The sequence below is a fragment of the Amphiprion ocellaris genome, chromosome 1 (assembly GCF_022539595.1).
Source record: "Amphiprion ocellaris isolate individual 3 ecotype Okinawa chromosome 1, ASM2253959v1, whole genome shotgun sequence".
Taxonomy (NCBI): Eukaryota; Metazoa; Chordata; class Actinopteri; family Pomacentridae; genus Amphiprion; species Amphiprion ocellaris.
The window spans coordinates 42436692-42508780 of record NC_072766.1 but is presented as its reverse complement, the minus strand read 5'-3'; the positions used below and the strand labels follow the sequence as shown (position 1 = coordinate 42508780).

The window sequence follows — 72089 nt, the reverse complement described above, 5'->3', positions numbered from 1 at the left end:
TGTCTGATTTAATGACCAGCAGATTCCATCTGTAGTCTCACTGCAGGTTTTAATACTAATAAACAATGAGAAATATTTAAATTAGTGCCTTCTGAGCAGTTTTTACTACTAATAAATGCTAAATATTAGATGTAAAATAAAGTACTGGTTGTGTTATTATTTCTCTTAAATTTTGGCTGCATCTAAAAACAGAAAACATTTCATTAAACTCATATTTTTACACCAGAAACGACTAAATCTTGTATGAAATTTCTACTAAACAGTTTAAATATATAGCCAGTGAACTCGTACAGAATAAAACTCCAGCAGCTAAATCTCACCTTAAAACTTTATTTATTCAGATGTGTTGTCAGATGGAATTAACCGTCAACAATTAAACTCAGATATTCAGAAAACTGAAGAATCCCAGAGTCCCAGCTGTTCATCTGCTGCACGTTTATTTATCTGTGATTCAGAAAGTAAAAGTCAAGCTAAAATAAGATGTTTTAAAGCAGTGATTTGAGCAGGGATCTCAGCAAAACACATAATAAAGACAAAAAACTGAGTTAGGTTTGGTTTGAGTGAATATATGAAATATTTTCACATTTAAAAATACATATTTGAAAGCTTCAGTGAAAGCTGGTGATATAATAGAAATGATTTAATGCATTTTTTAATGCAGAAGGAGGTTAATAAAATAACATTAAAGTGTTGTGAAGACGAGGACAGGGTCTGTTGTGTTATTATAGAATCCTAAAGGAGTTTATCAAGTGAAGAGCAGAGCTGAGAGGTTTTCTACTGAACATCAGCTGATATTTGTCCACTCCACGTTTTCATGATAATAAATAATAAATGTGCCGCAGTAAAAAGTGCTGCGAAGTGACGTAAAGTTGAAATACGACCGAGAATCTGCTCTTAATGAGACTAAAAGGTGTGAAGAGAATCAGCAGAGGAAGCTCACAGAGAGCTGCTGAAAGCTCTGCAACTACAGACCTTTAGTGTTCCAGTCTCTGGTGATTTATGGGATGTTTTATGGTCATTCTGAGTCTCTTTGTGGTAGTTTTGTGTCTCATTTTGATTATTTTGTCTTTCTGTGTTTTTTATGTGTTTTTTGGTGTGTCTTTCTGTTTTATTTATCTCTTGTTTTATTGTGTTTCTCTGTGGTGAATTTGTGTTTTTTGTGGTGTTTTGTTTTTTTGTGGTCATTTTGTGTCTTTTTGGGATATTTTGTGTATCTTTGTCATCGTTTTGTGTTTGTAGTGGATATTTTGTGTTTCTCTGTGGTTGTTGTGTTTCTTAGTTGTATTTTGTGTATTTTGCAGTCATTGTTTCACATCTTTAACCTGAGCCTGAGTCTGGAGAGGGTTCCTCTGTTATGGAAGACTTCCTGCCTGGTTCCTGTCTCTAAGACCAGGAACCCCAGGGAGCCTAACCACTTCAGACCTGTGGCCCTCACTTCTCACCTGATGAAGACCATGGAGAGGATCGTCCTCAAGAACCTCCGTCCCCAGGTGAGCCAGTATCTGGATCCACTGCAGTTTGCCTACCAACCGAACATTGGAGTGGATGATGCAGTGGTCTACCTGCTGCACAGATCACTGACTCACCTGGAGAAACCCAGCAGCACTGTGAGGGTCATGTTCTTTGACTTCTCCAGTGCTTTCAACACCATCCAGCCTTCTCTGCTTAGGGTGAAGCTTGAAGGAGCAGGAGTAGACTGTCACCTGGCTGCTTGGACCATCGACTACCTCACCAACAGACCACAGTACGTGAGGCTTCAGGACTGTGTGTCTGATGTGGTAGTCAGCAGCATGGGGGCCCCACAGGGGACAGTGCTCTCCCCCTTTCTCTTCACCCTGTACACATCGGACTTCCACTACAACTCTGGGAGCTGTCACCTCCAGAAGTTCTCCGATGATACAGCCATTGTTGGGTGCGTATCTGAAGGGGACGAGCGGGAGTACAGGACGGTCATCTCTGACTTTGTGGACTGGTGTGAGCGAAACCATCTGCAGCTCAACGCCAGTAAGACGAAGGAGATGATCGTGGACTTCCGCAGGAGGAGGACACCCCGGACTGCACCGGTGAACATCCAGGGTTTGGACATTGACATGGTGGACACATACAAATACCTGGGTGTTCACCTCAACAACAAACTGGACTGGACACACAATACAGAGGTTCTGTACAAGAAGGGCCAAAGTCGTCTCCACCTGCTGAGGAGACTGAGGTCCTTTGGAGTGTGCAGGACTCTGCTCAGGACATTCTACGACTCTGTGGTAGCGTCTGCTATTTTCTATGCAGTGGTCTGCTGGGGAGCAGGGAGCACTGAAAGGGACAGAAAGAGACTAAACAGAAGGTCCGGAGGAGGTTCTGTCCTGGACTGTTCCCTGGACTCCATAGAGGAGGTGGGTGAGAGGAGGATGTTGTCAAAGCTCACATCCATCATGGACAATCCCTCTCACCCACTGCATGACACTGTGGGGTCTTTAAGCAGCTCCTTCAGCAGCAGACTGAGACATCCACCCTGCAAGAAAGAGCGCTATCGCAGGTCCTTCATCCCATCTGCTATAAGACTTTACATCAGCATCACTGGCTGATGTTAACATAAACTGGACTATATCATTACCACCCCAAACCATAAAATTTGCACAGACATTCTTGCACTGCACATCTCTGCACTTTTAAACTTTATTTTTATTTTTATTTTTTCTGTTAAAAAATTTTGCCACCCTTGTATATATTGTAAATAAAGCTGCTGTAACAATGTAAATTTCCCCTGGAGTGGGGAGAAATAAAGAACTTTATCTTTATCTTATCTTATCTTTATCTTGTTTCTTTATGGTGGTTTTGTGTATCTTTGTGGTCATTCTGTCTTTTTGGATGGACATTTTGTTTTGTTTTTTGTGGTCATTTTATGTTTTTATGGACACTTTGTGTGTCTGTGGTGATTTTGTGTTTTTGGTATACATTTTGTGTTTTATTCTGGTCATTTTGTGTTTTCTTTGATTGTTGTGTCTGTTCGTGGTATTTTGTGTTTTTGTGTCATTTTGTGTTTTTTGATGGTCATTGTCTCTTTATGGGGTTTTGTGTCTCTTTGTGATCATTTTGTGTCTTAATGTTGTTGTTTTGTGTCTTAATGTTGTTGTTTTGTGTCTTAATGTTGTGGTTTTGTGTCTTAATGTTGTGGTTTTGTGTCTTAATGTTGTGGTTTTGTGTCTTAATGTTGTGGTTTTGTGTCTCTCTGTGGTTATTCATGTTTGAACTTGTTTTTGCGTCTCTTTGTGCTGCTGTTGTTGTATCCTGTAAAGTCAGAGGAGTTTGTGTTGTTTGCTGCTCTGTGACTGTTCAGATGACGGGTTCACACTCACACTTGTGTAACGTTGACATTTTTCCTGCCGGTCCTCATGTTTTTCTCGGTCCTGTTTTCACAGTGAGGACGTTCCACCTCCACGTTCTGCTGTTCAGTCCTCAGTTTACTCTCCAGACTCTGACTGCGGGTTTGTAGCATCAAACTCAACTGGGAGGCGTTTAAAGAGCAGAAACTATTTCTGCAGGTTCAGCAGCACAACATGAATTTATCTCGGATTTAAAGCAGCTGAAGGATTGAATCTGCACTGAGTGAACTTGTTTTAATGCAACAGACATTTATTTAAATTTAAAATGTCCTCCAGCTTTAACTGAAAAAAAAAAAAAAACAGGCCATAATCGCAGGGAACAGAAAACCGACTGAAATCTTCTGCCAGAATAAATGGTCAAACTGAAAAAAACACAGTTCAGCAGAAAATATTGCACATTGTCTCGTTGCCACAGTAACAGGAATGAATTTGGGTTTTCTAGGAAAGTTGTGGTGATGAGCTTTGCAACACGCTGCCAGTCAAACTGTCCAAGTCAGACCTGAACAGTCGTACTTCTTTCTGAGGTGAAGGTATAATTACTTCAGTGTACCTGGTGACACATGACTGTTTTTGGTTTTTACAGATTCAACAAATTTAAAAGTAGTTTCTGTGAGACCAGAGACTGATAACATGCAGCTGTGGTTGATTTTGAAATTAAAACCACAGAAGCAACCACTGCTTTGCTGATCTGTCAATGTTGCATAGCAGGAAACAGGAAGTTGGCTGGCAGCTGCTTTATTGAAATGTTTTGTACAAAGTTTTTCTGTCTCTAAACAGCAAGTTATGCGCTGAGCTGATGGACTTTTAAAATCTTTCTTTCTTCGTGTACAAACTGTAGCTTCATATAAGTTCTGCTGCTGCCTTCAGACAGAGATTGGACAACTCTGGTTGGATTTTCTTATCTTTCTGCCTCATCAGCTTCACAGAACGTCCAGCAGCTCAGGTAAGATCACTTCACATCAGGAGATACAGATTAACACAACGGAAAGGAGATTTTTCTGACAGATGGAAATTAAACTTTCTGGTAATGTTAAAAACTAAAGACGTCAGAGCTTCTCTGTTTGTTTTAAATTCTGTTGTAAATTGGTTTTATTGCTTGTAAACATCTGTTATGTTGATCAAAAATGCATTTGTGAGACATGATGAACAAATATTTCCCTCAAACAGAATTGAGAAGCAGTTATAGTTAAACACAGTGAAACTTAAACTAAAACACATCGTAACTGTGACTCACTGTGAGATTATTTACTGTCAATGATGTGAGTTTGACATGTTAATATTAAGATAAGTCTGTTGTAGTTGCTTGTTTTAGATAGATAGATAGATAGATAGATAGATAGATAGATAGATAGATAGATGGATAGATGGATAGATAGATGACTATGAATATATATTAATAAAACTGACCTGAGGTTCCCACGGTTGAGACTTTGTAAATGTAAAATACTCACCACAGATGAGTTGCACTTTGACATTCATTATTTGGATTTTATATTAGATTCATATCCATAGAATCCATCCTGTGCAACACTTCTTTGCCTTAGATCCATGGAGTTGTGTTTAGAGTTTTAAAAATTCTGTTTTAATGTCATCCAGAGACTGAAGAGCAGCTCCCTCCTCTTCATCTTCTTCACAGTGTGGATCTCTTTGCACCAAGTCTCAACATGGCAAAGTGAGTAACACACCTCTCCTGCTCTCTGTGCTCATTAAACTGCCTTTTAATAGAGGAATTCCAAATATAGCTGCTCTTGTCATTTACAGATGTTTCTGTTGTCAGACTACAGAATAAGGATAAAACAGTGACTGAAACTCATTCAGACGACATGTTAACCAGCTGTCGCTACATTTCAAGCTGCTACCAATACTAATACACCGTGTCCCAAAAGTACATTCTGCCTAGAAAAACAAAGCTCAAAGACTGAATATGCAATATAGTCAATTTATTCAATAGACAGTATTTCCCATCACTTTGACCACAGCTTTCAGTCTTTCAGGAATTAAATGTATGAGGTTCTAGAGTGTGGATGGTTCTATCTTCTAGAGTTGAGCTGTTTCATGGTGGTTGGTGGTGGAATGGTAAAGATGCGACTGTTCTGGGTTCCCCAACAGTTCTCAACTGGGTTGAGGTCAGAGGATTTTGGGTTCCATTCCTCCTTAAAGCCAGGTAGATTCTCAGAACACCATTGCTGAGTCATACAGGCTCCATCTACATAAACACCAATTCAAAATGTCTTTTGAACATTTTCCGTTCAGTCTCATGCCCTGATTTTTTCCTCATAGCCTAAACAGGAAGTAGAGCCTTTTCTAGTGTGTTGTTGGTCTAATATTGCTCATTAACAGTGGAACCTTCAGGCACCTGAAGCAGACATAGCCCCCCCGAACCATACTATGGACACTGAATTTCACTATCAGAAGATGTTACTTTTTCACCATCATCTGTATAGATATGGTGGTTTTGGCTGTTGGAAATATATTCTCTTCTATTCTATTCTATATTGTCAAGACATCCGCAATTATGGTGCTCAGTACTGTTTGTTTAATTATTTATTTATTGAATCTCTTTTTCTTTTGTGTTTTTTTTTTTGTTTTGTTTTGTTTTCTGTTTTATTGATGGGCAGTTAGTAGTTGGGAATAACACACCACCTCACACTCTTTAATTGTAATAGCACCGCCTGTTAGTTTCTATCCCTGTTCGTCCTGTTCATCCTGTCCAGTCTTTGTCATATCAGTGCATTTGTGAGGTCACACACTGATGTTGGACCAGAAGGTCTGGCTCTCAGTCTCCACTCTAATTCATCCCAAAGGTGTTCTATGGGGTTGAGGTCAGGACTCTTTGCAGGCCAGTCAAGTTCATCCACACCAGACTCTGTCATCCATGTCTTTATGGACCTTGCTTTGTGCACTGGTGCACAGTCATGTTGATAAAAGACACATCTAAATGCGTTCAGTCACCAGGCATAGACAAACTCCCAGAGACTAATATTAACAACTTATTCAGCAGTTTGGTAAATGTTTGACATTTAAGCCTTTACTGGTCCTACGAGTGCAGTCCTGACAAAACCTGTGTTCTCTACATCAATGGTCCCCAACCACTGGTCGGTGGACCGGTACCAGGCTGTGGGTCATTTGATACCGGGACACATAGAAAGAATGAAAACGTTGGAGTCTGCACAGTGTTTTATTTTGAAAAATGACTAGATCGTCTTCCCATCACTTCCATCTGTGCTTGTTTCCCTTGACTCTGTCAATTTTCAAGCCATCAATCTAACTTTTGCTTTTCTTTGAAAAGAGGGAAAGGATGAAACAGAAAGAAAAGTAAATGCGTATTTAGCAATAAAAAGTAATGTTATTCATTTAGGACTTTTTTTGGTAATAATAATTAAAAAAAAGATTATTAGTTGTTATATGCGCGATGACCGATCTGTAGAAAATTATCTTGCTTGAAGCTGGTATGTGGTGCAAGAAAAGGGTTGTAGACTGCTGCTCTACATGTCAATAAATGTTGATCAGCCGTAGTACCTGGTTGTTCCACCAGGTGGAGCCTCTTCCTGTTTAATACTGTAGAGGCCAGAGGAGGCGTCACTCAGACTACAGTTCATGTTAAAGCAGAGAGCATTGTGGGAGTTTAGCAGCAACGGGCACCATGACAAAGACTAATGTGGATGTTAATGACCTCCGAACACAACTCGTGTTTCAATATTCGGATCTCAAAATTAATATCCGGATACCACCATGGGGACCGAATATTCGGATAGTCGGATCCAGCCCTAATGGCAACGCACCAAATCTGAAAATTGCACGGATGGTGGGCGGTCACTAGCGGACCACAACATGGTCACATGACAGCGCTGAGCAACAGCAGGCCGCTACGTGGTCACGTGACCGAGCTTTCAGCTTGACGGTCCGGCAGACGAGTCGGATAAACACAGCGGCTCGGCCGCAAATTTTCCCTTTAATTTCAAAAACACTTCAGTGGAAAGTATTTCTGAAAGCATTTGAGGCGAGAAATAATCTGTGCAGCAGCTGAATCTGTCCTGGTTTTAGTTCATCGACGGCTAGTTTAGAAGTTTGAGGACAGTTTCACGATGCGTGGAATCTCCGCACGCCGGAGTCCAGTCTACTAAATGCAAATGAGCTGCAGTCCGCTCCAGGTAAACACACTGGATCACAGCTGGAAATGCGCCGCATGTGGCATGCTGGTCCGGTTGTGGTGCATTTCCCGCTGTGATCCGGTGTGTTTACCTGGAGAGGGCTGCAGCTCATTTGCATAAAGTAGACTGACTTCTACTTTATGTAAATTGGATGCGGCGTGTGGAGATTCCACACATCGTGAAGCTGTCCTCAAACTTCTAAACTAGCCATCGATGAAATAAAACCAGGACAGATTCAGCAGCTTCTCTAGTTGTGAGAAAATGAATTTGCTCTAGATTATGGCTAAGAAGGTCAAACTAACTGTAAACTCACACATTATTCTTTGTTTTACTGACAAAATGAACGTCCTGCAGAGACTTTCCTGCCTCCTACTGGTGGTTTTATTTGGTTGTTTGTGATTCTAAAAGCTAAATTCTGGTATAATTACGGTGCAGCTGTCAGCAGCCGTCCATCTGTCCGTCCTCGGTAGGAAACGTCTAAATAAGGTGAGTTGAGCTCATCGGTTCTTTCAACGCCGACATGTGACAAACAGCAGCTGACAGGAAGCAGGTCAGTCCAGAGCGGTGAGGTCATCTGCTGCCATGTTAATGTGATTTCACCTCGATGAGGAAGTCATTATTTCTGAGGCGGGGGGCTGTGAGGAGTCTGATGAATCCAGAGTCATCATGTCTGTTTGAGACCATGTGAAGTTTCAGATCTGCTGCTGGTTTCACCCACAGTGTCAGAATAAAACTGGAAAAACTGGCTTTTGATCTGTAGTGTGTGCATATATATGTATGCATATTTTATTTTTATCTATTTATTTTTATATATATATATATATATATATATATATATATATATATATATATATATATATATATATATATATTCATGGCTCAGAAAGTCCTTGTGTTTTGGCGAATTTTGGGGTCTAAAATCTGTCATAGTATCAATTTTTCATGACTTTTGCTAAAACAAAACCTCCCTTTAGACAGATTTGTTTCTCCAGAGATCGACTGCCTTCACTGACTGCTGTTTTTGACCCTCTTCTGGGCATTTTATTTTTTCAACTCCCATCTCGTTTTTCTTCACTGTTGACTCATTTTTCTTCACTGTGTACTAATGCTTCCTAATTGTGGTTCATTTTTCGCTACAATCTAAAGTCCTGTAGCTCTATGGAAACAGAACAACATGAAGAAGGAACTCAGAAAGGTCTTCTCATGCTAGAAATCAAGACAAAATAAACACTTCTTTCTTTATTTATTTTATAAAAGGGTAAAACCTGTAACCAGTATGTTTCCACAGATTTTAAAACATTGGAAAAAAGGAGGCTCCACAAGTAGATATTTAACTATTTACAATTTTAATATACTTTTGTTTATTTGTTTATTTTTGGTGAATTTTAAATGCGACATGGAGAATGAAGTGATTTAAGATTTGATCATTTTCCTAATTGAACAGCACATATCAGATGTTTAGTTCAAAGATTCTCAAAAAGTGGAAAATTTGATGCTTCTTTCTGTTTTTACATTTACAGGCTATTAAATTGAGTCCCTTTTGGGATTTTGTGAAGACTAGCATGTCTTGTCATGTTTAGAAGGCTTAATGGGAAGAAGTGAAACGATCCTTTAAAGGAAAGTTCCTTCCTGCAGACTGTAAACCCTCTTTTCATATCAGATCAGATGTGATGTTTGCTGCCTTCAATCATGGCCCTCAGAGACGTAAATCTACCTCCTGCCTGAGCTCGGCGACCTTTTCGTCTCCCGGAGTCCTTCACGCCGGCGGAGGCCTGTCAGAGTTTATCCATCAGGAGGCTGAGGCGAGGTAGCAGACGGGGACCAACACCCTCCACCTCCAGACACCAACCACTGAGGAGGCTTATTTGTTTTCGTGTCTCCAGAACGTCTTGTTTCTGCAGAGGATGAGACTCTACGAGAATCTCAATTTCAGTGCAGCAGATTGGAGACAGACGAGCTGTCAGGATGATGGCAGGTGATGTTTGGAGAAAGTCATCTGTATTCAGGAGACTTCTGGGCAAAGGCTCGATGTTTTCTCTCATCTGTTGGGCTGACGTGGCTGTTTGTGCCTCCCTGTGTGAACCACACAGCTTTATAACCTCAGTTTGTTTATATAGATAAAACCAGTCCCATATGGTGCACTAAAGTTATACTAAAGGCACACATTTCTGCATAAACACTATTTCTGTAGAGCAGAAACCTGATAATAAACGAATACATGAGAGTCTACTGAAGAAGAATTCGTAATTACAGGAAAAGTACTAATTATCATCACTTCATATCTAAACTTACAGTAACGGAAATGTGCAAAATCACTTAAATGTCAAATAATTCTAAACTGCAATATCTCTCAATAACTGCATCACTATTAAACAGTTGAACATTTTCCTCTGATGAACATTGAAAAAACAAATACTTTTTCTTTTCTTTTAAATTCAGGTCCCAAAGTAAAAACCCAAAGCAACCAGAACTAATCCAGCTGTAATCAGTGAAACCAAAATGAGTCCAGCTGATTTGTCCAGATGTGTCCAAAATAGCTTAAAATTTATCAAAGCTGACTCAAAACCCATCCAACACAAGGTAAAAATATCGAGAATGACTCAAAGTTGATCCAAAACATCCCAAAATCTGTCAGAAGGGACTAAAAATGTGTTTCAATTTAGTAAAATTTCTCCAAAGTTACTAACAATGGTCCAAAAAAAGACCAAAATTAGCCTAACTGATGAACATGGTTCTAAATGAGCAGAACGTTCTCAGTCCTGGACCTATGGACTGGGTCTATCTGTGTCTGCATCATGGCTCCACATGGAGAAGAACTGAACAGAGGAAGAGAAACATCTGACTGAGAGACTCAACAAAGATGGAAAAAGATCCAGGAAGATCAGTGAGCAACTAAAAACCAGTGAAGCACAGAGTCAGCAGGAATCAGGAGGTCTAGAAGGAGTCATAGTACCACTAATCAGGAGGTCTAGAAGGAGTCATAGTTCCACTAATCAGGAGGTCTAGAAGGAGTCATAGTTCCACTAATCAGGAGGTCTAGAAGGAGTCATAGTTCCACTAATCAGGAGGTCTAGAAGGAGTCATAGTTCCACTAATCAGGAGGTCTAGAAGGAGTCATAGTACCACTAATCAGGAGGTCTAGAAGGAGTCATAGTACCACTAATCGGGAGGTCTAGAAGGAGTCATAGTACCACTAATCAGGAGGTCTAGAAGGAGTCATAGTTCCACTAATCAGAGCTCCTAAAATGACTCCACAGACAGTGAACTACTTTCTCCATCCAGCTGTAAAAACAGACAGCAGCTGCTTCAGACTTGGCTCAGGGGTTCTCCATGGAAACCAGAGTTAGTGTGAAGCTCAGACAGTGTGAAGGACCCTTCAGAACATCAACCTCTATGGATGGAGGACCAGAACTAAACCTGGTTGCTGCTCAGAACTAAACTTCCAGATGAAAGTTTGCTGAAGAACATGAGAAGAAGCCTGATGGATGTTGGAGAACATTCTTTGGTCAGATGAAGATCAATGAGTTGGACTCAGATGGAGTCCAGATGTTTGGTGAGAACCTGTCCAGGACTACCACAATGGATGCATAGTCCTGACAGTGAAGCACGGAGGTACAAAAGCAACCCGAAAAGTTAGCAAAAAACAACACAAAGGAAAGAAATCGAATGTAGCACAATCCAATGTGGCGTACAACGGGGAATGTAAACAATGGGTAGCGACACATGATGATGTATTCGTCCGCTCTGCTCGCCCACTAGTTCATGTGTGAAATTTGTTTTAACGTCTCAAATGCCGTACATCGGAATGATGGAACAAGATTTTATCACTAAATTTATGGGAGATGGCAACGTGACCACAAAAAGGCCGTAGGTCGAGGATGTCGTAAACCGAGGATATGCTGCATGTGAAAGTTAAAGGTGTCTAATTGTCCACATACATGACATTCTGTCAGTAAGAAAAGACTGAGTAATCTCAAATATAAAATAAATGCAATAAAAAGTTCCTTTAAAACTCCAGTTTCTGCTTCTGAAGTTTGCTGGCATAAAGAGATTTCAGTAACTGTGATGTTACACCGCTTTGTGAAGCATATTTAACAAGGATCCTAGATTTTATTTTTTTTGGAGAGTCGAGTGTTTTCATATAAATGTGAAGTTTGGGTGAAGAAGCTGCAGCCTTTATTCTGCAGAAAGCACAATCGCTCTAAGCTGAGATAAATCTACTGTTGTGTGATTTCCTGCTGTGACCGGCTTTCTCTCCCACAGTGAGCGCTGGAAACCTGCTGCATTATTTAGAAATCAGCCTCCTGCTTACCGCTGCTGCTAATGTGTGCAGAGGGAAGGCTGCAGAAAACCCAGAACGTGACTCGGACCACCCACGGAGAGGGCGGCAGGCGGAGGCTTCACGTCTTCATCAGCGCTCCCCGGTGTCCTGACAGATGGAGGGAACAGAGCGGCAGCGTTCGGCAGCCGGAGGACGACAACCTACTCTGAAACCACACAAACTGGAGGCCCAAACCTCCAACACAAACACAGTGTGGAGGAGGCAAATCTGGTGAAGTCGCAAAGCATGAGCACATACAGAAGTTTTAACGCTGCTTCTTAACATAAGAATCTGATTTAATTAGATTATTAAGGGACAAAAGATTTCCTCATTCATAGTGTTTCTGTTTATAACTCAGATGTTGGATCGACCCTGTTAGATTACGGTTAATTATCATGTTTTTCTTCTGTTCTTAAGTTTCCTATTCTAGAAAGCACAAACACATCTGTGCAGCTTTCTATAAAAGCACAATAAAGCTCTGAGTTGTGTATTAGATATTAATGAGCAGTAGACACGACAATCACCTGATTTGAAATGTGAGCTACCTTCATTGTAATCTCATTTTTTAGATAAAAGCTAAACTGAGGCAACTTTAAATGCAAATGTTTAAGTTCAAGCATCATCATCCTGAATTTAATAGTTGCTAATGTTGCTTTTTTTGATTAAAGAAGTAACCAAAGTGGTTTGTTTAGGCCAAAATATCGGCTAACATTACCTGTTCAAGCTAATGTAGTGGCTAGCACCTTGTTTAGGGCTAACATGGCAGCTAATGTTACTTGTCTGGGCAAATGTTTAGGCTAACATAATGGCTAACCTCATTTTAATATAGTGGCATAAGTTATTGTGTTTAGACTAATGTAGTAGCTAACCTTACTTGTTCAGGCTAACGTAGCATCTAAAGTTTTGTGCTTAGGCTAACAGTAATTAAAATTACATGTTTAGGCTAATATAATCTCTAGCTTTATCTGAACACAGCAGCTAATGTTACTTTTTGCGGCTAGCATAGCAGCTACAGTTTCTTATTTAGGCTAACACAGGGAAAATCATTACATGTTTAGGCTAATATAATGGCTAACTTTATCTTGATGTAGTGGCAACTTCAAGATAACATAGCTGGCCTATGTTATCTTGTTTAGGCTAATATAGCAGCTAATGTTACTTGTTAAGGCTAACATAGCAGCTAAAGCTTTCTTATTTGGGCTAATATAGCAGCAGATGTTACTTGTTTAGGTTAACATAGTAGCTAGTGTTACTTATTTAAAATAATGTAACAGCTAACATCTTGTTTTGGCTAATGTAGACACCAACATTACTTGTTAAGGCTGAATGTAGCAGCTAACTCTACTTGTTTAGGCTAATATAATGGCTAATTTTTATCTTGATGTAGTAGCAACAACAAGATAACATAGCTGGCCTATGTTGTCTTGTTTAGGCTAATATAGCAGCTAACGTTACTTGTTAAGGCTAATATAACAGCTACAATTTTCTTATTTGGGCCAATGTAGCAGCAAATGTTACTTGTTTAGGCTAATATAATGGCTAACCAGCAAACATAACTGGCCTATGCTATCTTGTTTAGACTAATGTAGCAGCTAACGTTACTTGTTAAGGCTAATATAGCAGCTAAAAAATCTTATTTAGGCTAACATGGCAGTACCACTTAGCAGCTTACGTTGTCTTGTTTAGGCTAACACTGTGAATAACATTACATGTTTAGGCTAATGTTGTAGCTAACTTTATCTTAACATAGCAGCTAATGTTGTCTTGTTTAGACTAATGTAGTGACTCACATGTTGTTTGAGCAAACCAGTAGCTAATGTTACTTGTTTGAGTATAATGAACATCTTATTTAGGCTAATACAGCAGCCAGCATTATTTTTTTAAGCTAACACAGCAGCAAATGTTACTTCTTGAGAATAATGTAGCAGCTAGCATCTTGTTTAGGCTAATGTAGCAGTCAACATTAATTGTTTAGGCTAAATGAAGCAGCTACCGTTACTTGCTTAAGATAATGTAATGGCTAGCATCTTGTTGTGGCTAATGTAGATACAAACATTACATTTTAAGGCTAAATATAGCAGCTAACTCTACTTGTTTAGGCTAACATAGTGGCTAGTGTTGCTTGTTTAGGCTAATGTAATGGTGACTGTCTCGTTTAAGCTAACAGCTAAAGTTTTCTTGTTTGAGCTAATACAGCAGCACATGTTACCTGTTTAGGCTAACATAGCAGTTAATGTTACTTATTTAAAGTAATTTAATGGCTAACATTGTGTATATGCTAAAATCTAGTTATTGTTGTTACCATTCAGTCTTGTCAGATGATAATTTCGTATGTGCAGCAGTTTTTTTTCTAAAATATAAGTTTATGTTGAAATACATTCTTCAGATTTATGGTATTTTTTTAAATGGTATCGTTAACCATAAATCTCAGACACCACCATCGTCTAATTTGAGATGTGAGTCTTTTTAGTCTTTTTTAAAGACACATATTTGAGTTTAAAGTGTCTCCAGTTTAAATTGCTGACAGTGAAAACTTAAAATGTAGTTTATGACACATTTTTATGCTTGAAATAAGAATGTTTTGTTGTCTTTCTCTCCCTTCAACGAAGGATAAATCTAAAAATCTGTGTTTCAGTGTTTTGTTTAGCTATGCTAACCTAACTGCAACTGAATTCCAGCTTCATCCTGAATGGCCAAGAAATCAGTGCTGATTTTTCCATCCTGCTCTGCAAAAAAATTACCAGGTATACACTTCTAGTGATGGCTAATTGTGATTAATACTGGTAATTTTTGCTTGTTTTTAGGTTTATACCATTGATTGCTGTTGTCCTATAAAATGATGGTGCATTTAGTCTGTTTGTTGATAGAATTATTGAGTCATATTAAATTGGACCAGTACAGCGGGTTCAGTGATGTTTACAGCTGAACTTTATGAAGGAGTTAAAGGGCTCCAGATATTTAACCGAACTGTGGCGCCGCTACATTAAAGCTTCTGATGATAAAGTGCTAGCAGGTCACCTTGCCCAGAGGCATCACAGCAGCAGCATCAGTGGAGAGTCACTCGGCAAGTCGTCCTTTTATCTCTGGCATCTCTGGCTCATTTCAGATTCTGCTGCTGTTTCCTGCAGACTGTGAGTGAAGGCTTTAGACGATTAGCATAGTTATCTGAGCAGAGTACTAATTCAAGACCAGGAGGTGAGAGGAGCAAACTGTGCACAAACGTTTCAGACTTAATTTGTAGTTGAACTGTTTCTGATATGATGATGTCTTTATAGATTTGCACTAGCAGCTTTCTTAAAGGTCTCACATGGTGAAAATCTATTTTTATTATGTTGTAGTTGTGCATAAAAGCTGTTACGATATGAAGACCTTTTGCCATTTCTGAAAAACATTGTGTGTATGCTAACATAGCAGCTAAAGTTAGTTATTTAGAACAATGTAAAGTCTAACACCTTGTTTAAGCTAATGTCACCAACAACATTACTTGTTTTTACGCTAATATAGCAGCTAATTGTATATAGCTGTTAATTGTTTAGGTTAATGTCACAGCTAACACCTTGTTTAGGCTAATGTAGCTGCCAGCATTGTTTTGTTTTTAGGCTAACATAGCAGCTGAAGTTATTTATTTAGAATAATGTAAAGACTAATATCTCATTGAGGCTAATATTGCTGCCAACATTACTTGTTTTTTACGCTAACATAGCAGCTAATGTCAGTTGTTTAGGCTCATGTCGCTACCAACATTACTTGTTTTTACGCTAATATGGGAGCGATTATAATGTGACTATATTAGAAAATAGTTTTGACACAGAAGGAATCATGGGTTGAAGCTGTTTTCTCCTGTAGTTATCAAGCTAGGCAAGCTAACAGATGGCTATGCTAGCTCACCTTAGCTTAGTTACAGGAAGAACTAAGAGTGTATTTTATAAACATTATAGAATTCCATCCAACTATAAAATAAAGTAGAATTAACAGTGAATAATTGATCTTATATTTTAATAACAGGTTTAATGTCAGTTTCGTGAGGCCACGCCCCCAGAGTGACGTCACATCAAGGTGAACTTTTATTTTTCTTCATTAAACAGGTTCAGCTGTTGGTTTGAGGTGATTGTAGGCGTTTTCTGGTTAGAAACCCGTGATTTTTAGGCCAGTTTCCCATCATCTCTGTGTGTTTAATGTATTTATAGACTGAACAGATCCTCCTATCAGCAGCTCAGACTCTGGTTCAGTCCGACCCGACAGCAGCAGCGTTTATCTCCGCTGTTTCACTCTTTTTACTGTTCTTTCAGTTCTTCCTCCGCCGTTTCGCTGACAGCGGGTCTTCGGCTACAGCTCACACCGAGCAGGGAGCTCCGTCCGCCGCAGACTGAGCTGCCGGAGGCGGTGCCGCAGCTTCCCCGGTCGGATGTTTCAGTCTGTCGGTGAGCAGCGGAGCGAGGAGCCGTTCGGACCGCGGAGCTCGGTGAGTTACCGGATCGACCTCCAGCAGCCTGATTAACTGATTTAAAACTATCTGTTCTGATTATCGGTGATTATTGATTACTGCTGCGTTTCTCTGTTGATCTGTGGTCGTTAGAACTTTAAATATAGTAAAAATAAATCAGTAAATGAAACTAAAACTGTGTAAATGAGGCTAATATGTTGAAAGAGGTTTAATTTTAATAACTGCACTTTCTTGTATTTTATCATTTATCAGTTTTAGTGTTTAAAATCTGATGAATGTGTGAATATTTAGCGTTTAAACCGAATATAATCGCGTTAAATGTGTTTAAGCACAAACAGAATGAATTAGTTTTATGTTAAACAGTTTAAATCTGATTAGATGATTAAATAAATGATTGAAGTGATTTTATTTTCTATAACATGTCGCCTGTTAAGTGACATTAAACTGCAGTAGAGGATCAAACATGTACTGTTTATAATGATGATTTATTATCTACACGTGTTTTGCAACATCATGTAATTTACTGGAACTGCAACAATTAATTGATTAATTATCAACTATTAAATTGATCACCAGCTACTATGATAACTGATTATTTGTTGCTGTTTTTTGAATAAAAAAGTGTAAATTCAGTGATTTTGATAATCCAATCATCAGTTTATAATATTTTTGGAGGAAAACAATCTAAATTCTGTGATTGCAGTGTCTTAAATGTGAATATTTTCTGTTTTCTTTCCTCCTCTGTGACAGAAAGCAGAATATATTTGGACAAAATAAGACATTTTTTACATTTTTTTTCCATTTTCTGACATTTTAGAGACCAAACAGTGAAAATAATCCTTCAGTTTACCGTCTGTTATTCACAGTCATTTATCTGTCATGGCTTTTCAACACTAAATTATCCGTCCGACATGTTGTGTTTGGCTGCAGCTAATGATTATCATCAATCAATACGCTGATTACTCACATTCAGATTTACTGTATTGGTCGTCCTCATGTGTTTCTTGCACTTTGCAGGAAAAAAATGTTTTTTTTTTTCTGTGAATCTCTGCAGCCAAACACTCAAAGAACAAAGGAAGGACTGAAACATTTGCACTTTATTAATTTTTGCACATTTTAATCCTGTAATATGTCAGACAGAAACATTTATTCAGTCTGAACTCCAGTTTTTATTCCGTGTGACTGAATCCTGCTGCTTTACTGTAACTGTCTGATTCACCAGAGAAGACAAACAAAGAGAGTTTTTAGAGAATCTGTGTCAAGACGACTAATATTTATAGATCTAAAGCCACTTCAGATTAAAAAGACAACATTCACTTAGAATAAAAGTGATTTAAATCATGATAGGATGCTGGTTGATTGAAATATATAGAAGCTGCTGCAGTTTTTCATGCATTGGTTTATTTGAGGTGCCACATTATTGACACTGATATGGAATATTTTCACCATTTGAAATCCCCTCTTATTGCAGCGCTGCATCTTCAGTCTGAATCTGAATCTGTTGTTAGTTTTTCCCTGCTGAGTAGAATCAATACAGAGTTAATCAGTGTTTAGTATCAGGAACATCTCTGCATAAATCCATCCACAGCTGAAGACATCTGGTTAACTCTGATAAATTAGTCCACAGTTTGTTCTCAGAGATGCAGTGTGGAGGAAATCCAGTGTTTTACCTTCTTAACGTGTCGGTTTTTCTATCTGCTGGACGACACATCAGGAGTGAAAGTTTCCACCTTAAAGCTGCAGCGTACCGATGACAGATTCAGACTTCCAGAGCTTCATACATCACAAACCTAAAGAACCAATCATGTCAGCTGGTAGGAGGGAGATTTATTTATCTTTATTCTAGAACATACAAGTTGTTGGTATTTCGTGTAGATGAATGGATGGATGGATGGATGAATGAATGAATGAATGGATGGATGGATGGATGGATGGTAGGTAGGTGGATGAATAGCTAGACTATAGTCTATCTACACACATGGACAAAATTGTTGGTGCCCCTCGGTTAGTGAAAGAAAAACCCACAATGGTCACAGAAATAATTTTATTTTATTTTTTTTTTTTTTTTTAATTTGAATCTGACAAAAGTAATAATAAATAAAAATTCTATGAAAATTAACCAATGAAAATCAGACATTGCTTTTGAACTGTGGTTTAACAGAATTATTTTAAAAAATAAACTCATGAAACAGGCCTGGACAAAAATGATGCTGCCCTTAATATTTTCTTGCACAACCTTTTGAGGCAATCACTGCAATCAAACCATTTGTGTAACTGTCAGTGAGACTTCTGCACCTCTCAGCAGGTATTCTGGTCCACTCCTCATCAGCAGACTGCTCCAGTTGTCTCAGGTTTGAAGGTTTCTTCTCCAGACGCCATGTTTCAGCTCCTTCCACAGATGTTCAATAGGATTTAGATCAGGGCTCATAGAGGCCACTTCAGAATAGTCCAATGTTTTCCTCTTAGCCATTCCTGGCTGTTTTTAGCTGTGTGTTTTGGATCATTATCCTGTTGCAAGACCCATGACCTGCGACTGAGACCAAGCTTTCTGACACTGGGCAGCACATTTCTCTCTAGAATACCTTGATAGTCATGAGATTTCATTGTACCTGCACAGATTCCAGACACCCTGTACCAGATGCAGCAAAGCAGCCCCAGAACATAACAGAACCTCCTCCATGTTCCACAGTAGGACAGTGTTCTTTTCTTCATATGCTTCATTTTTGCATCTGTGAACATAGAGCTGATGTGCCAAAAAGTTCCAGTTTTGTCTCGTCTGTCCATAGGACATTCTCCCAGAAGCTTTGTGGCTTGTCAACATGCAGTTTGGTAAATTCCAGTCTGGCTTTTTATGATTTGTTTTCAACAATGGTGTCCTCCTTGGTCGTCTCCCATGAAGTCCACTTTGGCTCAAACAATGACGGATGGTGTGATCTGACACTGATGTAGTTTGACCTTGGAGTTCACCTTTAATGTCTTTACAGGTTGTTCTGGGCTCTTTTGTTACCATTCCTATTATCCGTCTCTTCCATTTGTCATCAGTTTTCCTCCTGAGGCCACATCCAGGGAGGTTGTCTACAGTCCCATGGATCTTATATTTCTGAATAATATGTGCAACTGTAGTCACAGGAACATCAAGCTGCTTGGAGATGGTCTTCTAGCCTTTACCTTTAACATGCTTGTCTATAATTTTCTTTCTAATCTCCTGAGACAACTCTCTCCTTGGCTTCCTCTGGTCCATGTTTAGTGTGTTACACACCATGTCACCAAACAGCACAGTGACTACTGTAACCCTATAAATAGGCCGACTGACTGATTACAAGTTTGTAGACACCTGTGATGCTAATTAGAGGACACACCTTGATTGAACATGTCCCTATGGTCACATTATTCTCAGTCTTTTCTAGGGGGACCATCATTTTTGTCTGATTTTCATTGGTTAATTTTCATAGAATTTTTATTATTACTTTTGTCAGATTCAAATTATTTCTTTGACCATTGTGGGTTTTTCTTTCATTAACAGAGATAGATAGATAGATAGATACTGTATTTATCCAGTAGCTCACACATTACATTTATAAAAAATAAAGAAACTAATGTGCAAAAGAACATCCAAAATCGTGCTGGTAGACCAGATGAGGTGCATGTTGTTAGACTAAAAAAAGAGTATTAAAAAGTCTGGAAACGCACTGAATCTAAGTATCGCCCGCTTGATGGGCGTGTCACTAGTGGGCCACTAGGTGGTCACATGACTGCCGCTTTAGCTTTAGTCCAATAGAAGCATCGGACCAACATGGCCGATCAGTCACAAACTTCCTCTTTTATTACGAAAACAGTTCCGCGATAGTATTTCTGAAAGCATTTGAGGTGAGAAATAATCAGCTGACTCTGTCCTCGTTTTAGTTCAACAACAGCTGGTTTAGAAGTTTGGCAAAAGTTCTGCGAGGCGTTGGACTGCCGCTTCCTGCACCTCATTTGCACAAAGTTGAAGCCACGCCTACTTTTTGCAAACGAGCTGCAGGCAACTTGAGTGCGACGTGCTGCAACATAGCTGGAAATGCACCGCAGTGCAACCACAATGCGACGCAGGGCGTTTCACATAGACAACGAATGGAAAGCTGGAGAGTTTAGCCTATAAACTGATGGATCCTGTGGATGCATACCCTAAAGGTACGTGTCTGCAGGGTCCATCAGTTTAACACTTTCCATTAATTGTTGCATTCTGGTAGCATTGCATTGTGTTTTGAGCAGCAGAGCATCTTGTTTCCCTCCAGCTGCCCTCACCTCATTTGCATGAAGTCGTCTGGACCTCAGCTTTAAGTAAATGAGGCGCTTCGAGTGGAGGTCCAACGCAAAACTTTCTTAAAGCCTCTAAACTCGCTGTTGTTGAACTAAAACGAGGACAGATTCTTAATTCTCGCCTCAAATGTTTTCAGAAATACTTTACACTGAGCTGTTTGTGTAATTCACTAGCTGGGATCACACCATCGATTGGAAGCTGTCTATTGGATGCAACGGATCGTTATGTTGGTGAAGACTGAGTTGAGTTGATGCGGTTTGAGGGCACAACTTAGTCGGAGATCAGCAGCTGCTCCTGGGTCGGCAGAAAAGGAGGAAAAGGAGAAGACAGGAAGAGGATGCATAAGTAAAGGGAAGGTTGGTTAGAGAAGGATAACGAGTGTGAAAGACAGAGTAGTACGTATCGACGTAGGACAGGAAGGAGAGTGATGGAGGTCTGGTCCTGAACCCGAAGGTTTTATCTTCATGTAAAGAGAAAGTTCGTGACCGATCCACTATTTTGGTCCAAGGCCTCTGAGGTAAAGTGCCACCATGTAACCACCTATTGACACGCTAGTGACACGCTAGTGACATGCTAGTGACACGCTAGTGACACGCCTATCAAGGGTGTGATGTTGAGAAGTCGTTGTCTCGCATGTGGACATGAACCATGAGAGTGTTCGTAGTTTTGCAGTGTTTTAGTGGAAGGTGAGCTGGTGTGCTGAGCTGCAGCGACAGGTGGATGTGTGGGTTTCCGAAGCAGGAAGTGATTATTTCATGGAAAAACTTCTGAATATGTATCTTAGATCCACGGAGAGCAGTTTTTAGGGGTTTAATCTACAGCAACTTTGAAGCATCTAAGGATCTATGTTGACCTGTTCAGATTCTAACTAGGGTTTGTTTTAAGCATTACATGACGATCTTTTATCGTAGAATCGCAAACTGACTTTTTGATTGCATATTTTGATTCTTTACTGTCATTTTGATCTGCTGCTGCCCTTATGGAGGATGTATGGATTCAAACAGTATCATTGAACTGTAACTGACTAATTTGTCGTAGTATTGAGCTTAAACTTTGACTGTCTCAGCAGCTCAGTCTGATTTTTACTCCTGGGAGATTCCTTCCTCCATCTAATTTCACTAATTATTTCCTCGACTGCCCTCCTCGTCTTATTTCCTCCCTCCAGAGGCATGAATGGAGTCGAGGAAACAGATATTAAACTAAATGAGACATTTTTGCCTCAGAGCTGCAGTTTTAAATCAGTGTCAGTTAAATATCTCGGCTGAATCATCTGGTTTTAGGGTCTTTACTGTCTCTGTTTGAAGCTGCTAACATGAAGCAAGTAGAAAGTAATTTTATTTAGTTTATTTTACAGCTCTAACATCTAACTTCTTATGTCATATGGAAGAAAAAAGTGTTTATGCAATCAAAAATCTTGTTTATCAAGATGTTTAAAACCTGATTGTTATTGAAGTAGTTCAGACCTAATTTAAAGCACTATTTTATGTCGTTTTGTAATAATTATATGAACTATATTTTTATGTATTACATTTATATTTTCATTTTTATTATATTTTATCAGTAAATGTTGTATTTACATTAATTAGAATTTTTCCGATATAATAATTTTTTGTTTTTGTTGAAGTCATATTAGTGGGCTGCACAGTGGTGTAGTGGTTAGCACTTTCGCCTTGCAGCTAGAAGATCCCTGGTTCGCGTCCCGGCTTTCCCGGGATCTTTCTGCATGGAGTTTGCATGTTCTCCCTGTGCATGCGTGGGTTTTCTCCGGGTACTCCGGCTTCCTCCCACAGTCCAAAAATATGCTGAGGTTAATTGATCATTCTAAATTGCCCGTAGGTGTGAATGTGAGAGTGATTGTTTGTCTCTGTATGTAGCCCTGTGACAGACTGGTGACCTGTCTAGGGTGTCCCCTGCCTTCACCTGAGTCAGCTGGGATAGACTCCAGCCCCCCCATGACCCTAGTGAGGATTAAGTGGTGTATAGATAATGGATGGATGGATGGATGGATCATATTAGTAAATCTCAATTTATTATTTGCATTTTTATTGAAATGGTCATTATATTAATAAATATCTTTCTCATACATTTTTATTTACATTTATTTTGTGTCATATTAATACATATTTTTGTTTGTATCTTATATTAATAAATAGAAAAGCTTTTTCTATTTCTATTTTAAGTATTATTTTATTATATTAATAAATATTGTTATTTTATTTGTATTTTGTACTAGTGCTTATATCATTTATTCTTAATTTTTTATTTACATTTATATTATATCATAATACCTATTTTTGTTTGTATCTTATATGATATTAATAAATAGCATAACCTTTTATGTTTATATGTTAAGTATTATTTTATTATATTAATGAACATTTTTGTCTTAATTGTGTTTTAGTGTTATATTAATACGTATATAATTTATTATTTTTATTTACATTTTTTAATGAACATTAATACTGTATAATATTTTTATTTTTATACTTTATAGTGCTTTGACTGACAAACCCAAACCCAAAAATAGTCAATTTACTGTCTTTAAAAACAAATAAAACCTGCAAATGATCTAAATCTGCCAGTAGAAGCAGCTTAAATTCTCTTTTGATTCACTTGAGGTCAAACATTTTATCTTCTCTAAAAGGCCAGTTGAAGCAGCGCAGCAGGAATATATGATGACAGAAAAACAGGCTGTGATCTTTGAAATGAAGCTACTTTTAACTGAGCAGAAAAAGGTCTGAGAACAGTTTGATGTGTGTGAAGCAGAATAAATGTGACCAGCAGCCAGTTCAGTAGTGAAACAACATTTGGCTGCTGGTCGAAGCTTCTTCACACCTCATGAAGCTCAGCGACACTCCAGTAACCCTCATGTCACTTTGGTTTTCCTTCCAAGCTGCAGCACCACAACGTCCAAGTTCTCTCTGCATTTAGTGTAAACCAGTCTGGCGTTAACGTGAACCATCTGCACCAAAATAAAAGTTCAGATCAGATTTACCTCCTGAAGTCCAAATCTGCAGAAACTAATTTATCTGTCATTTTCAATCAGCGCTGAATCTGCTGTTTAGACTTTTAATAACTGAAGCTTCTTAGTTGATAACAGACCAGAACTCAGAATTTTCTTGCATTTAAATGAGTTGACTTGTCAAAATTAGTTGTTCAGAACATTTCTAGTGAGTTTTGAACTAAGTTTGTAAAATATTTTAGCTGAATTTTGAGAATTTTACCTGTTTTCAGATCTGGGAGTTTTTGATTTTTCATCATAAACAAAAAAAATGGTTCAAAATCTCCAGAAATAAAACTTCCACAGACAGAATAGTTTATAGTAGATCAGAATGATTGAATGGATCCAACAGAGGACACGTTTTTAATTATTGGTCCAAGAAAACAGAATAAAAGTACAATACCAACCCAGGCTGGTCTAGTGTCTCCATAAAGTCCCTTATAAGTGTCTGTCTATGGATGGATCCATATTTCCACTAAAATACAGTCTTTGGTCGACATTTCACCAACTTTGGAGGCTCTAACATCAGTAGAATTAAAAAAAAGGTTCTGGTGATGGTGATATGGATCAATCATAGGCAAAATCAGCCTCTTATGTTGTTAAATTTCTACATCAGTCAACAAGAAGCAGCTTGTAACTCCAACATCTAGACCTCTGTGAACATCTAGACCTCTATGAACATCTAGACCTCTATGAACATCTAGACCTCTATGAACACCAACATCTAGACCTCTATGAACATCTAGACCTCTATGAACATCTAGACCTCTATGAACATCTAGACCTCTATGAACACCAACATCTAGACCTCTATGAACATCTAGACCTCTATGAACATCTAGACCTCCATGAACATCTAGACCTCCATGAACATCTAGACCTCTATGAACATCTAGACCTCTATGAACATCTCGACCTCTATGAACATCTAGACCTCTATGAACACCAACATCTAGACCTCTATGAACATCTAGACCTCCATGAACATCTAGACCTCTATGAACATCTAGACCTCCATGAACATCTAGACCTCTATGAACATCTAGACCTCCATGAACATCTAGACCTCTATGAACATCTAGACCTCTATGAACACCAACATCTAGACCTCTATGAACATCTAGACCTCCATGAACATCTAGATCTCTATGAACATCTAGACCTCTATGAACACCAACATCTAGACCTTAATGAACATCTAGACCTCCATGAACATCTAGACCTCTATGAACATCTAGACCTCTATGAACATCTAGACCTCCATGAACATCTAGACCTCTATGAACATCTAGACCTCTATGAACATCTAGACCTCTATGAACACCAACATCTAGACCTTAATGAACATCTAGACCTCCATGAACATCTAGACCTCCATGAACATCTAGACCTCTATGAACATCTAGACCTCTATGAACATCTAGACCTCTATGAACATCTAGACCTCTATGAACACCAACATCTAGACCTCTATGAACATCTAGACCTCCATGAACATCTAGACCTCTATGAACATCTAGACCTCCATGAACATCTAGACCTCTATGAACATCTAGACCTCCATGAACATCTAGACCTCTATGAACATCTAGACCTCTATGAACACCAACATCTAGACCTCTATGAACATCTAGACCTCCATGAACATCTAGATCTCTATGAACATCTAGACCTCTATGAACACCAACATCTAGACCTTAATGAACATCTAGACCTCCATGAACATCTAGACCTCTATGAACATCTAGACCTCCATGAACATCTAGACCTCTATGAACATCTAGACCTCTATGAACACCTAGACCTCTATGAACACCAACATCTAGACCTTAATGAACACCAGGTTCTGGTTCCTACCAATGAGTCCACATCAACATTTAGTCTAAACATCTAAAAACTGGAACCTTGTCTGGTCAAACTTTAACACATCAGATTCTACTGATGTTAGAGCCTCAAAAGTTGGTGAAATGTCGATCAAAGACTGGATTTTAGTAGAAACATGGATCCATCCGTACTGTCTGAGGATATAACACCAGCTGTCTTGGACTGCAGTTAGCCACAACACCACAACAAAATATTATTACTTCAACTAAAACCTCCTGATTTTATCACTTTCTTTGTTTAACTAATTTAGTTTGCAGCATATAAATTATTGAAGGTCTTTAAAACCAAGTATTTGTTATGAATCTGTTGAGTTGCTCACAGTGAATATTGTGATGTTTAACTCAGTAAATCGGTGACTGTTTATTGTGGTGTTTAACTCAGTAAATGAGTGTGTTTTCAGCAAACTAGTGATGTCTTTGGACCCCACCAGTCAGAGCCGTTCACCATCTGCCTTTTAATTCACTTTGACTTTAATCAGGTTAAACTGGAGACTCTGAAGCTGCAGCTTCATGTGTGTTCAGGACAATCGGTCCAGTTAAAGGCTGTTAATTCAATCAACAAATGCACCCAAACGAGACCTTCTTCCTCCTCGTCTTCCTCCTCCTGTCGACTGGTTACCACTCAGACCTGCAGATGTCTCATCAGCACAAAAAGCCTGATTTAATTAGACGTCGTAACACGTGACGAAAAGTCAAAGGTCGCTTCAGATTCACCAGAAACCAGAAGAGTTTTATAGCCGCACAAATAATAATTTAAAAAAACACAAAAAACAAGGTTTTAAAGGAAAAAAATTCTTAACAGGTTAAATAAATAAATAAATAAATAAATAATATATTTAATTAAAATATAGAGATATTAATGTAGTAATACAAATAAAGATAAAAAATGAAAACATACGTTAATAGTAATAACAATAATAATAATAATAATAAGGTAAAAAAAAAAGTTTAATTATAATAAAAAATATATAACAGTAAAAACTATATAAAATTTGTATTTCTATATAAAGTTCAAACTAAAATGTTCATATAACATAAATATATATACAAATAAATAAATAAATATACAAATGAAAACAAAAATAAAAACGTATTAATATAATAAATTTATTAATATAACAAAATAGAACCGAAAATAGAGATAAAAATAGGTATTGGTAGAATATGATAAGATAAAAATGAAAAAGCATAGATATTCATAATAAATAAATTTAGACTATAATTTAAAAAAATAAAAAAAATTGAACAAATTAATAGTTTCAACAATAAACACACATCAGATGTGACAATTTTATGGCTACTACTAAAAAAATAATAAAATCTGTTATTTATTTAAAATAATCAAATTATTCTTGTCATATCTGTCAGAAAATTGTAAAAAAAAATACACTTATTCTTTAGTAGAATGATCAATTGAACCATTGTGACTAAAACAGCAAAACAAAAGTACGACAAAATAATTTACTGATGACATCATAGAGTAATCTTTCAATTGTTTTGCTTTAAAATGCCAGAAAACTACATATATCTATATCTTGATATTTACTAAAAAACAATCAATCAAACCAAGAAAACAGAAAATCTGAAATTAGAATCTGCTGCTTTCTTCTGTTTAATCTCACTGTGATCTGAATATCTTCTGGGTTTTAATTTCTGATTCTACAACCAGCTGCAGCTGTAAAATCGACTAATCATCTACCTGATCAGTACTTCAGAGCTTTAGTTCCTTCTATAGTGACCATGTTGGTTAATTGAAGGACAAATGAGCCGGATTTCCTTCAGATGACAGCAGATGTCTGAGGTCTGAAGGTTTGCGTTGGACCTGCCTCCTCCTCCAGTTTCCCCGGAGATTTCTTTTGTCCGACCCGGCGACCTGCTGTGATCCACAAATAGTCTGAGAGAGTCGGTGCTGCAGGGACAGATGGAGCCGAGGTTCCCCAGAGATAAACCCGAGGATGTGGAGCTGCTGAGAAACAAGAAGCAGGAACCAGCAAGAGAACCATGTGGAGGATTTATCTCCACATCACTGCTTTAAACACGGAAATACAGAAGAGGACGAAGTCTGAAAGCTTTTAGTCAGAAGATTAATATTCAATGTAAAAAAACACACAACTGGTTCTTTATCTGCAGTCACTTTAATTTATTTGAGTCCAGGCAGAGTTCTATCTTCCACAGTTCCAGGTCCTTGAAGTCCATAGAGGTGGGTCCAGATTTATCACTGTTTCATGGACTTTTTCCATCATTTCTGAGCCTCAGATCTTCATTAGTCCAGCAGATAGAACCATGACATTTAGGAGGAGAAACACATCTGAGTTCTGGTAGAAACTGACACTAAAATAACTAAAAAAGCTGGAAAATCACCACAAAAAAAGACAAATTAAGCACAAAAGGACATAAAATCACCACAAAAACTGCCAAAACTACCCTGAAAGATTCAAATATGGCAAGAAAAAAAAAACCCAAATCACCACAAAACAGGTGAAATTGCAACAAAAACTCATATTTGGACAAAAAACTTGCAAAATTACCCCCAAAAAAGCCAAAACTACCACGACACAGTCAAATATGCCAGCAAAAACATGGAAAATGACCACAAAAACAGTCAAAGTTACCACAAAAAGGACTGAATACCACAAAACAGGTGAAATTGTGACAAAAACTCAAATTTGGCATAAATAACATGCAAAATAACCACAAAAGCAGCCAAAAGTACTACAAAAAGGGCCAAAACTACCTTGAAAGGTTCAAATATGCCAATGAAAACATGCAAAATCACCACAAACGGTACCAAAATAATCACAGAGTACAAAAATCACCACAAAAAGTACCAGAATTACCACAGAAAGGACCAAAATCACCACAAAAAGTACCAAAATTACCACAGAAAGGACCAAAATCACAACAAAAGTACCATAATTACCAAAAAACAGGTGAAATTGCAACAAAAAACTTAAATTTGGAACAAAACAAATCTTCCAAATAGGACTAAAGTTCCTTCCTGACCTCAGAACATCTGGTTCTTCATCTCCAGTAGCTTTATCAATGATCAGAGTTGTACCTTCAGACTGGGCAGTTTTCAGTCTTTCTAGATGTTTTCAGTCACTTTGGAGTAGTTTTGCATAAATTTGGACAAATTTTGAGTCAACTGTTTTTGTGTCAATTTGGAAAAGTTTTTAAATATCTTATACATATTTTAGTTGATTTGGACAATTGTTGAGTGGATTTATGAATCAGTGTAGACATCTCCATCTATTTGGACCATTTTTGAGTCAATTTTGGTCGATCTGGGCAATTTTTAAATTAATTTAGTCAAAGTTTCAGTCCATTTGGACCATTTTTGCATCATCTCAGGCAACTTTTGAATATTTTTAGACATATTTCAAGCCACCTTGGACCTATTTTGAGTCAATTTGGGCAATTTCTGAGATAATTTGGTTGATTTTAGCGTGAATTTGTGCAGTTTTTGAATATTATCGAAATATTTTCAGTCACCTTGGAGTAGTTTTGAATGAATTTGGGCTAATTTTGAGTCGACTTTAACAGTTTTTCAGCAGGTTTTTAATAATTTTAGATATGTTTTTAGTCACTTTGAACAACTGTTGAGTGAATTTATGTCCATGTAGACATTTCTTCAGTCAGTTTAGGCCGTTTTTTTAGTCAATTTTGACAATTTGGGACAAATTTTGCATCAACTTAGGCAACTTTTGAGTTCTTCTTCAGATCTTTGCTGAGCTCCTCAGACTTTCCTGCTGTAGTGTTTGAGTCTAATGAGTGGATCTAATGGTTCTATTTAAACTGGATCAGAGGAATCAGCAGCTGTAGTCGACTGGAATCACTCAGGAGAAGTTAAGAGGCCATGAAACTAAGAAAATTTGATGAAAACTTACTACATCATCAAAACCAATAATTCAAGTTGCTATTTGTATGTTTTTGACCCATATTTCCAGAAGACCATGAAAGAACCATAATACAAAATTGGTATCTGTGACATTTGACATGTTCTGAGAGGTTCAGCTGGAATCTGAAGGCTTTTTGGAATCTGCAGTGTAATCATGATCTCAGGCGGTCTGCAGTGTGGTTGCTCTTAGTGCGGCTGAATGTTTCGCTGCGGTTTATTAAACGCAGCAGAAGTGTTGCAGCTGTAGTTCAGCGGCTGAATCACGTTTGGCATCGGTGAACGCTCAGAGAAAACCAGTGATTTATCCTACAAAGCTGAACCAGATGTTGCACTGCAGCCTGTGTGGTCTCCCATGACCTGGAGATGAAGAGGTCCAGCAGCTTCTGTCTCACCTGCTGCAGGTATTTCAGCAGAGTGGACGTTCTCTCCTCTCTGCCACCTCTCTGGGTTTGGTGTAATTGAGTCTGTGGAGGATTTCGTTTCTGCCTCTTTCATTGTGTGAAGTTTGGTTTCTCTGACAGCTCAGCACTCCGAGGCCTCGAGTGTTTGTTGGCAGGAATTTAATTCTCTTTTCATCAGGAGTGAAGCTGCTCTTTAACTTTTAATGCCACCAGATAACAACCTTTAGTCTGAAACAGCCTCTGAGAGTCTGCTGGAGTTTTACTTTGCTGGCTCCATTTCACTGCTGGTTGTTAGTTTTTCCTTCCAGCAGCAGGTCATTTCTCAGTTTTTGGTTTCTTTTCGCCACTTTCAGGCCTTCGATTGGCTTTTTGGAAGAAAAGTTGTTAAATTGTTGAGCTGATGCAGACAAACGACCAAGAAAAACTGTCTTTGAGCTGTAGAATGAATCTCATTTATTTTTCTCATCTGATGGAAGTTTATTTTTTTGGATTCTGTCAACTTGAAATTACGTTTTTCTGTCTTTAAACTGGTTTTCCAATTGTGAAGACAGTCCAAAAATGAGCTTTTGTGCTTCTATAACATTGCGCATCTGAAATCTGTGTTTGAATCCTCAAGTTGGAAAAATTGGAAACTTAAATTAAGTTGCAGCAACTGTTTATGTGAGAGGAATCAAATAACTGAAGTACATCTGACTTAAATCAATGAACTTGAATCAACTATGGAACTTGGTAACTTGATTTGGATAAACTTAATTCAGTGACGTGCTACCAGTTGAAGGGATCCATTAAAGTTTCTCCAACAACTTTCTGTTTTCATTGTTCTGTTGGATACAAGATGATAATTAGATTCTTTCTAGAAGAGTTTAATTCTAATTTGTGGTATAGTTTGTGTTTTCTCATCATTATGAGGGACTTAGTGAGGGAGGCCACCAAGACACCTATGACTCCTCTGAAGGAGTTCCAGCTTCAGACTGTTCATCCAACAACTGTTGTCTGTTCTTCACCAGTCAACGCTTTATGGAGACAAAGAGAAAGACTCTGTTGGAAAAAGCTCCAATTAAATCTGGACTAGAGTTCACCAGAAGACATGTGGAGACTCTGAAGACACCTGGAAGAAGGTTCTTTGGTCTGAGGCGACCAGGATGGAACTTTATGTCCATCAGACTAGATGATATATTTGATGGACACCAAACACTGAACATCATCACAAACACATCATCCCCACTGTAAAACAAGGTGGTGGCAGCTTCATGGTGTGAAGCACGGTGGTGGCAGCATCATGATGTGAAGCATGGTGGTGGCAGCATCATGATGTGAAGCACGGTGGTGGCAGCATCATGATGTGAAGTATGGTGGTGGCAGCATCATGGTGTTCCTCAGCAGCAGCTCTTGTAAAGGTAGAGGGTAGATGAAATCCTGGAGGACAACCTGATGATGAGACGTGGAGAAGATCAGTTTTCCATCCAGACGATGAGTCGAAGCAAACAGACAAAGATCCTCAGAGATGGTTTGAAGACAACGAGGAGGAAGTTCTGGAGGAGTCAGAGTCCAGACCTGAATCCAACTGAGGATTTGAAAAGTTCCGTTCCCTCAGGAACCCTGAGGAACCTGACAGAGTTTAACAGTTCATAAAGAAGAACGTTCAGATGTTCAGACTGATTAAAACCAACAGCATCAATGATGGAGCGGCAGTTAAAGGTTCATTGACTAAATACTGAGTTTATGGAGGAGAAAACTGATGGAATCTATTTTGCATTTTATATATTTAATCCATTGACATTACTTTGTAGAAGTCGGGTTTCACTTTGAAAACTTTCAAATTCCTGTCAAACACTGCAGTAAATAAGCAGAGCAGTAATTTTCTTTTTGATCTGTTGATCAAACAGCAGCAGCCTCTTTGGAATCTGCTTTGATGCGAATCAGAGTTCAGGTGAATCATTAAACCCTCGAGGTTTCCTGAAATGATGAGCTGCAGCAGCATCAGCCTCCATGCCGCCTCATCTCCATGTTTGTGATTCAGTTTCTCCTCTGAGGGATTGGATGGGAGATGGTTCAGTTCCCAGTGTGGGCAGATCTGCTGTCAGTAGCTCTGAAAGGTCCAGACATCAGCCAGTCTTCAGTCTGACAGGTTTCATGGAGCTGGATGCCGGACAGCAGAAACTCTAAAATATTAACCACCATTATCCTGCATTGAAGCTTCATCTGAGACTTCTGAAGGTTTCTGTGGAGGTTTAAAGACCCAGAAGAGATTTAAGAAACCTTAGACAGATATGTTTTTAAACTTGCAGTGCTGGAATTAGATACATATTTACAAGAAGTAGTCTGGAGATTTTCCTGTAAAGATGAACTAAGACAAACACGAACACTACATTTATCCTCTAATGCTACATTTATCCTCTAATGCTACATTTACCCTCTAATACGACATTTACCCTCTAACGCTACATTTACCCTCTAACACTGTATTTACCCTCTAACACTGTATTTACCCTCAAATGCTACATTTACCCTCTAATGCTACATTTACCCTCTAGTACTACATTTACCCTCTAGTACTACATTTACCCTCTAGTACTACATTTGTTCTCTAATACATTTACCCTCTAATGCTACATTTACCCTCTAATACTACATTTACGCTCTAATACTACATTTACCCTCTAACGCTACATTTACCCTCTAACGCTACATTTACCCTCTAACACTGTATTTACACTCTAACACTACATTTACCCTCTAACACTACATTTACCCTCTAACGCTACATTTACCCTCTAGTACTACATTTACCCTCTAGTACTACATTTACCCTCTAATGCTACATTTACCCTCTAATGCTACATTTACCCTCTAACGCTACATTTACCCTCTAGCACTACATTTACCCTCTAATGCTACATTTACCCTCTAATACTACATTTACGCTCTAATACTACATTTACCCTCTAAGGCTACATTTACCCTCTAACGCTACAGTTACCCTCTAGTACTACATTTACCCTCTAGTACTACATTTACCCTCTAATGCTACATTTACCCTCTAATGTTACATTTACCCTCTAGTACTACATTTACCCTCTAATGCTACATTTACCCTCTAATGTTACATTTACCCTCTAATACTACATTTACCCTCTAATGCTACATTTACCCTCTAGCACTACATTTACCCTCTAACGCTACATTTACCCTCTAATGCTACATTTACCCTCTAATGCTACATTTACCCTCTAATGCTACATTTACCCTCTAATGCTTCATTTACCCTCTAATGCTACATTTACCCTCTGACTACATTTACCCTCTAACGCTACATTTACCCTCTAACACTACATTTACCCTCTAACGCTACATTTACCCTCTAGTACTACATTTACCCTCTAATGCTACATTTACCCTCTAATGCTACATTTACCCTCTAATACTACATTTACCCTCTAGTACTACATTTACCCTCTAGTACTACATTTGTTCTCTAATACATTTACCCTCTAATGCTACATTTACCCTCTAATACTACATTTACGCTCTAATACTACATTTACCCTCTAACGCTACATTTACCCTCTAACACTGTATTTACACTCTAACACTACATTTACCCTCTAACACTACATTTACCCTCTAACGCTACATTTACCCTCTAGTACTACATTTACCCTCTAACGCTACAGTTACCCTCTAGTACTACATTTTTCCTCTAGTACTACATTTACCCTCTAATGCTACATTTACCCTCTAATGTTACATTTACCCTCTAGTACTACATTTACCCTCTAATGCTACATTTACCCTCTAATGTTACATTTACCCTCTAATACTACATTTACCCTCTAACGCTACATTTACCCTCTAGCGCTACATTTACCCTCTAACGCTACATTTACCCTCTAATGCTACATTTACCCTCTAATGCTACATTTACCCTCTGACTACATTTACCCTCTAACGCTACATTTACCCTCTAACACTACATTTACCCTCTAACGCTACATTTACCCTCTAGTACTACATTTACCCTCTAATGCTACATTTACCCTCTAATGCTACATTTACCCTCTAATACTACATTTACCCTCTAGTACTACATTTACCCTCTAATGCTACATTTACCCTCTAATGCTACATTTACCCTCTAATACTACATTTACCCTCTAATACTACATTTACCCTCTAATGCTACATTTACCCTCTAATACTACATTTACCCTCTAATGCTACATTTACCCTCTAATACTACATTTACCCTCTAATGTCGGGGTAATATTGATTATTAACACCACTAGTGTTTCAGAAACACCTTGGCCACTTGTTTTGTTTATTTTTATTCTAATTTTTATACTGATATCTTTACGTTTGCACTTCAAAGTTCTCCACTGGGATTAATCAACTCTTAGCTTAGCTTACCTTAGTTTAGCTTAGGTTAGCTTGTCTTATCTTATGATTAGTAAATGTAACTTTTCAGAGATTGACATAAATGTGTAAAATCACAGAGTAGATGTGCTGGATAATGTTCACCTTAAATTTGTTTCAAATTTGACGTCATTTAGATGTCCTGTTCTAATCTAAAATAACGTTTTAGTGAACAAAGTGCTGCAGAAATGTTTAAAATCGACTTTAGACTTACAATAAAGAGTCAAAATGTCTCATCTTTGCTTAAATTATTGCTTCAGAATCAGTCAGTCTGTCTTCAAGTTCATTTATTTTTGCTTCTGGTCGTCTGTAGCTCTGAAACCCAACCAGAGCTTCCTGGACTGTGTTGTACTGACCGGTCTGTTGTGTAATTGCTTTATTTTCCAGAGTTTCCTGGACTGTGTTGTAGTGACCCGGTCTGTTGTGTAGTTGGTTTATTTTCCAGAGTTTCCTGGACTGTGCTGTAGTGACTGGTCTGTTGTGTTTGTCATCGGCTGAATAATAATCGTGGTTTCTCAGCAGATTGTCGTGCTGCTCTCTTTGGTCACGACTCTTCATCTGCTGCTGACAAACGGTTTGAATTACGTTTCAGAAACAACAGCGTGAGTCAGTCGGTTGAATCATTGTTCCTGCTGGAGTCCGTTTGTCTTCTAGTCCTCGTGTCTGAATGTTTTCACCGACATTGATCAGGATTTTGTTCTGCTTTCATGCGGTGGTTGCCATGGAAACAGGTAGACAGGAGGTCGACTATGAGGCTAACAAAGTATGAGCTCATCGGGAGGAGAAAACTTCAGAATTAATTCTATTAATCCACTGCAGACATCTCAGCTGGATTACTGTCAGGCTTTAAGGGCAGTATTTACCTTTACATCATTCAGTTTAAAGAGTCAACATGCACTGTAAAAAAAAAAAGAAGTTTTTAATAGTTTTTAGGTGTTTAAGTGAACTTGGATTTCATTTTACTGTTCATTTTTCCACTACAGCTAATTTCTATGTTTTTTTTTAATGTGCTGAGTAAAACAGGTGGATGGCATCAGCTGTCCTACATTCCACTGGTTCATAGGTAGATTTTTATATATTTTATTTTATTTATACTGTATTTTAATCCTTTTTGAATGTATGGCGCCAATTTTCTCCAATTCAGTTCCTGTGTATGTCCTGAATATATAGAGAAACTGACAATAAAAATATTCTTTTCTGTTCTTATTTTACCATTTTTATTATTTACCTATGTTCAAATTGGTCAAGACTTTGAAAATATTTACCTTTAAACAGTTTTTAATTGTCATTTTTTAAAGCAATTAATTGCTTTTTTTCTTGTGAAATTACAGGTAATATCCAGAAATCACTGGGGAAAAAATATTAATTTACATAGTAACTGTAAAAAAAAAAAAAAAAAAAAAAAAAAAAAAAAACCCGTCCAAGACCGTACATAATGTCCACATCAAAAGTCTTTATTTTTATAAATGGTATTTCATGATAATCTACAAGATTTGGCAATAAAAAAATGCAACTTTTACTTTATTTAAAGCTGCGAAAACATTGAATTTTACAGATATTTACCATTATTTGGAAGAAAAAAGACGAGAGAGACAGAGGAAAATCAAAGAGACAAAACTGTTAGAAAGAGACTAAAAACTACATAAACAACACACAAAACGACGCAAAAAGGAGACGCACAACAACACGAAACAAGACAAAAGAGACACCAAATGACCACAAAGGGACAAGAAAACAACACAAACAGACAGAAAACAACACAAACAAGACATAAAATGACCAAAATGAGACACAAAATGGGGAACGAGACAAAAAATAATAGAAAAGAGATGATAATGTACCTAAACTTTGTCCAAAATTATTTTAAAATTGTGCAAAATTACAAAAAAAAATTGTCGAAAATGACTCAAACTTTGTCCAAAATGATAAAAGCATCAATAAATAAATGCAGCATGGCTCTGAAACAGTGAACAGAGGATCGAGTTGTTGGAGATCCATCCAGCATGGTGAAACATCTTTCTAGATGTTGAGCAGAGGAGAGGAAACATGGAGATAAAAAAAACATCTGTATGGATCTAGATGTTGTTTACAACTGTGGGACTCAAAATTGGTTCAAAATGACCAAAACTTTTCCATAATGACTCAAAAATGGTCATTTTGAACATATTTAAAGTAATATTTCACCATTTGAGTTTCGTTGGACCATCCTTGAGTCCATTTGGAGACGTTTCAGGTCATTATGTTTTGGTTACTTCAGACACATTTTGAGTCATTTTGAAAATACTTTGAGTACATTTGGATCAGTAAGATGAATATATTAAAAACATAACAAAGATTGTTATTTTGGGCGATATTGGAGTCCATTTGGACTTGGAGTTATTTCAGACATTTTTCTATTACTTTGGACAAATTGAGTCGTTATGGACACATCTAGAGTCAGTTTGGTCGTTGTTTTCTGTGATATTACCTTTAGGTCTGTCTTCTTCCAGGTATTTTTTCCATGAAACTCTCTACAACGCTGTCTAAAACAGTCTTTCTCTACTTCTTCCAGCTGATGTAAAGCAGCAGACTTTGGATGCGACCTTCTCCATCATCTACATCTCAACCCAGGAGCCATTAAACAGGTACAGATGGTATGATGCTTCCTGTTGCTACTCAGTCCTGTTAAACCAGTGAAAGCATCACACTTTGGTTTTATTCACCTCCACATAGTTTAATATGAGTTCAGCTAAGAGCAGAACATGTTTATATCTGAAACATAGAGTAAATGTAGCGTTAGAGGGTAAATGTAGTACTAGAGGGTAAATGTAGTACTAGATGGTAAATGTAGCGTTAGAGGGTAAATGTAGCGTTAGAGGGTAAATATAGCGTTAGAGGGTAAATATAGCGTTAGAGGGTAAATATAGCGTTAGAAGGTAAATGTAGCGTTAGAGGGTAAATGTAGTGTTAGAAGGTAAATGTAGCATTAGAGGGTAAATGTAGCGTTAGAGGGCAAATGTAGCATTAGAGCATTGTGGAAGTTTAGCTATCAATGGGCACCATGACGAAGACGTCTGTGGAGGTTAATGATCTCCAATCAGAACTCGTGTTTAGGAGAAACTGGGATAAACTACAACAGTTTTATTATTGATCAATGCTGATTATTGAAAGTTATTCTGAATTAGCATCGTTAGCATCCTGCCACAAACTGTGCTCTCTCTTCAGGACGGCTGTGTGACTGCAGATGTAAACAAAGGATGGAGCTTCAGTTTGTGCTGATGCCTTAAAAAAGTCCTTTATTAGTCGACCCAGTAATTATACTGAGCTACACTCTACTGTAGAGATTTAGAACAAAACATTTCAGGGTACAAAGTGTGAAGCGTGGCTAGCATTAGCTGAGCTAGTGGGTCTAAACAACAACAAACGCATCATTCCCCAACAGACCTGGAGCTCTGCTGTGTTTTGATGCTCATCGGATCAAAACCTTTAACCTTCTTCTATTATTAAATATTCATTTTTGCAGCTTTGTGTTATGGAATTCAGCTTCATGTTATGGTTCTGCTTCATTCGCTGACACGTAATATTTCCGCTGCTTTACGTCGTTAAACTGATCAAACAGAATTCAAAGTGAGACTAATCGATGTAAATCACCTCAGAGGTCAAATTGCTCTCATTAAAACAGATTTATTTCCTCTGTTAGATGTTTACTGGAGCTGAAACACAAACATATTTGTTGTTATACATTGCCATGAAAAAGGATTTGCCTCCTTCTCAAATTCTTATTCTTTTTGCATATTTTCCCCACTTTAATATTTAGGATCATCAAACAAATAAAAATATCAGACAAAGATCATCATTCAAAAACTGCAATTTCTGTTTACTTTGGTGATCTTTGTCTACTATTTACATTTGTTTGATGGTCTTAAACATTTAAGTGGGGGAAATATTTAAAAAAAAGAACTCCAGAAGGGGGCAAATACTTTTTCCAGCACTGTATGTTTGTTTGAGCAGTTTGTGCTGAAACCAGCTGCTTATTAAAGCTGCAGATGGTGAACGTTCATCTTCACCAGAAACAGTTTAACACAAACATCATCTCTCAGCACGCTTTTTATTTTAATAAATGATGGATTCTGTCTGTAACTGTGGTCACTTGGAGTCCTCGTCAGTAAAATCAGTAAAAATACAGGAATCAGTGGCTCCTCATGTTAACATTTAGAGCTCCTCTGAACCGACAGGCTGGAAAAGCAGCAACACGACATGTTTTCTGATCCTGGTAGTTAAATATTTCATTCTCATATTTCTTGGGGTGGATTCGTCCTCATCGTTGCTTCACTTTAACCTCAGCTCAACGTGTCACAAGACATGCAGGAATTCAGTTAGTGTTTGTCCTTTAATGACATTTAAATCATGAAATCTATGTTTTATGTTACATCACAGCAGAAACATGAGCGCCGTGTTGTTCCCAGTAAAACTGACCTTCATTTAGCAGCTGATAGTCAATATTCCCCCAGAGAGGCTGCTGGACTGTAACCAGGTCAGACTGCTGCTGGAATCAGGTCACAACTTAACCACATAAACACCAGGTCGGTCCAGATACAACCAGACCTAAAGATGTGGAGATAAACTCAGATCATCCAGACTTTAGCCTGCTGTGGTTCAACATTCAGTCTACGGTGGCCCTGAGAGCTCAAAACACTGAAACGTGAGAAAGCAAAGAGATAATCGTTTACACTGATTGGACGACACAAATGAAGCATTTGCAAAAAGTTCTACAAAGCAAAAATACAAAAACCAAAGACACCAATCAGACACAACATTACAGCCAGATATCACTGAGTAGTACCACCTCTGATTGGTCGAAGAGTCTGAAGTTGTCTTGTGGTCCTCTCTGATTGGTTGTGGACTTTTAAGATGTCCTGTGGTTGTCGTTGATTGGTCCACAGACCTCTGAAGGTGTCCTGCGGTTGTCTCTGATTGGTTGAGGACTCTGAAGGCATCCAGTGCTCTTCTCTGATTGGTCAAGGCCTTTGAAGGTGTCCTGCAGTTGTCTCTGATTGGTCCATAGACCTCTGAAAGTGTCTTGCAGTCTTCTTTGATTGGTCGAGGCCTCTACAGGTGTCCAGTGGTCCTCTCTGATTGGTTTAAAGTCCTCTAAAGGTGTCTTGTGGCCTTCCCTGATTGGTTGAGCTCTCTGAAGGTGTCTTGTTGTTTCAGACGTCATCAGCAGACCTTTTTCAGTCCTGTAGCCTCCATAAATTGGACAGATTTTTCCAGAACATCCTACATTTGACTTTTAGGGAATTTAAAGTTGACACCACAAACTCTTAGTCGTGTTCCTCTAATTATTCCTGAACGATGTTTTCAGTGTGACAGAGATCTTTGTCCTGCTGAAAGAGTCCATCAGGGAAACATGTTCAGGACTCAAAGCAACATCTACATGAACGCAGGTCTCAGGTTTCTACCTCCACCTGCTCACCTTATTCCCATAATGCACTGCTGCATCTGTTCTCCAGGTAAACACAGCTGGTCATCCACATGATGGCAAAGACATTCCTCAGACCCTTCTTCTGCTGCTTCATGATCCACTTCTGATCTCATTGTTGGAGCTCCTAGTGATAAACAGAAGTCAGTATGGAAACTCCAACAGCTACACAGATACTTAGTAAGGATCATCTGATTATCAGCACCAATATTTAGCATATTTTCATTGGCTGATTACTAAATAAATAAATTATAAACACATGTCTTTGGCTCTAAATCAAATGGAGGCTTCAACAATGTAGTATTTTAACTCTAACCAGGATATTTCCTAACAATAACAGTAATTTAAGCACCAAAAGTTAACCGTGAAAGTGGTAAAATCTAAATTAAAAACACGTAAAAACTGAACGTAAACAAGACAGAAAACGAAACTTATTTCTGCAGCTTCATGGTGAGAGTCTGATCTCTGGTTGACGCTCCATCTTCACCTCCTACCCCTAAATATAGACTCTGTCACCCTTTCACATGCCACGAATTATGTTTATTTCTAAACTAAATTCTGTTTTCTGCCAAAAGATTTTCTCTATTTTCTACAATATGCAGTTTTTCCAAAATGTAAATAAATGAAGCTCAGTCTTGTATTTTCCCTTTAACTCTGCATTAAAGCCTTCTGCTGTTGGGGTTCAGGTGTCGCTAACGTGAGTTTTAAACCAGGAACATTTTTCTGATCTCTGGGAGTTGAAGCTGCTGGAAATAACCGTCAGCTTTAATGAGAAAAGACACGAAGCTAAACGAAGTGGAGCGTCTCTGAAGAGCTCCATGATTTGACTAATTAAAGCCAAACTGCTGCTGACTGACAGCTTCATCCTCCTTTACTCAGTATTCAGAGCAGAGAGGTGATCACTGATCCTCCTCCACCTTCAGAAACTCCTCCGACTTCATGTTTTCATCACCAGATCTCAGTCGGTTTATATCTCAGGTCTCAAATCAAAGCTCAGATAATTCATCGAATCTCTGTTGGGTTCTATTTAAGGTTCTGATGCCTGATGAGGGTTCCTTACTGCCAGTGTTCCTCATCCACCTACTGCAGAATCACAAAGAAGAAAGAATTTAATCCAGTTTGAAAAAGAAATCTGTGAACAAAGTAAAAGAGAAATAATCAGTCAACAGAGCTGAACTTTGGTCTCCTAAGATTCTGGGTTTTGAGGTATTTTGTGTTTATTAGTTTGTGTTTTGCAATGTTGATGGACTTTATTTGGACGGGTCATGGACTGGTTTTAGTCTGGTTTTGGACCTGTTATGGACCTGGTTTGGGGTTTGTTTTTGGACTGATTTTTCACCCATCTACACTCGATGAAAAAAAGTAGGTCCAAAACCAACACAAGACCAAGTGCACAACAAGTCATAAACCAAGTTTATATGAGTCAAAAACAAAGTCCAAATTCAGTCTGAAACCAAACCCAAAACCAGGTCCATAAGAGGTCCAAAACTAGACTAAATCCAGTCCAAAACCATCTAGAACCAGTTAATAAAGTAGGTCCAAAACTAGTCCAAAACCCCTACCAAACCAGGTTTAAAACCAGTCTAAAACTAAACCTGAAACCAAGTTTAAACCATTCAAAAACAAAGATTGATGCCAAACCCAAAACCAGATCCATGACAGGTCCAAAACTAGACTACATCTAGTCCAGCATCAACTCTAAAACCAGATCCATGACAAGTTCAAATCCACTTCCAAAACCAGACTACATCCAGTCCAACACCATATTTTGTATTTGGTATCTATACTATGGAAACTATTTTATATTTTATCCACTCTTCCTTGAACTAGAGCACTAAATGGTTCCATGTATTAAGTTAACCTAAAGATCCAAACCTGTTTCTGTACGTTTAATTAATTCAGTGTGAACGGACGTGTTGAACATCTCAGGTGTGAAAAACACCCAGTCGAAACTCAGACTGTTGACTGGAATCATTTTAAAGTAGTCTTGATGTAATAAACCAACATTATTGAACATCTGGTTGGAAACTGCTAAAAAATACATCTTTGTCTGTTCTTTGTTCCACACCCATCTTATTTATTAAACGTATTAATGTAGAACACAACTATAACCAGCTTTATGTTTGATTAGATCCTAGAATATATTAAATTCAAGATTTTTTTGGGTTATTTTACTTGTGTAAATCCACAATAATAACAGGATTTCAGTGTGATTTACTAAAAGCAGAAATATGCTGATTTACATTCACCAGTCCATCGTCTACAGAGTCGATATTTTTCTTCTTTTATTCCCTTTAGAAGCTCTCAGCCGTCAGTTTTGGAGACTTTAATAAGTGAAGTCAGGAGGAGAAAATTAAATCTTCACATTTATAAATCCTTCAGGTTCTGGGAGGTCAGAAGCTCTTGTCTGCAGCTGTGGATTTATTTCTGCTGCTTCTTCCATTTCAGGTGTAATCCTGTCACTATATCTGCACTAACTTTATTAAATCATGATTATTTGCTGCTTTTTGCTTTTCTGATCTGCAGGTTTTAAATCCAGACATGTTTCCATCTCAGCAGGTTTTATGGTTGGTGTGTTCCCTCTTTAGTCTGTGGAGCTGTAATCGTGGCGACAGACAGACATTTTTATTTTATTAACCTCGACCTCGGCCGAAGAGCTGAAATTACCCACAATGCACCAGCGGAGTCACACCACCTAAGTTTAACTGCAGCGTCCGGCGATTTACTTCATTAGAGTAAAAGCTGCAGATGGAGCAGCAAATTAGCAGTAAAACACGTCAGCAGGAATCAAATAAATTTTCCTCACAGGCTGCTTTTTGTTCTTTATTTCAAACTAGATTCATTTTAATTGTGAGTTTAAGAAAGAAAAGGAGCAATAAATAAACAGAGTGAGTCATTTATGGTCTTAAATATGGGATTTAGTTTGTTTCTTGGAAGGCATTTTTGGTTCAGTTCTGTTAAAATGCTCTTTAAATATTCAAATTTTTCTTTCAATATAATATACATAATATACGGTGAGCTCACTTGTTGTTCTGATCAGAAGCGACGTTCTGGTTTATGACTCCTCGGTGTTTTCAGTGATCTTCTGTGGCAGGTGGCTGAATGTAAACAGCATAAGGACCAGTTGGTTCAGTTCTCAGCCAGCAAAGCTCCACGGTCAGCAGCAGACGATCTGTTAGCGTCATCCTGTTAGAACCGGCCTTCGTCCAACAGCACAACGATCTGTTAGCGTCGTCCTGTTAGAACCGGCCTTCGTCCAACAGAACAACGATCTGTTAGCGTCATCCTGTTAGAACCGGCCTTCGTCCAACAGAACAACGATCCGTTAGCGTCATCCTGTTAGAACCGGCCTTCGTCCAACAGAACAACGGTCCGTTAGCGTCATCCTGTTAGAACCGGCCTTCGTCCAACAGAACAACGGTCCGTTAGCGTCATCCTGTTAGAACCGGCCTTCCCGTCCCAACAGAACAACGATCCGTTAGCGTCATCCTGTTAGAACCGGCCTTCGTCCAACAGAACAACGATCCGTTAGCGTCATCCTGTTAGAACCGGCCTTCGTCCAACAGAACAACGATCCTTTAGCGTCATCCTGTTAGAACCGGCCTTCGTCCAACAGAACAACGATCCGTTAGCGTCATCCTGTTAAAACCAGCCTTCATCCAACATTGTTTTAAAACTGTCCAAAAATGTCTTGAAACTTGTCCCACGTGACCAAAATTACTTCAAAATTACTCAAACCCTGTCCTATACCTTTTAAAACATGTCCAAAATTTCTTGAACTTTCTCATAACCCAGAATGTGCCAAACTTGTCCAATATGTCTTTAAACTTATCATAAATTACTTCAAATGTGTCCAAAATGACAAAAACCTCCCAAACTGACCCAACATCTGTTCAAAATAACTCCAAACTTGGCCAAAGCAATTTAGAATATGACCAAAATGTCTTGAAACTCAAACAAAATGACACCAAAAATGTCCAAAACTACTCAGGAATTGTGTCGAGAAAAAGAGGCTCTTATCAAACTGAAGGAAAAATGAGATTTTCATTGTTGATTACTTCAAAATGAGCCAAAATTTGTGTGAAATGAAGTGAAATTTGTTCAGATTTCAGTTAGTCCAAATGACTAAAACCTCCCCAAACATATTCAAATATGTTCACAATGACATGAAATCTGTCAAATATTACTCAAGAATTGTCCACAAACTGATCTGGTGTCAGTTTTACCAGAACTCAGATGTGTTTCTCCTCCTAAATGTCATGGTTCTATCTGCTGGACTGATGAAATTCTGAGGCTCAGAAATGATGGAAAAAGTCCATTAAAAAGTGATAAATCTGGACCCACCTCTATGGACTTCAAGGACCTGGAATGTTCTAAGTGAGACTAAATTTAAAGACTGGAAGCAGGAAAGGAGAACGTCCCCTGGAGAAAGTTCTAGAGTAGACCTCCCGACAACTGGAGAAAGTTCTAGAGTAGACCTACCGACAACTGGACAGTTGTCGGTAGGTCTACTCTAGAACTTTCTCCAGTTGTCGGGAGGTCTACTCTAGAACTTTCTCCAGGGGACGTTCCCCTCTATGGACTTCAAGGACCGGGGAACTCTGGAACAGGATGAAGGTTTGATCATTGATGAAGTTCCTGGAGATGAAGAACCTTTTTACGGGTTTGTTTGATTTTATTTGGAACAACCCAAAGGTCTCCAGAAGATTAATTATTTAAAGGATCCTTAGAGAAAATATTGCTTTAGTTCCATGATCTGTGATAAAAGTTTGAAAGGTTTGGAGCTACAGATGTTCAGAGTGTTTTCTGTGTTTTTGTGTTTAGGGTCGGGGGGAGGTTTCAGCCATGGAGGGTGACTGTCTGAGCTGCATGAAGTATCTGATGTTCATCTTCAACTTCTTCATCTTTGTGAGTTCCACTCTGTTCAAAATCTGAAATGATCCTGCTGTCTGTTTCTCCAGGTGGTTTTATATTGATTCACACCACAGAAAAATAAAAGAACATGCAGCGTCTCTTCATGTTTTTAAAGCTGTCAGATTAAAGGACGAAACATTCAGCAGCTTATGTCAGGTTCTGTTACCCAAAAACTATAAAAATTATTTTAATGGAACTTGGTGCTCAGGTCGAACAACGGAAGAATTCATTATACTGTGCTGCAGATCAGGGTTTTTTTTAGAAACTAACTTACTGCTCTAGTTACAACCAGCAGTCAGAACAATTCAGGTTGTCATGTCCTTTAGCATGAATGTTAAAATTTGAGGAGACAGCCAGGTATTAGTCTGACCCTTACAGTTACTCAAGTATTAGTCTGACCTTCACAGAAACTCAGGTATTAGGCTGACCCCCACACAGATTCAGGTATTAGTCTCACCTTTACACAGATTCAGGTATTAGTCTGATCTGTACAGTTACTCGGGTATTAATCTGATCCTTGCAGATTCAGGTATTAGTCTGACCCTCACAGAAACTCAGGTATTAGTCAGATCCTTACAGTTACTCAGGTATTAGTCTGACCCTCACAGTTACTCAGGTATTAGTCTGACCCTCACAGTTACTCAGGTATTAGTCTGACCCTCACAGTTACTCAGGTATTAGTCAGATCCTCACACAGACTCGGGTATGAGTCTGACCCAGCTGAGGCTCTGGGAACAGTCTACTTCCTGGTGTGGTAATAATAGTTATTCTGTGTATTTGAAGGACAGATTTGAACCATTTCAAACTGAGCAGAAGATCCATGTAACTCAACATACAGAACTTCAAGTGCAACATTTTTCAGTATTAAAACTCAGTACTTAAACCACCTTAAACTAGTCTTCAGTCGTCAGGTTCCTTCAGGTTCCTTAAGGTTCCTTCAGGTTCTTCGATTTCAATTCAATTTTATTTATATAGCGCCAATTACATTCAAATTGTCTCAAGACGCTTTACAGAACCCATATGCCTGAACCCCCAGAGCAGCCCTAAGGAGACAGTGGCAGGAAAACACCCTTTTAACAGGGAAAAAAACCTCGAGCAGAACCCGGCTCTAATGTGGGGGAACCATCTGCTGCTGGCCGGGTGGGTTGAGAAGGACAGAAGAGGTAGAGAGGTAGAGATAGAGGGATGGAGGTAGAGATAGAGGAGGAGGGATGGTAGAAGAGGGGGGAGGGCAGCAAGGAACATATAACACACAGGTGGATACATGTATGATCAGATAGATGATACATACAAAGTACAAGCTAACATGTAAACTGATTCCTAGTTTCCTGTTATGATGTATGGCTCTGGCATAAATATACTACGTATATAGCTGGTAGTAACATTCAAACAGTCTGAGATGACAACTATAGTGAGGGTGATGCAGAGTAGATTTGTGGAAATGGGCAGCTGGAAGCAGTGGGCTGGAGGAAGGTCAGCAGCAGCATCCCACAGATGGAGATTAGGCCAGTTGGTGGGACAGCAACCACAGATCTGAAGGTTCTGTCAGGTTTCTCCAGGTTCTTTAAGGTTCCTCCATGCTCCCTAAGCTTCTTCCAGGTTCTTTAAGGTTCTTCCAGGCTCCCCAAGGTTCCTCCAGGTTCTTTAAGGTTCTTCCAGGCTCCCCAAGGTTCCTCCAGGTTCTTTAAGGTTCCTCCAGGCTTCTTAAGGTTCCTTCAGGCTCCCTAAGGTTCCACCAGGTTCTTCCAGGTTCCTTCAGGTTCCTCCAGGTTCCCTATAGTTTCTTCAGATTCCTTCAGGTTCCTTCAGGTTCCTTCAGGTTCCTTTAGGTTCCTTAAGGTTCCTCCAGGTTCAGGTGTATTTCTGGCCCCTCGGTTCTCTCGGTTCTGACTACCTGACCCATTCTGTCCCAGCTGGGTGGCTCCTTCCTGCTGGGCGTGGGTGTTTGGGTTCTGGTCGACCCGATGGGCTTCAGGGAGATCGTGGCGGTGAACCCTCTGCTGTTCACGGGGGTCTACGTGATCCTGGCCATGGGGGCGCTGCTGTTCCTGCTGGGCTTCCTGGGCTGCTGTGGAGCCATCAGGGAGAACAAATGTCTGCTGCTGTTCGTGAGTCAACCAAGGTTTTCTGTTTGAAAACAACGAAACGCTAACACAAAGTATCAGGTATTAGTCTTACCCTTACAGATTCAGGTATTAGTCTGATCCTTGCAGATTCAGGTATTAGTCTGACCTTCACACAGTTTCTCAGGTATTAGTCTGATCCTCACACAGAAATTCAGGTAAAATGAATTCATTCATAAAATAATCAACAATAATAATAAAGGATATGTGCAGTTCTATTATAGATCCAATGTTCCTGTTAAATATGTATTTAGTTTTAATTTTCCTTCAAGTCAACCAAAACTTCTTGTTCTGATTAGTTTTCTATATATTTAGTTTAAATGTTTGTGGAAATGTTAAACCTGCAGCAGGTAGTTCTTCATCCACAGGTAAATTGGCGCCACCCAGAGGACATCCAGAGGAAACTGATGTTTCTCTGTAGTTTCAGTCTGAAGCTGTTGGATTCCTTCATGGAGCTTCTGATCCACTTCTTCCTCATGTTCTTCTGTTCCAGTTCTTCATGTTCTTCTGTTCCAGTTTTTCTTGTTCTTCTGTTCCAGTTCTTCATGTTCTTCTGTTCCAGTTCTTCATGCTCTTCTATTCCAGTTCATCTTGTTCTTCTGTTCCAGTTTTTCATGCTGATCCTCTTCATCTTCCTGGCTGAGCTGGCTGCTGCCATCCTCGCCTTCCTCTTCAGAGAACATGTGAGTTCTGACCCTGGATCAGGTTCTGTCTGTTTCCTGCTGTTTGTCTCCTCAAAGCAACAACATCATTCCTGGTTAAAGATCCTTTATTCCACATTTGTTCTGTTGAAACTAGTTAAACTTAATCTCTTCGATCTCCTTTAGACTCCAACATCTGAAATTTCCACGTCTTATTAAAGTTGATCGACAAACTGGACACATTTTAGATCGATTGTTTCCTGCTTGGTTTTGTGGACGTGTCTTGGACTGGTTCCATAGTTCTGGTTCCATAGTTCTGGTTCCATAGTGGTTCTGAATTAGTGTTTTTTAACTGGATCTTTACGTCATCTTGGACTTTGTTTTTAATCCACTTAGACTGACTTTAGTTTTTGACTGCTATTTAACAGATTTAAGTGTTGATAAGTGTTTTGGGCTGTTTCTGACTGGTTTTGAAGATAGTTTTACATGTTTCTGACTGGTTTTGAAGATAGTTTTACATGTTTCTGACTGGTTTTGAAGATAATTTTACGTTTCTGACTGGTTTTGAAGATAATTTTACATGTTTCTGACTGGTTTTGAAGATAGTTTTACATGTTTCTGACTGGTTTATGGTGTTTTTTTGCACTCGGTTTATTACTAGTTTTGGATTTGGTTCAGTGGTTTTAAACTGATTTTTTTAAATAGATATCAGTGGGTTTGGACTATTTTCTGCTGGTTTTGATCCTTGTTTATATTTTAGTGTTAATAAAGTCATTTCACGCTAGTTCTGGACATGGTTTTATTACAGACTGGTTTTAAGTGGTTTTTTTTTTTGGTTTTAGGGTGGTTTTGGACTGGTTTTAAAATTTGTTTTAGACGTATGTTGGACTGGTTTTAGTGGTTTTCGGATCTGTTTTATTCCTACTTTCAGACTGGTTTTGGACTGGTTTTAGGGGTTTTAGACTGATTTGAGGCTGGATTTTGACTGGTTTTATACTGGGTTTGTCATTGTTTTAAACTAGTATTTTGTCATGTGGTTTTTACTGGTTTTAGATGTGATTTTTGACTTGTTTTGAACTTAGTTTTTGACACGTTTGGAACTGGTTTTGGAGTGGTTTTTTTTTTTTTTTTTTTTTTACATTTTATTTTTATTAGGAAAGAGCACATGTTTACAGTTACCAATTCACTCTTTATGCAGTACAGACTTTCCTTTTATATACATTTTTTGGGCATCTTTTACTTGTAGTATTGTATTTAGTACATTTCGCTCACAAGCCCCGATATACAAAAAGAACGAGAAAGAAAAAAAGGCAAAATAAAAAACAAAACAAAAAAAAAAACAAAAAGCAAAACAAAAGAACCAGCAAACGTACAAACTTTGTACAGATAAGGGGGAGTTTGTAGCCTAAAAATTCAATTATGGAGTGATGTTATACCAAAGCACTTATGCGACTTAGAGAAGTCATAAAAAATCCGCTCTCATTGGGGTTATATAAGTGATCCATTTTTTCCAGATAACATAGAATTCGAGTTTTTTTAGATTCAGTGTATAAGTCAGTTTTTCCATTTTAAAGATTTCAAAAATTATATCAATCCAACCATTAAGAGATGGAGCTGTTGGAGTCAGCCACTTTTTTGTAATATTTTTTTTACTTGCCGCCAAAAGGGCTTGTAACAATTTTTCATCACTTCTCCGATCCAAATAATTAGAATAGCCCAAATAAAGGTTTTCAAAGTTAAGTGGTATGTCAGTTGCAAATACACAGTTAAGTGTTCTATGTATCTTTTTCCAATATGTATTTAATTTAGGGCAGGCCCAAAATATATGATAATGGTTAGCCTCCTGAGAGCCGCACGATCTCCAACACATTGGTGCAGTAACATATTTACCCTGGTATAGGGCTCTTAAAGTATCTAACCACATTCTTCCAACAATGCTCTCGCCAGAATAAAGAATTAGTTGAAGACCACTGAAATGAGAAAACTTCCTCCCACTGATTCTCTGAGATAGTAATATCAGCCTCTCTCTCCCACTTCTGTTTGATATACAGTGTTTTACTTTTATCTGTAGTGAAAAGAGCATTATATATTCTGGAAATCATTTTGCTAGTCAAAGAACCATAAGCCAAATTCAGTATTTTATAGAATGCCTTATCAGACTGTGAAAAATTTGAAGTATTGCATTTTGAAATAAAACTATGTCTGACTTGGAGATATCTATAAAAGTCATTTTTTCTTAAGTCATGTTTGTTTTGAAGTGTCTGGAAACTTAAAAACACATCATTTTTGGTAAATGACAAATAGGTTGTGAGACCCTTTTCTACCCAGGATTTAAAGGTAAAATCTCTCCCGTTAGGAAGAAATTCAGAGTCAAATGCGCACCATCTAAAGAAGTTTAACATCCTCTGGATTTTTTTTTAAATTGACGACCTTATTCCAAATTTTTAATGTAAAATTTATCCAACAGTTTCCAGACTCTTCCACACACAACCCTAAAGTTCTGTCCCCTATCACTGCTTGCAAGGGAAATTTATTTACCGTTTTAATTTCTAATTCCTTCCACTTTGACCTATACTCTTCATTGCACCAGAGAATAAGTGGTATTAACTGGGATGCATAATAGTAGTATTTCAGGCAGGGGAGGGCCAATCCCCCCTGTTCTTTCTTCAGTTGCAGTGTACCAAATCTAATTCGTGGTCTCTTTCCCTGCCAAATAAACCGTGATATCTGCTTGTCCCATTCCCCAAACTGTCCCTCAGGAGCTTCTATTGGAAGTGTTCTAAATAAATACAGTAGCTTGGGGAGGACTGACATTTTGATAGTGTTTACTCTGGAGGTTAGACTTAAAAAGGGGATAAGGCTCCACCTGTGCAAGTCTTCTGTAATCCTTAATGACAATGGCTCATAATTTGCTTGTAGAAGCTTTGTTAGATCTTTGGTCACTGTTACACCTAGGTATTTTATTTCCTGAGATTCCCAGCTTAAACTATATCTATTTTGCAAATCTGTCGAGGCAGTAAAATTTAGTGTCATAACTTATGTTTTTGAAATATTAAGCTTATAGCCTGACAAATTTCCAAACTCTTTTAGTAGAATCATCAGGTCATTGAACGACTTCTCTGGTTCCTCCAGGTAAACCAACACATCATCAGCAAACATTGCCACCTTATGTTCGATTCCAGCCACCGTAATTCCTTTTATTTGGGTACTTTGCCTTAATAATTGTCCAAGAGGCTCAATAAATAATGTAAATAGGAGTGGCGATAATGGGCAACCCTGTCTACTTCCTCTTTCCAACATAAAGGAGTCTGAGAGATCACCATTGACTTTTATTCTGGCTGTTGGTTTTGAATATAGGGAATGAATCTGGAGTGTTTTTATAGTGGTTTAAAATACTTTTGGACTTGGTCATTTATCAGCTAACTGAGTTGTTTGGGCTAGTTTGGAAGGAATGTTTAAGCAGGTCTTAAAGTTTCATTTTAGAACCAGAACAGAAGCTGTGAGGTAACGTCTGAAGGTTCAGGTGATCATGTGATGGTTGTCTTTCTCTCAGATTAAATAAATTAAAGGTCAGTAAAACCTAACGGAAGCTGTTTCTGTGTCCAGCTGACCCGACAGTATTTCACGAGGGATCTGAAGCGTCACTATCAGGGCCGGAACAACACCGACGTCTTCAGCTCCACCTGGAACGCCATCATGACCACGGTGAGGCGTCGCCGCTCTTCCTGTCCATCAGCTGATGGTCCACGGCTCACCTGTTCTACTTCCTGTTTCCTGCAGTTCGACTGCTGTGGCGTCAGCGGTCCCGAGGACTTTGAGGAGAGTCTGTTCCGGCTGCTGAGTCCCTCCAAGATGGTTCCTGAGGCCTGTTGCCAGAGAAACGGTTTCCTTGGAGACGGCGGCGTGGAGCAGTGCGTCAGCGGCAGCGTCGTCTTCCGACACAACAAGGTAGAAAACAGAGAGATGGAAGTTTAGAACCTTCTGGTGGACAGTAAGTCAGAGAACGAAGACCTAAAGAGTCGAGTTAAAGAAGAGATTCAGTCCAACATGAAACTCAGTAAACACTGAAGATAATAAAGATAAAACAAGATAAAATCACAATAACAGATTAACTAGTTTTACTGATTAAATATTGGAAATGTTTCTCGAAACATCATTATCTGAGCTACTGCACAAAACCTGAAAAATTCTGTGATATAAAGCTAATTCTGTCTCTTTTGTTCCGTTACAGTGGATCAGCTGAAACAAAAACACAAAAATAAAGATCTAAAACTTAAAGCAGCTTCTTCACAATAAAACCTGACTCTGCTGCAAAAACCTCTGCTGTGGATTTTAAGGGCAGACTGGATTGTAATATTTATATTTTTACTTGCTGCTCTCTTTCTCCATATTCTAGTTATTTCTGCACAATCGAATAAACTCGCATCTGTATTTTAGCTTCACTGTTCAGTGCTGCTTATTTTAATTTACTGTAGAAGTATGATTACAGATGATGTTCTGATTTGTATGTACAAATTATAAATAATAACATTTCTAAAGTAGGTCAAAATTGCAAAAGTAAGAGTTTCTCAAGACAAAAAAGGTTTTATTAGACAGTAGCATAATGACATTTAGATTATTTTGTTCTTAATTTGACAATAATTCCAAATTTCTGATATAGAGGATGTATACCATATTGAAAACCTTGTTTCACGTGTAAAGAAGTTAAAATACTAACCTCAGAGTGTGTTTTCTCTTCAGGGCTGTTACTCAGCGATGGTGGATTATTTTGAGACCTACATCTACACAGCTGGAGCTCTGGCCATCGTGGTTCTCACCATCGAAGTATGAACCGATCTCTCACTGCTTTTTATTAAAATAATGGCTTTTATATATATAAAACTGCAAATTAAACAGTTTAATTGGCATTTATTATCATTTCTCTGGTGCTGTAGATATGAATATTGTGGGAAAGAATTAACAAAAAATAAATAAAACTTGAAATACTGCCTAAATGTGACTTTAGCGGGGTAGTTAGCCAAATTTCAATACCTTTAGCTGTTTGTTTAACTTATTTCTATGATGAAGTTAGCTTCTTTTCATGACTTTACCTGTGTAGTTAGCCTCTTTTTATAGCTTTAGCTGTGTAGTTAGCCTCTTTGTATAGCTTTAACTGTGTAGTTAGCCATATTTCTCTAACTCAAGCTAGGTGGTTAGCTTCCTTGTATAACTTTAGCTCTGTAGTTCGCGTCTTTCTATGACTTAGCTCTGTAGTTTGCTTCTTTTTATAGTTTTGACTCTGCAGGTAACTTCTTTATATAGCTTTACCTCTGTAGTTACCTTCTTTTTCATGGCTTTTGCTCTGTAGGTAGCTTCTTTTTATAGCTTTAACTGTGTAGTTAGCTTAATTTTATGACTGTAGCTGTGTAGTTAGCGCCTTTCTGTGACTTTAGCTTTGTAATTAGCTTTTTTCTATTACTTTAGCTCTGCAGTTAGCTTCTTTTTATATCATTAGCTGTGCAGTTAGCTTCATTCAGTGACTTTAGCTGTATAGTTAGCTTCTTTTTATAGCTCTGGCTCTGCAGTTAACTTCTTTTTATTATAGGTTTAGCTGTGTAGTTAGCTTCATTCTACAACTTTGTGCAGGTAGCTTCTTTTTATAGTGTTAGCTGTGCAGTTAGCTTCTTTCTATAACTTTTGCTCTGTAATTAGCTTCTTTTTGTAGCTTTAACTGTGTAGTTAGCTGTATTTATGACTGTAGCTGTGTAGTTAGCTCTTTTCTATGATTTTTGCTCTATAGTTAGCTTCTTTTTTATAGTGTTAGCTGTGTACTTAATTTAATTTTCTGCCTTTAGCTTTGTAGTTATTTTTCCTTAATTATTTTACCTATGCAGTTGCCTTCTTTCTATGACTTTATCTTTGTAATTAGCTTCTTTCTATTACGTTGTCTCTGCAGTTAGCTTAATTTTATGACTTTTGCTGTGTAATTAGCTTTGTGTTTTGAATTTAGCTTTGCAGTTAGCTTTTCCCTTGACATTAGCAATATAGTTACCTTCTTTTTTTACTTTAGCTTGACAATTAGCTTCTTTCTGGGACTACAGAGGCTCTACAACCTGCATTAAGCAACGTTTTAGTTTATAATAAACCTTGTTAAATATGAAACAGTTCAAAAGTAAAAATTGTTGTTTATGAAACAAATCTGTATATTTCTGAGATGTTTTCAGCCTGTCTGATCTGTCTGGTTCTCTCTGCAGCTCTTTGCCATGGTGTTTGCGATGTGTTTATTCAGAGGCATCCAGTGAGACGGCCTTCATCATAGTCATAATCATCATCATCTTCATCACCTTCATCAGCAGGAAGAAACAAACTAAAACATGAAGCGTATCCGTCCAGTGGTAGTTTGTGTCGGTTCTGTGATCGCCGTCATTCTTCAGGTTTCTGAGGTTCTGCTGTGAAGTCGAGGTTCTGTTCAGTCTATCGACCCAGAAGCTGCTTCAGAACCCACCTGAGTCCATCAAACTGGAAACACAGGGATGTGAAACCTGGACTTGATCTGAGTCCGTCTGAGCTCTATGATGAGTCGGTGGTCATGGTGTCGTCTCTGTCCAGTCAGCTGGGACTGAAAGAGGAGTTTATTCTGTGGAAAATGTTCTAAAGATAACGGACGGTTCAGTGTTTCAGTGTAAATATTCCTCAGAAGACGTTCAGGTCATAGTTTGTCTTCTTCTCTTTGTGGATTTAATCAGCAGATATAAAACTTTTTCCTCTGTGTGTTTGTATAAATGACTGATGGTCATTAAACTGGTGTCTGTGGTTTTACTGGTTTCATTTGTCCTTCATGCTGTCAACATATATAACAAAACCTGGATTGTACGGAATGACTGAAAAAAAACAGAATGAGGAAGATTAGTGGTTCAGAAGAGTTCAGATCTGCTCACATATCCTGAGGTAGATGATCACGAGTATACGTACTACTGTGGAAGAAGGAACTAAAAGAGTTTAGGTCTCATAAAACATATAAAATCAGGCATTAACTTTCACATTTTCATTTCTTCATTTATTTGGACAGGACAGTGCATATTAATGAACAAACAATCTCATAAATTCACACAAGGCTGCCGTAAATAAGCCGGATTTAGCACAAGGATAATTTCCATCTCTTGTCCCAAACATAAAAGAAAGTAAGTCAGAAGGCAGGGCAGGTTTATTCATAAAGAATAATTCATACACAAGGCAATCCAAGGTGCTTTACAGTGGCAAAGAAACACATCACAGAACTTTAAAATTTGTTATAAAGATGATTTAAATGTAGCCATTAAGACATTAAATCAGAAATAAAATATAAAAGGACATTAAAAGTCAGAAAACAGATTGATCGTCTAAGAGAAACCTACAGTAATTGATCTGGTTTTCAGGCCACATTTAAAAGAGCCGACAGTTTGAGCAGAACTCAGGAGTTCAGGAAGTTTGTTCCACAGCATCATTGCGGAAAGCTGCTTCACTAGTCTTAGTTCTGGTTCTGGGAACACATTAAACCTGCCCCTGATGACCTGAGGGTCATCCTAGAACTAGGGGACATTTTACGTCCCACCCATCAAATGGGATGGTAGGGGTGGTAGGGATGGGGGTTAGGGTTAGGGCCGTTCTGGAAGTTCTTGCTTGGCTGGATCTGAACCTTCTCCCTGATGTGGAACAGATGCTGGGCAGGATGTGAGGAGTCTCTGATGATTCAGGGAGGTGGAGATGATATCTGGTAGAGGAACCCCTGTAAGTATTTCTACTTTCTATAGTTCCATCTTCAATGAAACGTCTTCAGGATTGTCGTAGCTGCACTAAAGTTCTCTGATCTATATTTATATCCTGATCATTTATATTCTGGTACTAATTAAAGAAACAACAAGAACCAACACTGAACCTCTGACTCCTGTTTCTGAGATATTTGATGATTATTTCACTTCATTTCTCTTTAATGTTCAACACTTTCAGGATCTTCTCTCTGCAGATTCATTCAGACTGAAGAAAACATTGAAGCTGGTTGTTTCCTTCACAATAAAAGCTGCTCATATAAACCTCTAACAGAACTGAGCTGATGGAGCTGCAGCGCCACCTGCTGCTCACACTGGGTTAAATCACATTCAACTTTTAGAAGATGGAAAATTCACAATATGTGCATTTGAATGAACTGATTTTAGTGTTTTCTTTGACATAAATAAAGACGTTTCCACCATGAATTGATGAATATAAAAAGAAAATCCAGTGAAAGTGAAGTGACCAGAACTTCAACCTGTTTCTGACAAACACTAAATTAACAACAGTATTGGGACGCCCCTCCAGATGGTTGGATTCAGGTGTTTAATCACTTCCACAGGTGGATCAGATCCAGCAGCAGACTGCTTCTACAAACATCTGGTAAAGAACGGGTCGCTGTCAGGAGCTCAGTGCATTCAAACCTGGAATTTCAAATATTTTTGTCCTGGTTTCATGTCTGTTTATGGAATTTTGTCATGATTTTAGCATCTTTTATTTATAATTTCCCATGTTTGAGCTGGCCCTGCGATGGACTGCTGACCTGTCCAGGTGTCCCCTGCCTTCGCCCCCAGCCAGCTGGGATAGACTCCGGCACCCCGCAACCCTAGTGAGGATTGAGCGGTGTATAGAGAATGGATGGATGGACGGATGTTTGAGCTGATTTAATATTGTTTTATGAAAATGTTGCATCTTTTTCTGTAGTTTTTGCAGCTTTTTGTTGTATTTTTGCCTCCTTTGTAGTAATTTCACATATTTTTGTGCTATTTCAAATCTTTTTATGGATATTTTCTACTGTCATTATGGTTATGCTCATTATCTTCAGATTTTATATTTTTCTGGCGTTTCAATGTGTTTTTCTGCTGATTTCCACTGTTTTGTACTAATCTTGCTTCTTTTTATGGGATTTTAGCATCTTTTTCTGTAGCTTTTAAATAGAATAGTATGGTTTTAATTGTCATTATACACACACAATGTACAACGAAATTAAAAGATTTTTGCACTTTGTTGTATTTTTGCATCCTTTGTGGTAATTTCACATATTTTTGTGCTGATTTATTATCCTTTAATGGAAATCTTGTGTCTTTTGTTATGATTTTGCATCTTTTTAGGACAATTTAGCTTCTTTTTGTGGTGATTTTCCTTCTTTTTTGCTGATTTCATATCTTTTAATGGAAATGTATCATCTTTTTCTCACAATCTTGTCGTGTTTTGTGGTATTTTAGCATCTATATGATAATTTCTGATTTAGCATCTTTTTATGGATGTTTCGCTTTTTTGTGATGATTTTGCATGTTAACGTTTCAGAATATGAAGACATTTTGGACAATTTCATGAACCAATGTGGGAAAAGCTGGTGTTTGCTGTCATGTACTGATATACGTGTTACGTGATGACGTAGGAACATATGAGGACGGAAGTGAGGACCTCGGAGGCGGCATGTTGATAGTCCGCATTTGTTTAATAAAGACACTGAAAAGACAGAGCTTCATGTCTTGAAGTTTTATGTAACCGAGTATCATGGTGGACGGTACACAACAATGGCGACGAGGAAGACGAGGAAGAGAAAGACGGGGACAATGATTTTCGCTTGGTGAAGCGAGGAAAACCGGCGGCGATACGGCAAGTTAGCAAAAGGCTAAGCTAACAGTATGGAAAAGTCAGGTATTCAACCGTTCGCTTGCTACACGGACCCAGCTACACTCGGACCGAGATGGACACGGTGGTTGACATCTTTCGAGCTGTATGCGGACGGGAAAGGACTTATTTTGACAAATGATGCCACGGATGCGATTAAGCAGCGGAGACGTACTCTTCTACTGCACTTAGCGGGACAGGACGTGCAGGATGTTTTCTCCACCTTACCACAGACGGGCGAGGCGACGGACTACGCGGCGGCGGTGGCGGCACTCAACACATATTTTGTTCCCCAAGTAAATGCAGCATATGCACGCCAGACCTTTCACAAGTTGTCCCAAAAACAAGGTGAGACTGTACAACAATTTTGTACGCGCTTAAGACAAGCTGCAAAAGACTGTGACTTTCAAGGTGATAGAGATAACCAAATAAGAGACGCTATCCTGAGTAAATGCATTTCTGAATATGCACAGAGAAAGCTACTTGAGGAAGGTCCAGGTCTAACATTGGCTCGCACATTGGAGGTGACGTCGCAATGTGAACGAGTGGAGGAGCAGCTGGCAGCTATGAGCATCACCGGGGAGAAGAAAGAAGGGGACACCGTCAACCGAAATTCAACGACAAAGAAAGGAAAGTACTTAAAACCAAAATGAAAGAGGAGAATAAAACGGACAGACAGTGTTATAGATGTGGTTATACTGATCACATCAGTAAGGATCCCAAATGCCCAGCACGAGGACAAACATGTCACAAGTGCAATGGCAAGGACCACTTTTCAAAAATGTGTCGCACAAAAGGACATAGGAAGCAAAATGTGAATGTGGTAAAACAAGATGATTATGCATTCATTGTAAAAGATGATGATGTACCTGAGAAAATAACTTTTTTGGTGGGAGGAGTAGAGTTGAAGATGTTAATAGACTCTGGTGCTACAAGTAATATAATGGGAGAAAACGTATGGCAAAAGCTAAAAGATGAAAAGATAAAGTGTCATTCATATATACCCAAAAAGCTGAGGAATTTGTATGCATATTCCTCAACACAATCACTATCTGTTAAAGGAGCATTCAGATGTGAAATTAAGATTGGTGATAGGACTGACGAGGCTGAATTCATTGTGATAAGAGGTATTGGTGAACCACTCCTGGGTAAAAGACTGCTGTAAAGCTAGGGGTGCTGAAAATAGGTGAAAATGTGGCTGCTGTCACAGACTTAAAACACACTGTTAAAGAGCAGTACCCAAAAGTGTTTAAAGGAGTGGGAAAACTAAACACTAAACAGATAAGCCTGTATATTGACCCAGACATCAAACCAGTAGCACAGCCACTGAGGCGCATACCCTACCATTTAAGGGATGCAGTTGAAAAAAAGATGAATGAACTGATTGAAATGGACATTGTAGAACGTGAAGAAGGACCTACACCCTGGGTAAATCCTGTAGTGATACTCCCGAAGAAATGTGACAAAGATATCAGAATGTGCTTAGACATGAGAAAAGCAAACGAAGCAATAGTCAGGGAAAGATACCCCATTCCTACAGTGGATGAAATACTCCAAGGATTGAATGGCTCTGCAATTTTCAGTAAACTAGATCTCAAGTGGGGCTACCATCAGCTGGAACTAACCCCAGAGTCCAGAGAGATCACAACGTTTGCAGTACACAATGGAATTTACAGATACAAAAGACTTGATATTTGGAGTTTCGTCAGCCAGTGAGCAATACCAACACGAGATTGCTAATGCACTAGCAGGCCTCGAAGGAGTTGAGAACATCTCACATGACGTAATCATACACGCACCTGACCGAGAAACGCATGACAAGCGCCTGCATGCTGTTTTGAAGAGACTTTCTGAATGTGGTTTAACACTAAACCCAGAAAAATGTCAGTTCAACATGGACAGACTTGTATTCATGGGAATACTGCTGACATAAAGAGGAATTGGACCAACTGAAGAAAGAGTGAGAGCTGTAGTAGAAGCCAGAGAACCAAAGAATGCTGCAGAGGTGAGAAGCTTCCTTGGACTGGTAGGCTTCAGCAGCAGGTTCATATCACAGTTTGCTACACTCTCTGAGCCACTAAGACATCTAACCCGAAAAGAGACAACGTTTACATTTGGGCCAGAGCAAAAACAAGCATTTGCAACTTTAATGACTGAACTAGCCAGAGCAGGCACTCTAGCTTATTTCGACAAAGAAGCCCCAACCAAAATCATCGCAGATGCAAGCCCAGTAGGCTTGGGCGCAGTGTTAGTACAAGAACAGAATGGAGACGAGGTACCAGTGTGCTATGTAAGTCGTAGCCTAACAGACTGTGAACGCAGATACTCTCAAACAGAAAAAGAAGCCCTAGCACTGGTATGGGCATGCGAAAGACTACATCCATATGTGTATGGTAGAAAGTTTGACCTAATCACAGACCACAAGCCATTAGAAGTCATATACAGTCACAGATCTAAACCATATGCGCGAATAGAATGGTGGGTTCTCAGACTACAACCGTATGACTTTAAAGTGGTGCACATTGCTGGAAAACAAAACATTGCTGATTCATTGTCAAGACTACTGTCAGACAAAGCACCGAAAGAGATACACAAACATGAATCAGAGGAGTATGTGAGATTCATTGCAGTAAATGCAACTCCAAAAGCACTTACCACAAGAGAGGTCGAAGAAACCTCCACCACGGACTCCGAGCTAACAAAGGTGTGAAAAGCGATTGAAAACGGACATTTTGAAAAATGCAAAGCATATGCATCCATTGCAAATGAACTGTGTGTGATAGGATACATAATTTTAAGGGGTAATCGCATAATATTGCCAGAAAAACTCAGAGCTAAGGCACTTTCACTAGCTCATGAAGGACATTTAGGAATCGTGGGAACCAAGCAACATCTCAGAACAAAAGTATGGTGGCCTGGCATGGACAAAGCTGCAGAAAAATACTGCAAAGCGTGTCATGGGTGTCAAATAGTGGCCAAACCTGATCCACCTGAACCACTGAGAGTTACACCCTTACCAGATGGACCTTGGCAAAATGTCGCTGTAGACATACTTGGACCGCTACCATCAAACTACTCAATACTTGTGCTGGTAGATTACTACAGTCGATATTATGAATATGATGTGATGACATCTACAACCACGGAAAAAGTGATCGACTCTATTGACTGTATATTCAGCAGACATGGACTTCCAGTTACCATTAAATCTGACAATGGCCCACAGTTCAAATCTGAATTGTTCAGAGAATACTGTGAAGATAATGGAATCAAACATGAGAAAACAACACCAAAATGGGCTCAAGCCAATTGGGAAGTGGAACATCAAAACGCATCACTGATGAAAAGAATCAGGATTGCGCAAGCTGAGGGACTCGACCGGAAGCATGAACTGAGAAAATATGTTAGTGCTTATCGTAGTATTGAACATCCAACCACAGGAAAAAGTCCAGCAGAACTTCTGTTCAACCGGAAAATGAGCTGAAAGTTGCCAGACATTTGTGAGTCAAAAACGACTGCTTTGGATGTACGCGACAGAGATGCTGAACAGAAAGGAAAAGCAAAGATGTATGCAGATGAACGAAGAGGAGCTCAGTACTCAAAAGTGGACACAGGAGACATAGTACTGGTTCAACAAGACAAAATGGACAAGTTTACAACACCATTTAATGCAACACCACACAAGGTTGTGAGCAAAACTGGAAACCAGGTCGTAGTTGAATCACCAACTGGAGCTCGTTATCACTGGAACACAAGACATGTAAAGAAATATATGACCAATGAGACCATAGAAGGACACTATGGACAAGAAACAATACCTGAACGGGAGGAAAGTCAAATGAACAAAAACATTGTCACTTACACTCCCAACACCACAAGAGGGCACACAGGGTCCAGAGAAACAAACCAGACCTCAGAGGGTTACAAAGACACCTGAGAGGTTTCGTGATTTTGTGGTGAAATAAGTAAAACATATGGGTTCTAAGACAAGGTTCATGGTTATAAGAAAATGTTATTTGTGTTGTGAGACAGAAGATCACATTGTTAGACCTTGAGACAAGATGATGTGACGCGAAAAAAAATATATGTACGTGTATGTGAAGATAAACTTTAATTCCAAGGAAAAGGGGAATGTCATGTACTGATATACGTGTTACGTGATGACGTAGGAACATATGAGGACGGAAGTGAGGACCTCAGAGGCGGCATGTCGATAGTCCGCATTTGTTTAATAAAAATACTGAAAAGACAGTGCTTCATGTCTTGAAGTTTTACCTAACCGAGTATCATGGTGGACGGTACACGACATTTGCAGCATATTAAATCATTGTAAACTTGGTTATTTTCATTAACTCATGATTTTATTTATTTATTGTGGCAATTTTAATGTGTTTTTCTGCTGATTTTCCCTGTTTTGTTTTTTAAATTTAGCTTCTTTTTATGGGATTTTAGCGTCTTTTTCTGTACATTTGTACCTTTTTGTGGGAATTTCAAATATTGTAATGATTTCATATCTGTTTATGGGATTTTATGATGATTTTAGTATCTTTTATGATAATTTCACAAATTGCCAAATACTACCATAAAACTATTGAACATTAATACTAATTTATATTTTCACTGAGTACATTTTTAACCAGCATTAGTTCTGATCATAACCACCAAATATTAATGAATGTTCAGGACACTAAGCCTTTAAATGCCAGTTTCTGATGTTGGCATTTTAGCCTTTCAGGTCCTGTACTAGACTCCTGTTGGGTCGGTGTTGAGTAGATTTGACTCTTTAGCTGCTGTTTGGAAAATGAAGATGCCTGAGACAAAAGGGAGGATACAGGGAAGACAGAGGACAGAAGGAAGGAAATGAAGGATTGGTGGAGGACTGATATTTATTGAAATTAATTTAAAGTAGTTGTTTTTATCACCGGAGGCTCCGTTTCCCCCTGAATCCTTCACTACGCAGGAAGAAGCCGCTTGTCCTGTTGCCATAGTAACTGCCGCCTCTAACAGCTAGCTGAAGCGTCTTTAAGCTAACAAACTTTTTATTTTACCGCAGGTTTGGATTAATGTCGTCCAAAAAGCTGGACCCTCTGTCGGTGCGCGAGCCTTCAGGAGGCGGCGAGGAGCAGAGCGGAGGTTGGAGCCCCGAGCCCCAGGTAAAACACTGGAAACCGTACCGTTAGCTCGGTGGCTAACTGTAGCTCGGTGCCTAATGTTAGCTCGGTGACTTACGGTAGCTCGGTGCCTAATGTTAGCTCGGTGGCTAACGGTAGCTCGGTGGCTAACGTTTGCTCTGTGGCTAACGTTAGCTCGGTGGTTAACGTTAGCTCCTGCTCAGTGGTCAGCTCTGGTCTTTATCTTACTGTCATCAGGGGAAGATCTGGAGGAGTTTGACCTGAAGAAGTTCTCAGCTTCAGAGGAGGCTCTTCTGAAGCTGCTGCCGGTGGTCAAAGCCTCCAACAAAGCTGTGTAAGTACAAACTTTACTGTCCAGAAGAAATGAGGACAAAGTATTAATGTTTATAAATGTTTTCTTTTGTTTCACTGATTCTTCTTCAGACTGAGCAGCTGCAACCTGACAGACAGAAGCTGTGAAGATCTGAACTCAGTCCTCAGCTGTGAGTCCTTCAGTCTGAAACATCTGGACCTGAGTAACAATGACCTGAAAGATTCAGGAGTGAATCTTCTTTCTGCTGGACTGAAGAGTCCAAACTCTGAACTGGAAACTCTCAGGTCAGGATTTAACTGTTTGTAAAGAATCATCTGGAAAGTTCTATACTGAGTCTTTGTCTGTGTTTAGTCTGTCAGGTTGTCTGATCTCAGAGGAAGGATGTTCTTCTCTGGTCTCGGCTCTGAGATTAAACCCCAACCATCTGAGAAAGCTGGACCTGAGCTACAACCATCCAGGAGACTCAGGAGAGAAGCTGCTGTCAATTCTACGACAAGATCCAGACTACAAACTGGAAACTCTCAGGTAGGGACAGATGGACTCAGTAAGGACAGATGGACTCAGGACAGACAGATGGACTCAGTAGAGACAGATGGACTCAGGACAGACAGATGGACTCAGTAGAGACAGATCGACTCAGTAGAGACAGATGACTCAGTACAGACAGATGGACTCAGTAAGGACAGATGGACTCAGTAGAGACAGATGACTCAGTACAGACAGATGGACTCAGTAAGGACAGATGGACTCAGTAGAGACAGATGGACTCAGGACAGACAGATGGACTCAGTACAGACAGATGGACTCAGTAAGGACAGATGGACAGACTGTGTCTGATGCTTCCTGCTGATATAAGTGGAGGTTTGTAAAGCTGGTTGTGACTTTGATTCTTCTGCAGGTTGGATCATGGAGGAGCTCACAGACTGAACCCTGCTCGGAACACTTGTGAGTGTCTTTGAAGCTTCATTCATGTTTTATTTTCACTTTTATTGCTGTGACTCAACAGCCAGCAGATGATTAACTGCAGCTCTGTTCTGTTTGTTTTCTCCATCAGATTCCTGTAATCTCACAGTCGACATGAACACAGTCAACAGAAACCTCAGACTGTCTCACAACAACAGGAAGGTGACACATGTGGAGGAGCCTCAGTCGTATCCTGATCATCCAGACAGGTTTGAGTTCTGGCCTCAGCTGCTGTGTTCAACTGGTCTGACTGGTCGCTGTTACTGGGAGGTCCAGTGGATTGGAGTGGTTCAAATATCAGTGAGTTACAGAGGAATCGGAAGGAAAGGACGCAGTGAAGGTAGTCTGTTTGGATGTAATGATCAGTCCTGGAGTCTGATCTGCTCTGATGATGGTTACTCTGTCAGACACAATAACATAGAAACACCCATTAGATCCTCCTCAGTCTGTCACAGAATAGGAGTTTATGTGGATGTTCCTGCTAGAGTTCTGTCCTTCTACAGTGTCTCCTCTGGTTCTCTGATCCACCTTCACACCTTCAGCACCACCTTCACTGAACCTCTGTATCCTGGGTTTGGACTCTGCTCAGGTTCCTCGGTGTTTCTGTGTGATCTGTAGATCTGAGAGTTTTAGAAAACAGAAACTCTGCTGAGTGGAGATCAGCTGCTGGTTCTGTTCATCTTCATCTTCTCTGAGCTGTGAAGCAGATCTGCCTCAAACACCAAACATTCATCTGTGTGATTCCTGAAGTCACCTGATTTCTGATTTCATCATTTGTCATCTGTAGATTCTCAGTCTTCCAGGTCCTGTTAATCCTCAGTGTTTCAGGAGGAGCAGCTGGACTTCTCTGTTTGATTCTTGTTTCACCTTCATCCAAGAGTCTTCCTCATCTCTAACTGACTGGTGGGGAGTCTCAGGTATTTATTGTCAAAGCACAAACATTTGACTTGCGGTCCTTTAGTGACCCACAACTCACCTGATGGAGGTGTTAATGGTGCTGAAACTGCCTGGTGAGGAATGACAGGATGCATTCTAAGTACCTGATAAGTGGTGTCTTCAGGAAGCAAAAAGAAAAGTCGAGTTTCATTCATGTGAAGCACTTGAGGTCATCAGTTATTCTATGAATCTGTTTCTACTGAACTTTGTGCATAAAATAGTCGTATAGAAACTGAAAAATTTACATGTCAAATATTGTGTAATATTGTGGGTGTCTTGGTTGATGAATCATTATTCTTATGAATCCTTTTTAAAACATTTACCAGATTAACCACATTTGATTAAAATCATTCAATCATCAGAATCAGTGTTCAGCATTATTTCTCAGCAGAGTCTCTTTTAACTTGAATGAACTTGGTCCACTGATGTTAAAGCTTCGGTATCTTTGTGGAAGAAGGTCACATGTTGAGCCTCCAGATACACTAGCAGCATGGATGACTTCATCAACACACTGAAAATAGCGAGCAAACAAGTGTAATTACAGTTTAGGAAACAGAAGTCTGATGGAGCAGGTCTGTTGAAGAAGGTTCATGGAGCAACAGTTCACAGACACATTTGGCTGCTTCACCAAGCTCTCCAGCTTCCTCCTACAGTCCAAAGACCGGTTGAGGTTAATTGGTGACTCTAAATTGTCCGTAAGTTTGAATGTGAGTGTGCTGGTTGTTTGTCTCTATGTGTAGCGCTGTGATGGACTGTTACCTGTCCAGGTGAACCTGCCTTCACCCTCAGTCAGCTGGGATAGACTGCAGCCCCCCGATACCCTACAGAGGATAAAGTGGTGTATAGATAATGGATGGATCTGGAAGTCCCACAGGATCCTGACCTGTTCGTTCTCCACCATCTATATACTGTATTTAAATAGATGCCCGCATTCTCCACCATTATTGGATATAAATATGGTGGATAATGCGGGCGTACATTTAAGCTGATTTGTGAACCAGAATACAGATGTGTGCAGTTGTGCTCGTTTGTTGCATGGTCATGGAGTAGTGGACAGGTTTATTAAAAATCCAGAGATATTTGGATCTTTTTATTTCTCTTGTGGACGTGTAATAAAGATACACAGCCGTAACCAAATTAAAACAATAAACTGCAGTAATTATCTGTATCTGACGAGTTTCTCAGTACAGTTTAATTGATAACAGTTCCAGGCGATGCTTCCTGTTTCTTCAGTCCCAGAGAGCTCAATATTCAGCCAGTTTTGATTGTTACTATGAGTGTCTAGTGTCAATCACCTGAGCTTTTAACTCCCAGCAGCTAATAGATTAGCTACCTACTAGTTAGGTAAATGCTGCTCTCTGAATGTAAATATGAGCACCGACTCGTCACCTTAAATGATTGTGTTAATCAGCAGCCACGCTGATACTAACCAGACTGTGTGTTGATTGTGTTATCAGACTGTGTTGCTGGGATCTCATGCTGTACTGATACTAACAAAGCCTTAAAAAGGTCTGGAAGTTCAGTTGTTGTTCCTCCTCTCAGGTGTCAGTAGTGATGTCACCGGATGTCTTAGAAGTGTTTCCAGGTCAAACAGGTCTACAGGGTAACTGTGGTGCCATTTTGGGATCATACACTGACCCATGCAACGTCCCAACTAACCCTGTCTCACAGTGCCATCTAGTGTTAGGTTGTGAATTATCATTGGTTCAGCCTATGCACACAGCCACCGAGTGCTGGAGTTTAACCTGTCTCTATGAGAAACTCTCAGACTCATTTGTGATGTTACTCTATAATTACAGTTTGTGTCTCACTCCAACTGTGTCCACACCTCCTAGCCTCATCGTAAAGGAGGGTCCTCAGCAATCGTGACATCTCAAGTGGTCAGCTTCACCAAATGTCCTTTTTGACCTTCTATAATCTGTTGGTAGTTTAGAGTATCGCTTGGTCTTAGTTAAATCCTTTGTTTTTTACCTGGTTGTTTCTCCTCCGACACTCTTAAAGTGCTTCTCCAGCTGTTAGGGTTTGCTGGGTGCAGAATGGAGATGGTGGGTTTTCTAGGGTGGTTTATGAGGTGGTTGGGGAGTATGATGAAAATTTAATTTTTTTTTTCCCTGTTAAAAGGGTGTTTTCCTGCCACTGTCTCCTTAGGGCTGCTCTGGGGGTCAGGCATATGGGTTCTGTAAAGCATCTCGAGACAATTTGACTGTAATTGGTGCTATATAAATAAAATTGAATTGAATTGATGAACTGGACATTGTTTACCTAAAGTAGGAAACTGGAAGTATAGTTCAACAGATAAGATCTACTTTGATGGTGGAATAAATTAAAGTGATGGTAGGTATCTGGAAAATGGTGACTACTTACAGCATTAGTAGCTTGTGTTGTGGTGTTGTAAGCTGTCTGTCGAGATTCCTGATTGATTGTTTACCTAGTTATTATCACCAACTGATGGCAGGAACCAGAGAGTTTCAGGTAAGAACGTCCTGATCAGATCAGTCCAATGAATATTCATGACCTCATGTTCTGTAGGTGTTCAGGAACCTTGTAGTAAAACTCTGGTAGGACACTGTCTAAATGTAGTACTAGAGGGTAAATGTAGTGTTAGAATTGTTCTCCTATTTTGGCTTCTCTTCATTGGCGTCCTGTGAAATCTGGAATATAAGTTAAAATCCTTCTCCTGCAGGCTTACTGGTGGTTCCCAGTGGTAACATCTACCTGAACATCTACCAGAACCTCTGAACATCTGGACCATGAAGACTCTGCTGCCTCTCCTGACTCTCTTCTGTCTTCTGACCTTCAGCTCCTCCAGTCAGTTTCTCTCCATTAAACTGTGAGTCTCTCCTCTGATTATTGATTATCGATTACTGATCGATGACTGTGTGTCCCGGCAGGTGTGAACGGTCCACAGGAGGTGCTGAAGAAATGTTGTCCCAGCCACAGCAGCGTTCCGGTTCCAAGAAACAAAATAAAAGATGTGGTGATGACAGACAGCAGATGCCAACTCAAAGCAGTGATGTGAGTCCAGTTTACTGTCTAAATACTGCAGTATCACACAGTACAAGTACACACAGTGCAAGTACACACAGTGCAAGTACACACAGTGCAAGTACACACAGTAGAAGTACACACAGTAGAAGTACACACAGTAGAAGTACACACAGTACAAGTACACACAGTAGAAGTACACACAGTACAAGTACACACAGTGCAAGTACACACAGTACAAGTACACACAGTGCAAGTACACACAGTGCAAGTACACACAGTAGAAGTACACACAGTAGAAGTACACACAGTGCAAGTACACACAGTAGAAGTACACACAATGGAAATACACACAGTACAAGTACACACAGTGCAAGTACACACAGTGCAAGTACACACAGTAGAAGTACACACAGTAGAAGTACACACAATGGAAATACACACAGTACAAGTACACACAATGGAAATACACACAGTACAAGTACACACAGTGGAAGTACACACAGTAGAAGTACACACAGTACAAGTACACACAGTACAAGTACACACAATGGAAATACACACAGTAGAAGTACACACAATGGAAATACACACAGTACAAGTACACACAGTGCAAGTACACACAGTGCAAGTACACACAGTAGAAGTACACACAGTAGAAGTACACACAATGGAAATACACACAGTACAAGTACACACAATGGAAATACACACAGTACAAGTACACACAGTGCAAGTACACACAGTAGAAGTACACACAGTGGAAGTACACACAGTGGAAGTACACAGTAGAAGTACACACAGTAGAAGTACACACAGTGAAAGTACACACAGTAGAAGTACACACAGTACAAGTACACACAGTGGAAGTACACACAGTGCAAGTACACACAGTAGAAGTACACACAGTAGAAGTACACACAGTACAAGTACACACAGTGCAAGTACACACAGTACAAGTACACACAGTACAAGTACACACAGTGCAAGTACACACAGTAGAAGTACACACAGTAGAAGTACACACAGTGAAAGTACACACAGTACAAGTACACACAGTACAAGTACACACAGTGGAAGTACACACAGTAGAAGTACACACAGTAGAAGTACACACAGTAGAGGTACACACAGTACAAGTACACACAGTGGAAGTACACACAGTGGAAGTACACACAGTAGAGGTACACACAGTGCAAGTACACACAGTACAAGTACACACAGTGGAAGTACACACAGTGCAAGTACACACAGTAGAAGTACACACAGTAAAAGTACACACAGTGAAAGTACACACAGTACAAGTACACACAGTGAAAGTACACACAGTACAAGTACACACAGTAGAAGTACATATAGTGAAAGTACACACAGTACAAGTACACACAGTACAAGTACACACAGTAGAAGTACACACAATACAAGTACACACAATGGAAATACACACAGTACAAGTACACACAGTGGAAGTACACACAGTAGAAGTACACACAGTAGAAGTACACACAGTAGAAGTACACACAGTGCAAGTACACACAGTACAAGTACACACAGTGAAAGTACACACAGTACAAGTACACACAGTAGAAGTACACACAGTGCAAGTACACACAGTAGAAGTACACACAGTAGAAGTACACACAGTGCAAGTACACACAGTAGAAGTACACACAGTAGAAGTACACCCAGTAGAAGTACACACAGTGAAAGTACACACAGTAGATGTACACACAGTACAAGTACACACAGTAGAAGTACACACAGTACAAGTACACACAGTAGAAGTACACCCAGTAGAAGTACACACAGTGAAAGTACACACAGTAGATGTACACACAGTACAAGTACACACAGTGAAAGTACACACAGTACAAGTACACACAGAGGCTGGTGGTTGTAATCTGCAATCAGCATCAGCCGAGGCAGAAGCAGGTGCAGCTCGTCCTATCAAGAGCCATCCCTGCTGCTTGTCACCGGACCGTGAACCATCAGTAGTCATTTCTCTGCACTGTTCTCTCCAGCCACTGAGTTACCTGGAACTTCTAGTAATTGTGTCTTTGTTCTTCCTGCTCCTGTCCACCTGGTTCCTCCGACTATCCGGCCAAACCCTCCACCTGGGTTGGCTTCTCCACCTGGATTCCACTCACCTGGACCATTCTGCCTCCACCTCTGGCGTTTCCATTCACAAGCCTGTTGCTGCAGCCTCCATGCCCTGGAACCTTCACCATCGACCAAACACCACGTCTGCTCCTTCTCCCTGCAGGTTAGTATCTGTTGTTCTGTTGATTCTCGCTCTCGTATTTACTAGTATCTTCCTGCCGAGGTGTTACCTTCTGTTGGTTGTTAATCTTGCTTCGTGTTCGCATTCCGCCAACCCACTAGGGGTTTTCCTGAGTCAGTCTGTGTCTGTATGATCCAGTATTTCCGGTTTAGTTTTGTAGTTCTGTTTTTGTGAACCGCTGTAAATATAATTCCTCATTTTACATACTACTGTCCCACGTCTCATTTCCTGCACCTGAGCCTCAAAGGAAACCATAACAGATTTTACCTTTGCTGATATTGAATTTGCATCAGTTTGTTGCATTTTGTCTCTTTCTATACTTTGGGTATCTTTGCAGTTGTTTTTCATCTTAGTGTGAACATTTTAGTCTCCTTTTGGTCATTTTGTGCACATTTGCAGCCGTTTCATACATATTTGTAGACATTTTACATGATTTTTCTTGTCTTTTTGTGGTCTTTTTCATCACTTTCTGGCTGTTGTGTGTCTCTCCTGACCAGGACTACCACAGTGAATGCATAGTCCTGACAATAAAGCATGGAGGGATTGTTTTGTGGGGGCTGCACAGTGGTGTAGTGGTTAGCACTTTAGCCTTGCAGCTAGAAGATCCCTGGTTCACGTCCCGGCTTTCCCGGGATCTTTCTGCATGGAGTTTGCATGTTCTCCCTGTGCATGCGTGGGTTCTCTCCGGGTACTCCGGCTTCCTCCCACAGTCCAAAAATATGCTGAGGTTAATTGATCATTCTAAATTGCCCGTAGGTGTGAATGTGAGAGTGATTGTTTGTCTCTGTATGTAGCCCTGTGACGGACTGGTGACCTGTCTAGGGTGTCCCCTGCCTTCACCTGAGTCAGCTGGGATAGACTCCAGCCCCCCATGACCCTAGTGAGGATTAAGCGGTGTATAGATAATGGATGGATGGAAAGATTGTTTTGTGTATTTGTGGTAACTTTGTGTGTCTTTAAGATGATTTTATCTTCGCTTACATTGAATTTGCATCAGTTCATTGCATTTTGTGTCTATTTCTGTACTTTTGTGTGTCTTCGTAGTTGTTTATCATGTTTTGTGTTTATTTTCGTTTCTTTTTGTGCACATTTGCAGGTGTTTCATGCATATTCATGGACATTTTACATGCTTTTCTTGTCTTTTTGTGTGTCTTTGCTGTCATTTTGTGCTTATTTGTGTTTACTTTGCACCTCTTTGTCACTGATTTGTGTCTCTTTATGGTCTTTTAATACATTTTTGTAGTAATATTGTGTTTCTCTTTCATCGGTTTGCATCTGTTTCTGCTCTACTGTCTCTGCATTTGTCTGTCGTGTGTTTCTTGTTTATTTTGCATCACTTTTTTGTCATATTTGCAGGTTTTTCACGTTTATTTGTGTCGTTTTTGTGTGCCTGCTATCGGCAAGAAGTCGATCAGAGGAATAAAGGGAAGATAAAATAAATAATTAAAATGAGAATAGAACAGTCATAATCATACTGAGGTAATAAATAATATCACACATGATTATGAAATATTGCAGAATGTGGTTCCTATTTTATCAGATTAAACTGATTCAGGGTCAGTTTCACTTCCTCATCTTTTCCTACCCAGCCATTTTGTCTCTAGTTTTGTTTTTTTTGTGAGTCATAGATGTGTTTTTATTTCATTTTGTATTGAATTAAAATCAATTTATTTTCATTTTTTGCATCTTTGCATCATTTTCCATCTACTTCTGTTCATTTTGAGCCTCTTTCTGGTCTTTTTCTGTGTCTTTGCAGGTGTTTTACATCTGTTTGTGTTCATTTTGTGTTTCTTTCTTTGGTTTGTGTCTCTTTGTAGTCTTTGTGTGGTTGTTTTTTCTCTAGTTATTGTGCTTTTTTGTGTCTTAGAGGGGATTTTGCTCCTGCTTGCATTAAAGTAGCTTCAATTTTTACTCATTTTGTGTCTCCTTTTCACTGGTTTGTATCTCTTTCTGGTCTTTTTGTGTGTCTTTGCAGTCAGTTTATGTTTATTTGTGTTAATTTTGCGTCACTTTTTGTGTTTGCATGTCCTAGTCGTCCTTTTGTGTAACTCAGAGGTGATTTTATGTTTCCTTGCGTTAAATTAGCATCAGTTTGTTCATTTTGTGAGTCTTTGCAGGTGTTTTATGTCTGTTTTTGTTCGTCTCCTTTCTTGCCATTTTTGTGTCTTATTACAGTCATTTTCCCTCTGTTTGTTTATTTTGCGTCTCTTTCTGGTCTTTTCTGTATCTTTTTTTCATTTTTTAAGGCCAATAATTAGAAATTTGTCATCTGCTGGAGCAAATACAAGAAAAATCTAAATAATCTGAGTTTATTCTGTCAAACTGCTGATCTGTGAACATCAGGAGGTTGAGCTTCTGTTTTGTAAAGTCTTTTAAGATCACATTTATCTGATCTTTTCTGCAGACAAACTTGAATCTAAACTCATCTTTACGTCACTGAGAGCCGCTGAGATGCAGAAATCTGAATCTGAAGACGAGGAAGGAGAAAGCAATTTGTGTTTCTTTGTCT

At 39.0% G+C, this 72089-nt stretch overlaps 3 protein-coding genes across 9 annotated transcripts in view; all 3 read left to right on the top strand.

Annotated features, from left to right (window-relative positions):
* The first annotated feature begins 15799 nt into the window (after nt 1-15799).
* Nucleotides 15800-54126, top strand: LOC111568736 (tetraspanin-18-like). Of its 7 annotated transcripts, none has more exons than XM_055008322.1 (10): nt 15800-15905; nt 16139-16311; nt 36741-36822; nt 44475-44558; nt 46478-46672; nt 47296-47370; nt 50935-51033; nt 51109-51276; nt 52069-52152; nt 53562-54126. In XM_055008322.1, the coding sequence occupies exons 3-10, from the start codon at nt 36820-36822 to the stop codon at nt 53607-53609; spliced, it is 756 nt and encodes a 251-aa protein (XP_054864297.1). In that variant the 5' UTR covers nt 15800-15905; nt 16139-16311; nt 36741-36819; the 3' UTR covers nt 53610-54126. The 7 variants fall into 7 exon arrangements, with proteins under 7 accessions (XP_054864297.1, XP_054864434.1, XP_054864326.1 ...); XM_055008351.1 differs by lacking the exon at nt 15800-15905 and adding an exon at nt 18911-18981 and having other exon boundaries at nt 15928-16311; XM_055008426.1 differs by lacking the exon at nt 15800-15905 and adding an exon at nt 18911-18981 and having other exon boundaries at nt 15929-16311; nt 36741-36813.
* A 2858-nt stretch (nt 54127-56984) lies between these two features.
* Nucleotides 56985-64697, top strand: LOC111568739 (uncharacterized). The gene is made up of 8 exons (XM_055018968.1): nt 56985-57266; nt 57444-57572; nt 62024-62123; nt 62340-62436; nt 62526-62699; nt 62767-62940; nt 63314-63360; nt 63470-64697. The coding sequence occupies exons 1-8, from the start codon at nt 56985-56987 to the stop codon at nt 63994-63996; spliced, it is 1530 nt and encodes a 509-aa protein (XP_054874943.1). The 3' UTR covers nt 63997-64697.
* Nucleotides 64698-69303: 4606 nt separating this feature from the next.
* LOC111568737 (uncharacterized) overlaps nt 69304-72089 on the top strand; it is a 9777-nt gene continuing 6991 nt past the window's right edge. Inside the window, exon 1 of the mRNA XM_023270526.3 lies at nt 69304-69562. Within this exon, the coding sequence (XP_023126294.1) occupies nt 69507-69562 (56 nt within the window). The 5' untranslated portion in view covers nt 69304-69506. The remainder of the gene's footprint in view (nt 69563-72089) is intronic.

Excerpts from the sequence above, each read along its gene's own strand:
- LOC111568736 (XM_055008236.1), top strand. The coding sequence starts at position 47,008 with ATGTTTGTGGAAATGTTAAACCTGCAGCAGGTAGTTCTTCATCCACAG. Across the intron at positions 51,034-51,108 it reads GGAACGCCATCATGACCACG|TTCGACTGCTGTGGCGTCAG; the intron begins GTGAGGCGTCGC and ends TGTTTCCTGCAG. Across the intron at positions 52,153-53,561 it reads TCGTGGTTCTCACCATCGAA|CTCTTTGCCATGGTGTTTGC; the intron begins GTATGAACCGAT and ends TTCTCTCTGCAG.
- LOC111568739 (XM_055018968.1), top strand. The coding sequence starts at position 56,985 with ATGGAAAAGTCAGGTATTCAACCGTTCGCTTGCTACACGGACCCAGCT. Across the intron at positions 62,124-62,339 it reads GTTGGAGCCCCGAGCCCCAG|GGGAAGATCTGGAGGAGTTT; the intron begins GTAAAACACTGG and ends TACTGTCATCAG. Across the intron at positions 62,941-63,313 it reads TACAAACTGGAAACTCTCAG|GTTGGATCATGGAGGAGCTC; the intron begins GTAGGGACAGAT and ends ATTCTTCTGCAG.